The sequence below is a fragment of the Globicephala melas genome, chromosome X (genome assembly GCF_963455315.2).
Source record: "Globicephala melas chromosome X, mGloMel1.2, whole genome shotgun sequence".
In the NCBI taxonomy this organism is placed as follows: Eukaryota; Metazoa; Chordata; class Mammalia; order Artiodactyla; family Delphinidae; genus Globicephala; species Globicephala melas.
In genome coordinates, this window is record NC_083335.1 from 117,940,297 (window position 1) to 118,011,114 (window position 70,818).

Consider the following 70,818-nt stretch of genomic DNA (forward strand, 5'->3'; position numbering starts at 1 on the left):
TAAGTTTGTTTTCTACATCAGAAACTCTACTTCTGTTTTGTAAATAAGTTTATTTGCATTTTTACGTAGTTAATCACACCAACACTTCCCCTAATGGTTCCTGGCTTTTGGACCATCTTGAGAAAGTCTTTCCAGCTCAAAGATAATAAAAACGTTCCTTTGTAAAAACAAACAAACAAAAAAGTTCCTTTGTTTTTCCTGGTACTTCCCTGGTTTCGTCTTTTATGGTTAATTCTTTCATCTGGAATTATTTTGGGGTAACAGCTGAGAGAGCAATCCAGCCTTTTCCCCCCTCTAAATTTCTAGGCACATCCATTTATTAAATAATCCGTCTTCCTATGGAGCCCTGATTTATTCATTTATCATATAAAGTACTATATTCTTATGCCTATCTGGGCCCTTTTCTCTGTTTTTGCACCCAGCCCTAGTGCTTTCATTAACCCAGCCCTGTTCCTTTATATTTTCCTCACCGATGATGGGCTAGTCATTCATTTCTCTTATTTTGTCAGGAGGGTCCCGGCTAGGCGTGCGTGTATGCTTGATTCTGCAGAAGACCTTTTGAATCACTTTTTCCACCTCAAAAAGATTTAATTTTCCTGGCGCTCTCATTGTGTTTCTAAATTGTGTTAGGGAAACTAGATAGTGTCTTTTTTATCCAGGGAGGCGACCCCTCTTTCCATGTCTTTTTGCTTTTTTGTGTGTGGGAACCGTCTGCAAACTAGAAATGCCCAGGCCGGGCTGCAGTCTGCAGAGGAAGGTTGTTGTGGGCTGGGGTGCGTCTGCTGGTTAAAGTCCCGGTGGTGCTATTTCACACAGGCTCCCACCGACCTGGTCACCGCAGCCTGAGAGCTACGGGCTTACCCCACCTGGAGACGTCACACAGCTTGAAACTGCTGCTTTCAGTGGTTTGCTGCCGACAGGAATTTTGAACAGAGGATCGCATACAATGTATCCCACCCAATACATCCAGGTTCTCCTAAGTTTACGGGGAAGACAGCCTGAATCAGCCACCAAAGGGGCAGGTCCACAAAGCCTAAACCAGCGTACGACAAGCATGCACCACCATCAGCGTAAACGGAAGAGGCCGCTGGGGTTTCCTTCGCAGCCTTGCTAAAATGAAAATCATAAACCAAGACCCCAAGCCACCCCGGCTTTGCAAGCCCACATCCTTCGTGGCCCAAACTCTCGGCAACTGTCGTCTGCTGGAAACATTCCTGGGACTTTCATCGTTCGGTTGTGATGAAGAGCCAGGACACTGCGCTCTACAGATAATGTTCTAGTTACACGTGTGTGTGTGTTTGTTTTAATAATAAAATGATCAGCTCCACGGGAATTAGTAAAAAATGCACATCAGGGGAACAGACTCATTCAAAACTCGAAAATACGTGCGGATGCCCTTATTTTAGGACATCATTTATACGGGGGAAAGATCATCTAAAAAGAATTCTTCTTTTCTCTTTTCAATGCCTCGCCACAGTCCTTCATGCAGTAACCCGTCTTCCTCTGCGGATTGCATATATGCATTTTAATCTACAAGCATTCCTAAAAGTCTTATATATCCCTGGTCCGCCCGGCACCGAGTGAAAGATTGAGACAGACAGGTTCCAGGAAGCATGTGCAATATTTTTAGTTGCTGTAACCAAATGTGGAACCGTCTGTGGAGCCGATACAATGTAACAAATACGGCAGAATCGATACGTTCTAATAGGGTGTAAATGGGTCACCGCAAAGACGCCGAGATGTAGCCGGCGGGGCCTGGGATCCTCAGCGTCCTTGTCTCCCCGCACCGTGGGTCGCTGACCTCTAATCAGGGCCCCTCCACCCATCCCACCCTTTGGCAGCCGCTAAGGACCTGATTATCTATAAATTTATGGGGATCCGCAGGAACTGGCCTTCCCCTCCTGATAATGTTTTCTGACACATTTCAGGAGACGTGGCTGATGTGCGAGCATTATGTACGCGGGGCTGGCTGTACACAGGCAACGCGCCGGCCGGCGGTGGTCCACCGGAGACCTCTGGCTACCGAGAAGCACGCCAGGAAAACGGTTTCCATGGCAACGTGCCCCACAGCTGTAGTTAGACTAGGAAAAATAGTTTTATGATTATTTCAATGAAGTTTTTTTTTTTTTTTCCCCCGGACCTTTTTGTTTCTGAACTCAATCGTGTGAGTTTTTCATAGAGTCCTCTCTAAATGGAATATGTATATATATATATATGTAAGTGTGTGTGTAGATGTAATTTCTGTATGGAGATAAAACCCAAACTGCTGCGTGAAAAGCTGGCCTTGTTGAGCATGAAGCCGGAATTGGGAGGAAGAGGGTTACAGCTCCTTTCAGGGTCAAGTAGATCACAGGGGAGGATTTAAAGACAGGGTGGGTTTTTGCCCTAAAAGCTGCAGACCCTCTTCCTCCTATTTCCCCACCGGATAGAGAGAACTCGGCAGGTGCCTGGTGCCTAGGATCTTCAGCCCTCTGCCCCCTCCCTGCCTGTCCACCATGCTCTAGAAATAGGACAAAGACCCGTCAGGGTTTGAGTGAGGAAACCAGGGCTGGCCCATCGTGATCATTCATCGCCTCTCTTGCTGAGAGCTTGCTTGCTGGGGGGAGAAAAAAAAAAGAAAAAAACACCTGTCTGACATGAGCATGGAATTCATTAGCGACGCCGATCACCTGTAACAGGACCGGTGGTGACAGGCAATTTTGAGCCTTAATTTTTTTCCCTCCCAACCCCTCTGCCAAGGGTCCTGTCGGTGCCTCCCCATTTGTACCAAACTGGAGATACTTTGAAAATGGTCATGCCTCAGCAAACTGCCCTGTGCCGTTGAAAATGGGATCGGGAGGGAGATGGCTCTCAAATCCCAGGGGATTGCAATGATCTGGGGGCTGGGAGGGACGTTCAGAGGGTGGCCTGGGACACCGAACCCTGAGTTCCTGTAACGGATGCACCTTGGAATGGATGCACGCCTGCACGGATGCATGAAGTATAGACTGAGTCTCTTTCCACTGAAGGAACAACTTGCCCCCCTCATCCTTAGCCACCCCCCATGGCTACCCTTAAAAACCCTGGCTATTGCACAGTTGCAGATGGTTTAAATAGTTCTATGGATAATGGGGGCGTGCAGATGCTGGCTGAACCGCCACTAAGGAGAACATGAATTTGTGCAAATTTGGAGAAAGTCTTTTGGCAGTGTCAACAAACGCTCTTAAAAAGGTTCTACATTCGATACAATAATTTCATATCTAGGACTCTGTCCTAAAGAAAAATCTGGAGCAGGGAACAGAGAATTCAGAAAAAGATCCATGTGGAAATCTACTCTGTGGTAAGCAAGCGTAGCATTAGTAATCGTTGGGGAAAGTGTAGACTATTCAATTCATGGTGCTGTTCTTTTGTCCGATTATTTGTGGGGTGGAGGACTGGGATCAAATCAAGTCAGACCCTTGCTTTATTTTTTTTCTCTTTTTAAAAATTTTTAAAATTTATTTTTGGCTGTGTTGGGTCTTCATTGTTGCACGCGGGCTTTCTCTAGTTGCGACGAAAGGGGCTACACTCGGTTGCGGTGCGTGGGCTTCTCACTGTGGTGGCTTCTCTTGTTGCGGAGCATGGGCTCTAGCCTCGCGGGCTTCATTAGTTGCAGTGTGCGGGCTCAGTAGTAATGGCTCACAGGCTCTAGAGCACAGGCTCAGTAGTTGTGGCACGCAGGCTCAGTAGTTGTGGTGCACGGGCTTAGTTGCTCCGCGGCATGTGGGATCTTCCTGGACCAGGGCTCGAACCCGTATCCCCTGCATTGGCCGGCTGATTCTTAACCACTGCACCACCAGGGAAGTCCCCAGAGCCTTTTTTTTTTTTTTTTTTTTTGCGGTAAGCGGGCCTCTCACTGTTGTGGCCTCTCCCATTGCAGAGCACAGGCTCCGGACGCGCAGGCTCAGCAGCCATGGCTCACGGGCCCAGCCGCTCCGCAGCATGTGGGATCTTCCCAGACCGGGGCACAAACCCGAGTCCCCTGCATCGGCAGGTGGACTCTCAACCACTGCACCACCAGGGAAGCCCCCCAGAGCCTTATTTTAAATCACACACAAAATTTCCACTGGAGTACAAATCTAAATGTAGACAAACCCACATAACTACTCTATGGGCATCCTGGAAAACGTCTTCATAATTTTAGAGTTGAAAAACCCTTTCTTAGCAACCAAGAAGAATGACAGATTTGAGTACAGAAAATGGTTAAAAATATCACACAAACCCCAGTATAAACAGGATAAACAAGATAAACCAAGCAACACACAGAGAGTAAACATTAGCAGTACATAAAAGAGCATGGGTTAATAACCATCATATATAAAGAGCGTGTGCAAAGCAATAAGAAGAAGCCAAACGACTCCGTGCAGAAGTGGGCAAAGGAGCTCGTTCATTTATTTCACGAATATTTTTTGAGCACCTACTCTGCTAAGTAGCCAAGTTGGGGAAGCCCAGAACTCAGTCATGTAAGAAGAGCTACAAAGCCACCCATTGCCTGGGTGGCTGTCTCCCCTGCATGTGGTTTATCCTGTGTCAGAATAACTTCCCATTTTCCTACTTTTTTCGTCTGCTCTTTAGCAAAAATTCATACAGTTGCTGTAATATCTGTGTTTTCAGAGGTAGATACCATAACCTTCGCTCTGAAAGTAAAATGCACTTGCTGTATGTTTTGTTTTCTTAGCAGAGGACCTTCTGTAAAGCCTTTTTGGTGGAGAAAGCCAGTCCTCTGTTGCGTGGTTCCATACGTGGCCATGTGTGCAATGCTGTTGTCCCTCCGGCTCCCCAGAACCGAGGTTTGCGTCATTAGTCCAAGACAAGTGTGTCCTGTGAGATCTCCCCAACATTAGCACTGTCCTAAACCCTGGAGAATGTCCACACTGACAAGTTCAATGACCCATCCGTCGTACACAGGATTGTGCTTTTTCACTAGATTCAGGGCCTCAGAAATATCTGGGGCTCAGTTTCCTTGGAAAAGTGTGGGGGATTGTATTTTTTCTATGAATCCATCGAGCTCTCAGATTGCTTCTCTGGTTCATAGTTTAAAGATGCCTTTGGCAAAATCCCCAATGAACAGATGCAGAAAAATACTAGGAAATTAAAGCTTGTAGTTTTTGCAAGTTCCCATAGCAATCCTATGCAGAAATGACCATAATGGTGAAAACTCCAAACAAAGACATTTTGATCCCAATTTTAAAAAATTATTATATGTTATTATATTTTACTATACTTATAAATTATTATATGTAAATAAATTTGAAAAGATGCTGGGATTATAAAGATAAAGAGTTCTTGGAATGTAAACCAATTCTTTTTTTTTTTTCTTTTTGCCTGTGCCACGTAGCATCTTAGTTCCCCAACCAGGGATCAAACCCGTGCCCCCTGCAGTGGAAGTGTGGAGTCTTAACCACTGGACCACCAGGGAAGTCCCAATGTAAACCAATTCTTGGAGTCCAGTTTCAGAACTGGCCCTTTCTTTTTCCTCCCCTGGACATGCCTTGGTGGAAAGATCCTGGCTTTCCTTGTAAGATCCGAATCCCTTTGTTCTTTAAGTTCTATTTGTATTCTGGGTCTTCCTAGTTTCAGCTCCTCTTCAGGGCCGATAAACTGCGAAATAGGGAGACTCTCTTTCTTCTTTCACCCAGAACAGTGTCCCCACAATTGCTTTCTAAAGATGGAGAAACCTGGGCCCTATTTCTGGGAGTGCCAGAGATGCATTTCGCAGTGGACAGAGCGATACTGATGATTTTCCTGAAAGATGCCTGCTGTTCTTTTGCCTTCTATCAGAATCCTGGTCCCAGGAGGTAAAGATTAAGTTGCTTCATTTTCTCCTGAGAAAATGACACTCATGCTCTCCAAGCTAAAACACAGGAGCTTTTTGGGGAAGATCAGTCCCTGTGGAGCATGTGTCTCTCCCTCACCAGCCCCACCTGGGAAGTCCATTTGAAATTTCTCCTGTTACTCACATGCCGGAGTGAGAACTAGTTAATCGTCCCCCAGTGGACTGGAGGCTCACAGGGAATTACGGCTCGTTGGGATTTCATCAGAATTGTAAACCCGTCTGGATGGCCGAAGAGGTGACTCCCCAGAGACCACAGGTCAAGAAAAATACACGCAGGACAGAAAAACTGTGCTGTCATTTCCCCATTGTACAAGCACAGAGCGGCTCGTTTCCAAGGAGCCCCTGACACACCTTAGCTTTGTGCAGGGCGGCGGGCATTTGACTCTGTAAAGTGTGCTGTAGAAAATACTCAGAAAGAGTTAAATGATGAAATAAAGAGGAAGGCGTGCAGAAGAGGGCCATGAAACCCGAAATGCTAGAGGCAGTGGGTGCCCCTTCCGTGGACTCTGCATATGCTCTGCGGATCTGACAGAGACTCGGTTCAATTCCCTCCAGGGCAGAGGGTAAGCCAAATTTCTGCAACTCTACCTTTTTAATTGGTAGATGGAACTTTGTTGCAGGTGATAGAATAAGGCCAAGTGTGATTCACTGTAGTGCTTGTCTGAATGCCGGGGATTTCTCTGTGTTCTCCTAAATTAAGAGGGGAAAGTAAGACTACAGAGGATATGATGCCATTCGCATGGAATTTCCAGAAGAGGCAAATCTGCAGGGACAGAGGTGGAATCGTGGTTGAATAGGACCGGGGGTGGGGGAGTTGGGGAAGGGTGGGCAGGAGCAGGGGAATCAGCGGTGACTGCTGAAAGCATGGGGCTTCTTTTGGGGTGATGCGAATGTTCTAACATCGAGTACGGGTATAGACGATCTTATTTACAAAGCGGAAAAAGAGACACTAATGTACACAACAAACGTATGGATACCAAGGGGGAAAGGGGAGGTGGGATGAATTGGGAGATTGGGATGGACATGCATACACTATTGATACTACGTACAAAATAGATACCTAATGAGAACCTACTGTGTAGCACCGGGAACTCTACGCAGTCCTCTGTAGCGACCTAAATGGGAAGGAAATCCAAAAAAGAGGGGATGTATGTATGGCTGATTCGCTTTGCCATACAGTGGAAACTAACACAATATTGTGAAGCAACTGTACTCCAATAAAAATTAGAAATAAAATAAAACGGAGTGTGATGACTGTTGTACAGGTCTGTAAATGTCCTAAAATCCATAGAATTGTCCTTCCAAATGGGTGAATTGTATGCCACATGAATGGTCCCCCAATAAAGCTATTTTATAAAGAGAGAGAGACCATGGAATGCAAATCAAAACTCTAAGCCATTTACAAAAATTTTAAGAGAGGTGAGGTTCAAACGATGAGGACAAGGTTGTGAAAGAATAAACAGGAAATCTCCACCCTCTGTCTTTCCTCAAGTACCTACATCCACGTGTCACATTTCGTGTGGGGTACACCATGCTCAATATGGCGGGCGTGCAGTGGTCCCCAGTGGTTTTCAAAGCTCTTGGGTTATTTTGCTGGATACTTGTGACCAAGAAGGGGGTCTCTGAGGATTGCCTTCCTCAAAATGTGCTTCTCTCACCCCCACACCGTGTCCAATCCCGTTTTCTTATTCACCTGGCATGAAATTTTAACTGCTGTCAGAATGACTCATGGATGGACATCATATCCAGATATTGTTGTTGCTGGTGTTTTTTTTAAAAAACTAATTATAACTGTTAGCTACCCACCCCCAACCCCTATGGACTCAAAGCCAGGTGCTAATGAGAAATTCTGATCCCCGTTATTTTTTTTTTTTCTGTTGGTGAAACCCATGGGAAAGTACAATTTGCCTTCAAGAGTAAGAAACACAGAAGAGCGGACAGAGCCATTCTACCGAAAATGCTTTGCTATGATATGGTTGGGAAAAGTCACAAAAGTTTCCTAGAATAAAGTCCTAAAAATGTAGGGTGTGTGGAACCATTATACCAACCTCACCCGCTCAAAGACATACCTGCGGTGGATGCATCCGGAACCTGGAAGATCTGAATTACACATGTACCGTTTCCCTCACGTGCTTTCCAAGAAACAGCCTAAAACTAAAAATGTTGCTGTTTAGACAAAATGAAGAAAGTAAAAATTTTGATTTAGGGGGAAAATGTGTGGAATCTAAGAAAAGAGTACCTTTTCCTGACTTTAGTGCCCTTTGGTATTTGTAATGATTTTGTGGCTTATGGGCAAAGGTGGGCACACACAATCCACGTTGGGAGGTATTGGAATGGCTTTGTGTAGATGTGACTAAGACACTGTTATCTGGGCTTTAAAAAAATCTGGTTTGGGGTTTCAATATTACCACCAAAGTCACTGGTAATCCTTGTATACTTCAGTCCTGATAACTAATTCTCGCTGTGAATTTGTCTTTCAATAAACGTGTCTTTATGTTCTTGTTTTACTTTCAATTTTTTTCAGATTATCAGCCTAAAGATAATGAGAAGTGTGTAACAGCAGAGGGTGGCTTAGGAGGGAAAGCCCTGAACCCTCTTGAAAGAACACTTCTAAAGGGACTGCAGAAACAGAGTCACAGACAGAGAGAACAGACTTGTGGTTGCCAAGGGGAAGGGGGAGGGAGAGGAACAGATTGGGAGTTTGGGGTTAGTAGATGCAAACTATTATATATAAGATGGATAAACAACAAGGACCTACTGTAGAGCACAGGGAAGTCTATTCAATACCCTGTGATAAACCATCATGGAAAAGAATATAATAAAAGACTGTACATATGTGTATAAATGAGTCACTTTGCTGTACAGCAGAAATTAACACAACACTGTAAGTCAACTATACTTCAATTTAAAAAAATAAAATAAAATAATAGAAACACATTCTCCCTCATGGAAACAAAATATAGGGACTGCAGGTGGACCAGCAGTTCTGTGGCTTCTTACTGACAGTGCCAGTCCCAGAAATCCTTGTTACAAAAACCAAAGGGAGATGCCTAATGGAACAGTTTTCTCATCTTTAGATGGCGTTTTCAACGTTGATTCCCCAAAACTTCCTTGGCTTCGTAATCAGGAAGGATTCTGAGACTGGGATGGAAAAGTTGGTGGCAGCATCAGGTAAAATACGTAAAAGTTACACATAGTCAGAGGAGGTTAATGGTGTGACACCAAGTAAAAATATAAACCAGGAATGATCTCACTGTCTGTGACGGGCTGAATTGTGTCTGCACAAAATTCGCATGTTGAAGCCCTGACCCCCAGAACCTCAAGACGGGGCTGCATTTGGAGACGGGGTCTTTAAAGAGGGGATGAAGGTGAAATGAGGTCACTAGGGTGCGTCCTGATCCCATAGGACTGGTGTCCTTATAAGACGAGGAGATCAGGACACAGACACGCACAGAGGGATGACCACGTGGGGACACAGGGAGGAGACGGCCGTCTACGTGCCCAGGAGAGAGGCCTCAGGAGGGACCAGCCCTGCCCACACCAGGATCTCAGACTCCAGCCTCCAGGATTGTGGGAAACCACTGTCTGATGTTTAAGCCCCCGGGTCTTGGGATATTTTGTTATGGCGGCTGAGCTGACTAAGACAAGTACTCAGGCTGGGTGAATATCGAAGCCTGTACCTTTCAGGGCTCCTGTAGCAAAGTGCCACTGACAGGGTGACACCCCCAGAAATGTATCTTCTCACTGTCCTGGAGGCCAGAAGTCTGTCAAAATGTTGGCAGGATCGGCTTCTCCTGGGGGGTCTAGGGGAAGGTCTGTTCTGTGTCTGTCCCTTGGCTTTTGGTGTTTTTCTGGCAATTCCTGGTGTGCCTTGGTTTGCACACATCACCCAGACCTCCACCTTCAAGCTCACGTGACCTTGCTGTGTGCTCCATCCCATAAGAAGACAGACGCCCTCTTTTTTTTTTAATTATGAAAGAAAATGTAATGCTTAAAAACTAGAGACCTACGCATTAGCCTAATGTGTAATCAAGTGGTAAATTATGTTTCTTTCTTCCTTTAGGGCTTTTGTGAACTGTTGTCATTTACCACTGAAAAGATACTAAATTTCCTCAAATTTAAGATACTACCAGATGCAAGCAATACCATTATGTTATGTACCATTAATAAAGAAAAAAATCTCTAGTTAAGCTATATCATATCACTGACAGAAAGATGCACCCTGCTTCAGAGGAGAGACATCCTCTTTCTTTCTGAAAATTCCTGTTTAATCATTTGCCCAGAAGTTGTCCTTTGCAGCCCAATGCTCTGTCCCGCTAGGGAGCAAGTAACCCGCACCACGCGGGGAAGGTCCCCGTCCCCCTTTCCTAATGGTGCCCCTCTAGCTACACAGTCCGCCAGGGTCCTTCAGAGCTCTCACAGAGTTGTGAGCCTGGCAGCATCTTCTTTCTTACAACCAGGCGACGAAGAACCTCATCGAAAATGGGTTCCTTGTTCGGAAAGGAAGGTCACCATCCTTTTGCCTCAGTGGCGCACACTTCCCTGGGTCCTCACGAGAAGTTCACGGGATACTCACGGAGGAGAGGAGAAGGGTGTCCACCCAGCAGCCCACGCCATGCAGCCCACAAGGTGCCCACCCTTCAGACACACCCCTGCCCTTCCTTTGTTCAAGCCACATCCTCCGAGAAGAGATTACAGCTCGGTTTCCAGACTCGCAGCCCCTTCTGTCACCCGCGGCCTCTGACTCTGTATTTCCTTTAATTTGTGTAAATGGGTATTGGCTGAGGGTCAGCATAGATTTTCCAGTTATTTAAATAATGTTTCACATGATTTCCCTGGGATCATTAGTTAAATTCTCCAACTGTCATGTGGAATGGTTCAAACACCAAAGACGACAGGCGGAGTTAGGAGTCCCGTCTGATGCTGTGTCTTTCCTTCCCACGCATCACCCCTCAAACGTTTGGGGGTGTCTCACGGAGGGAGCCTAGGAGCTTGGCTTTGTGCAAATGGATTTTAAATGTTACACATGTTCCCAGCGCTGAAAGGAGCTGGGCATGGAACCGAGGGGGATAAAAAATGACAAATTAACGACCTGTTCTATTTTTCCCTCATTTACAGTGTTTTCTCCCAGAAGGTTGTGGGCTGGTTAAATTGCACTAGTGTTTTAAATGTCAGCTGCGTCTAGAGGCTCTGCCAGGGGGGTCAACACAGTGTCTGCTGCTGGAGCTCGAGGCGGGGTCTTTGCATGTTTTCAGGGGGACCTTTGCCCTCCGTGCTGGGGAATTCTCTGAAAACAGCCGGTTGGGTGGACACACCCAGAAGGGCAGCTGTGGACCAGTTATGTCGGCCTGGCCCCGGGGGCCCCTCCTTAATGGATAAAACGGCCTTGTCCATAGCTCGCCCCTCCCCGCATCCAGGACCGAAGAGCCACCTTCAGAGAAAAGCATGCATCTATCTGACGGGCGTTAGTTTGGGTGCTCATGTGTGCACAGATTTTCAAATCCACAAAGGAAGCCTGTTTCCAAAATACTCATACACGTTTTTATCTACCCACTTTCAAAAGTCAGGCGTGCAAGCATGTTTTAAAAACGAGCACGGTTAACCTTATTTCATGCTCGTGCACCTCACTTAGATGACAATCTCTCTTCTTTGAGTTCACATCTACTTTGAACAGCCCTCAAGATGGGCTGGATGTTCTTTTCCTGACGGCATCCTTGTTTTCTCCGGGAGACATGCCACCACTGTCAGTCTGGATGAATTAAGGATAAACCCCTCAGTGTTTATAAACTCTGGGGCTGCTCCTTGCTTCCGCTGGGACGCACAAGTATGTCCCTTTGAAAAGAATTTTCAAACACGCGCTCGAAGTGTCACGATCCTTTCTGATTTCACTCATTATGAGTTTTAATATTTTTCTCTTACGGGGAAAGGTGTAGAAGATTCCAGTGTGTACCGTGTACAGAATATTCACGCCGCTTCAAGAGCTAGAAAAGCAAACCCTCGGAGAAGCCGTGAGCAGCTCAGGACTGAGGGAGACCGTCTGGCAATGCCCCAGTGAAGTATCTTTACAGACACCTCCATAGTCAGGATGCCCTAAGAGAACTGTCCTCTGGGCTGAAGTATATTATGCACTGTGACTGTGGCTCTGTATGGGTCCTGGGACGGCTGAAGGTTGTGTCCGGCTTTGGGAAAATACCCTCAGAAGTTTCTTTCGGGTGACTCTTTTCCCAGTGGCCGCCCCCTTGTCAGGCGTCCGAAAAGCCAGACGGCGTTGGTGACCTGGGTAGTTCGATTGCTGTCCGAGGGCAGCCATCCACACCCCACACAGTTCAGGAGTCCCTTATCTCCAGAGTGGATGATGCCCCGGAGGGCGAACATTTATGTCGTGAAGGCGTCACCGGTCTCTTCACCCTGAACTGTCACTTAGGATGTTGCCAAGGTGCCTGGGAATCAGGTCCGTTGGAAGCACGTCTGCCAAAGACTCATGAAATGAAGAGAGAAAATTAGAGCAATTATCCATCTTAACGAGACCCCATCACTTGTGTTGTCATTCACGAAGTACAAAATATGCAGCCTGGATTTTCTGCCTGTGGCATTTTCTTAAACAGAATTTCACAGCCAAACAAAAATAGATCCCAATGAAAAGGCTTGTTTGGGAAGTTTTCAGTGTGGGAGGCTTCAGAAAAGAGGTGGAGGGAGAAGATGGGCGTCGCTTCAACTGTCTCTGTGCTCCCTTGTTTTCCCAGCCCCGTCAGAAGCAGTTTATGTATGGAAAGCTGTGCTTCTTGCAGAGGGCCAGCTGGCGACTGCCCTGCGCGGCCTCAGCCACACGCGTCTGCACACCACCCAGGAGAATCCTGGGCTTGGAGGGTATTCGGGTAAACACAGGGTTGTGTTCTGACAAGCAGAAGGTCGCGCCTTCAACAGACAGACACACAACTCAGCGCTCTTCCGTGGTGCCTGCTCTGATGTGGGCCTCCCATAGCATTTTTCTTATTTCCACACCCACTCTCACCCCTCCGCACCACCCTCACCACCCCCACCCCACCCCCCGGCCGGCAGGTTGGCAGCAGGTACGCCCGGAGCCACGGAGGAAGGGAGAAGGCCGATCTGTATTCCAAGCTGGTTCTGTCTCTCCTGGGTGTGTCTCTCTAACTCAAGGTACTAAGCTAGCATGAGCTTCATGTTTCTCTTCTGTAAAGTGAGAATAATGATATGTACCCTCTGAGGTTGTTCTGAAGAACTGAGCTAATGTATAAAAAGCTCCAAGGAGAGTGCCCGAGAGGCAGGAAGTGCTCAAGAAAGTATTGATACTGTTACTTCTGATTCTAACAATGAGCCTGCCTTGTGCCTGGGGGCAGGCTGTGTGCAAGAATGACTCTGGATGGGGGCGGTGGGGGCAGATGAGCCCCTCCCAGGGGACATGTAGTGACATCTGGAGACTTTGTTGGTTGTCACTAGTGTGGGGAGAGCTCCTGGCACCTGGTGGGTGGAGACCAGGGAAGCTGCTCCACAGCCCGCAGGGCCCAGGACGCCCCGCATCAGAGGGTGATCCAGCCCCAGATGCCGGTAGTGCTGAGGTTGAGAAACCCTGACCCAGCATAACAGACTCTGTCTAGTTATCTAGCTATCTGTCTATCATCTATCTCTCTCTCTACCTATCACTTATCCATCCCTCTATCACAGTCATCTATCATCTATCTAAGTCAACTTGGGCTCTGCTTTAACAAACAGCCGTTTACGTCTCACAGTCCTTGAGGCTGGAAGTCTAAGATCACAGTGCGGGCAGATTACCTCCTGACGGAGCTCTCTTCCTGGCTTACAGAATGCAGCCTTCTCACTGTGTCCTCACATTGTGGAGGCCCCCCACCCTCATGACCTCATCTAAACGTGATTATCTCCTAAAAGCCGCACCTCCTAGTACTATGACCGTGAGGCTTAGGGCTACAACATGTGAATTTGTTTGGAGGGGGAAATAATTCAGTGCATATCTTGTTTTATCTATCTGTCTATCTGTCAATCTATCTGTCTGCCTATCTATCTAACCTTCATGAATCCATCTGCCTGCTTACCCATCCATCAGTCTGTCCATTTTTTATCTATTTTTCTATTTCTGCAAGTGGTCCAGAACCAGGGGTGATTCTGCCCATCCTCAGGGGACAATTGACAGTGTCTGGAGACATTTTCGGTTGTCCCAATTAAAGAGAGGGAATGGGTGCTCCAGACATCTGGGGGACGGAGACCAGGGAAGCTGCAAACATCCCATGAGGCGCAGGATGCCCCCTTCCCTCCAGAGTCATGTGACCTTGAATGTCAGTAGCGCAGAGGTGGAGAAACTCCATTGAGCCTAGTGATGGCTTTAGTTGAAACACTGAAAGCTTAAGCAGGACCGCTATTGTGTCGTGGTTCTTTGTCAGGAAAGGGCCCCCTGACCGAAGGCTGGTGTGGAAGAAAGAAGTCCAGGTGGAATTTCACTCAGCAACGAATGTGGCTGTTGGGAGTGCCCAGGGGGTGTGTCTTGTCCCTGTGGGACGGGGCTTGTCGAAGATCCTGGAAGGTTTCACCTCAATTAAAAACAAAAGCCGTTGGAAGGAATTTGGAAATGGCTCAGGAAAAGCACAGGAGGGTCTTCCAGAACATGGTGAGATTTGATTTGGGGGGATGGTTATGTGAACGCAGTAAATCGAAAGAGTTCCCCGAAACTCAGAGGTTCTCAAACGCCCCTGATTCACCAGGAAACCTGAGACCCTATTGTCCCTCAGCTGCTGCAGCCACTCTGCCGATCACAGATTAGGACCTTCAGGGTGATTTGCTGGTGGACTTAAAAATAGGAAGCGGCTCAGCTCCCGTCCTGTGCGTCCAAAGCACCTGCTGCTTGCAGCACGCGCCTCTTTTGACTTAACTGCATCATTGGTCAAGGGGCAAACAGCAGGATGACTGGGAAGACACAGTAGTCCAAAGCAAGGGTAAGGAGCCTTTTGTGAATACAGAGTTATGATTCACAAAGTGTAGTTTTGAGAGTCACTTAAAACTTTCCCAAGGAGGCACTGATTGCTGTTCCCTGCGTCTTGCCTTTGTCACGCAGACCCCCAGCCCTGCAGCCATTTCCACCTCGTGTAATCTCAAGTTCTGCTGAGTCGTGGAGTTTGCCACACACCAGAAACACTGACCTTCACTTCCCTTGTCCACAGTTAGGGCTGTGTGCTCACCACCAGCTTCTCTCAAGGCATGACCCTGCCAAGGTCACATGTGGCCTCGGGGCCAGCCTTCCCTTCTCCGAATAAGGAAAGAAAAATCATTCCTGTCTCTCTTGTCTAAAGTACAGGCAATGGGCACCACTTTTCTTCTTGCAGGATTTGGTATTTAATTTGCATGGAGAGAGAACGCTTTTGAGCTAAGGGACTTCTGCCTGCATCTGGGGCAGATGAGTTTGCAGTCGGTGTCAGAAGGGGATTTTCAGAATAGTTTGGGGAATTCTCTGGCGGTCCAGTGGTTAGGACTCCACGCTTTCACTGCTGAGGGCTCAGGTTCAATCCCTGGTTGGGGAACAAATATCCCACAAGCCGTAAGGCCTAAATAAATAAATAAATAAAATAGTCTTTTGGTGTTTGGGACACAGGAAAAGATAAATATGGAACTGGTAAAAGGTCTTCAAAGTGTTGGGTATGGGAGGGGAAAAAAGAGTTGGGAAGATGTGTGGTTAAAACCTATTTCTCCCACATGCCTCTACAAACTTCTCTAAAGCTTGCAGAATAAATTCTGGGCATGTAAGAAGGATTGGACCCATTTTCCCATATCTACTTAGATATTCATATATTTTCCCTACTTTTTTTTTTTTTTTTCCTATTAACATGTGGATTGCATTGGTTGACTTTCCAATATCAATCCAACCTTGCATTTCTGGGATAAACCACTTTTGTTCATGGTGTGTTATCCCTTTGGTGTGTATACTTTTGAATTTGATTTGCTAATATTTTGTTAAGGATTTCTATGTGTTTATGGCTGATATTGGTCTGTAACTCTGTTCTCTTGTAACACCTCTGTCTGGTTTTGGATTCAGAGATGAGTTAGGAATTTTCCTGCCTGCATTATCACTGAAAGAGTTTGTGAAGGTGATTTTTTTTTCCACGTGTGGTAGAATTCACAAGTCAGTCTGGTCCTGGAGATTTCTTGGTGGCCACACTGTTAATTACAACCCTGACGTCTTTGTGATGGGTATACAGGACTATTCACATTTTCTATTTTTTCTTGTGTTAGCTTTGGTAATTTACATCTTTCAATGAATGTATTTCACGTTAGTGATTGAGTTCATTAGCACAAACTTGTTGATAGTGTTCCCTTGTGATCCTTTTAACATTGCTCTGGAACATTCCTCCTTCCTGACACAGTTTCTTCCAGAACGTTCCTCTCCGTTTCTCTCCTACCTCAAAGGCTACCCCCTCTTGGTTTCCTTTGCTTTGCTACATCCTGACCCTCTTCCCAACCTGTGTTTAGAGAGACTCAGGGTCAGGTAATGGACCTCTCCTTTCCTCTACGCACATCTGTGCCTCAGGTGACCTCACCCAGTCCACTGGTTTCCTCCTCCACATGCATCCAGTATCTGTAGCTGTGCTCGTCCCAAGCTCAGACTCACCAGGCCACCGGACTACTCAACATCTCAGAGGTCCAGTGGGTGTCACAGACTAAACAAGCCCACAACAGGCAACTCAGCTGAGTCCAAAACACTTGCCTTACAAGACCTTTGTCAGCCCGCCCCCTGGGACTCTCTCCCTTGACCATTCTGCTCATCTCTCCTGCTATTTCTCAACGCGACAGATGTATGTCCTGTCTTTGGCCTCGTGTTATGTGCTTGGAAAGCCCTCTTCCCACATGGCATCATCACCTGCTCCCTCTCACCTTCTACGTTCTGCTCCAAAAGTCACCTTCCCTAGCCCCCTTTCTAAACATCTCCCCAAGCCCATCACTCTCTGGTTCTCTGCACCTGAAATTACACCCAATTTCTAAATTCACGTATCTGTTTATTGTCTGTGTCCCCCAACAAACTGTGAGCTCCGTGAGAACAGGGAAGGTTCCTAGTGGACCTCTGTGTCCCTGGCACCTGGCACTTGTCCTGTGCTTGCATGAGTGTATGTGTGAGTTTCCTATTCCTGCTGTAATGGATAATCACAAACTCAATGCCTTGAAACAGCACTCATTTATTAACTGTCTTGGGTCTGAAGTCCAGGGACAATGCGGGTGGCTGAGCTGTGCCCTCTGCTCAGGGCATCCCAAGTCCAAAATCAAGGTGTCCACCATGATGGGCTCTAATCAGGGGCTCTGGGGGAGTGTTTACTTCCAAGCTCGTTCAGGCTGTTGGCCATGTTTAGTTCCTTGGGGTTGTAGGACTGACATCTCCTCCTGGCTGGTTATCGGCCAGGGCTGGTTTTGCTCATAGGGGCCACCCACATTCTTTGTCCCACATTCCATGAGGCCCTTCCAGCAACATGCTTGGAATCTCTCTGTCTCCTACTGCTTCATCTCTCTGACCCCAGCCGGAGCAATTTTCTGCTTTTTCTGATTAGACAGAGCCCGCCTGGATACTCTAGGACCATCTCCCAATGTGGAGGCTGGTAACCTTAATCACACCTGCAAACTCTTTTTGCCACATAAGGAGACATAGTCACGGGTTCCAGAGGTGAGGGTGTGGATGTCTTTGCAGGCCCTCAGCTCTGCCACCACTGTGCTCAGAAAGGACTGGTTGACAACTCAAAGAAGCCATTAAAAAGCATTGTTTCTTTGAAGGCTTGGTCCTGTGGACAGCCCTGAGGCCACCTGAGGGTAGGGGCCAGTTGGAAGCTGCCTTCTCCTCTCTCCAGATGGGTTTCTACCCCAGCCTGCGGGGAATCTGATTATTTCAACCCACATGAGCCCAGTTGGAGAGCAAGATGTCTTATGGGTGCCAATCTGAACAGAGTAGCAATGAGCAGATGGAAGAGGAAGTATTGTCAAAATAACGGATTCTCCATCCAGACCCCCATGTTGCTGCTGCAGGAAGAGCCTGCCGTGGGTCCACGCGGGCAGCCCTGGAACTCCCCCAGAGGGCGGGGACAGCCCTGGCCTCTGGACGCCCTCCTTTCTTTCACCGGCTGTGCTTGTAGGCTTGGGGGTGCTCTATCTCCCCCTCCTCTTCAGACCTGTGCGCACAAACGACGACCCCTCCGTGTCAGGAAGACAGAATCCAGGTGCTGCTGCCGGCAGGAGGAACCGCAGAGGATCCCATCCAGCCCGGTTGTGCCCTGAAGCCACGGGGACCCACGGGTCTGGACACGTGCCCCAAACCACCCCCACGTCTGCTCTGCCCTGGGGAGTCCCTCTTCATTCCCAAACCTGAAAGCTGCCTTTCTGGTCCTCACACAGGGCCCAGACCTCTTGGGAGGAACAGAGCATTTCAGAATGTGAGCAGGTGGAGGGTTTTCCCAGACCAGATTCCTCCAGCCCATCTGAAATCTCCTTCTCTCCCACTGTCAGCGTGAGGGCTAAAGGGAGCAGAGACCCGGGCCGCACAGGCCAGCTCCCGGGCCATGTCAGTGGTGCAGGAGTCAGAGACCGGGCACAGAGGGGGATACAGGAGTGAATACATGAATAAACGAATGAATGAACGAACCCAGGGCAGGCCCTTGCCTTCAAGAGAGGGAAAACCCAGCTCTCCAAACACCACCCTATGCCTTCCTGGCTGGGAGGAGCCCGGTGGGGGGCCAGTTAAGGGTACAGCAGCCCCACCACCCAGCCTCCAGGCTCCCCAGCTGGTTGGCTGGTGCCCAGGCCTGCAAGGCGTCTTTTTCTGCCCAGGGGGCCAGTCCCGTGTCTGTCCTGATCCCGGCCAGGATAACGACCCCCGCCTCCCCGCCTCCGCCCCGTGGACCCCTCCCCGGCGGGCTCCGGCTCCCTTCCCCCCACCTCGGCCCCCCTCCCCCATACACAGACAGCGCTGGAGGGGAGGAGTGGGGGTGGTGGTGCTGAGCGCCGAGGTGGGCTCCTGGCTGGGGTCCAGCGGGTCGAGCTCAGCCCTCTAGCCCCGAGCTTCGCCTTAGGCCAGGAGGCTGAGCTGCGGTGGAAAGGCCGGCGGCAGCGACACGGGCAGCCTCTCTCCCCGCTCGTCCCGGGGCCCCTTCCCCACCTTCTGGCCCCGGCCTGCGCCTCTGCTCCCCAATTAGCCAAGCCGCGCCCGGACCCGCAAGCCCCCCAGATCTCTGACCCTCCCACTCCTGGCTTTGCCCCATTCCCTGCTCTCCCCTCGCCTTTCCCCGCGATGGCTGGCAGGTTCCCCAGTCGGTGCAGGGCAAGGGCACGCCCCTGGCCTCCCAGAGGCAACCCTGGGCGGTCAGCGCAGACTCCTCATTAGTGGGGTAGCACGAGGGGGGCCCTGGAGAGAGGCAGCACAAGTCCCCTCCTCAACAAGGCCCTGACGAGTGATAGGAATCACCCGTCTGGGTTGGGCGACGCTTGCGGGGGTGACCCACAACCTGGAGAGCCAGCCCAGTTGTCTGACAGTGAACTGGGCGGGAGCAAGCTGGGTGACCCCGGTTGGCTCCAATTCTGGGGTGTCAGGGAGGCTTGGAGACCCCAGGGTCCCCATGCGGGGCCTTGCATGATAAGTACTGTTGGGCCCAAGCCGTCTTGGGGAGACTCCAGTGCCCAGGTGCTCACGGGCCTATGAGTTGTCCTTCCGGAAGGGGCCGTCGGCACAGAACGTCGGCCTGCTTCCCCAGGGGATGTTTGGTTCCAAGGCAGCCTCAGGACGCAGAAGACGGGGAGGAGGGGGCGTGTCTTCTGCACAGATTGGCCACTTAATTAATGCCTGCCTGCTAGAGGGTTAAAGTTCCTTCCCTGGATTATGTTTCTAAAGACGTGGTATCTGGAAGTCGATGGCGCGTGGGGAGCACCCGAGGCTGCCCGAGTTTCGGTCCCACCAGCGTAACCGTTAGCTTTCCTTGGGGGTGGGGGGAGATCGCAGTTTGTTGAACCCCTTGCAAACTCTGCGCAGGTGGTCGCGAGGTCCTGGAGCCCCGCGCGGCCTTTTCTGCAGGCACTGACGGTACAGATCGTTGCGTCACGTTCGCGGGCGCCTGGGGACGCTGGCCGGAGCCTGAGCCGGGAAGGAAGGCAGCGCACGGGCAACGGTCCAGCACGGCCCGCGGGGACAGCGCCCTGTGTGCGTCGCTTGCGCCCCGGGGGGCTGGGACCCACTGTCCCACCGACGCCCGGTGGGTGCAGGACGCTTTCCTCCAGCTTCCGGCCGAGGGGCCCAGGTCTTCCGAAGCAGAGTCTCCTCTCGCAGGCTGTGGGCGTGGGACGTGTTCCTTCCTTTTGTCTGCATTTTGAAAATGGAGAGAGAAAGCCCTAGGTTCTGAGCCAGTTTTGGAGCGAGCTGTTTCCAAAGCTCTCGGCGACCCGTGCGTAACGGGGAGAAGCCAATCCGGGGTGAGGGGGCGCCGGCAGGAAGGAGATAGAACTGGCTCTTTCCGTGTCCTTGTGCTGAGGCCCGGTGCCAGAACCGAGAACGAAACCCAGAATCCACCCCTGAGCTGGCTCCTCGGAACATTAATTACCGCAGAAACGGCTCCCATCGAGCGCGCAATGTATTCTTCGCGAAGGAGAGCCGCCCATTGTTTGTTTCGCGGTGGTCTCCAGAAAACAAAACAAAACAAAAACGGCCCTCTTTAGAGGTCCTCTGTGGTAAACTGCTTTGCTCCCCGAAAAAACAATGTTTTTCTTCAATAAAACGTAAAGTAACGGCCCTGTGATTAAATCTGAAAGGAAAGAGTTTTAATGTCCACCATATGTTGCAAAGTACAGGGCAAGGAAAAGAGAGAGAAATTCCACAGAAAGCAAACAGCACTTCCTACTACGAAATGTATTGTTAAAATTGCATTTTTGCATTGAGGATTATTTTAGAACACCCTCCCCGACCCCGGCGCCCGAGTTAAATGAAAAGAAACAAAAAACCAAAAACCTACATCTTGGGGGTGGGTCCTTGCAGCACAGAGGAGGCCCACCCTCCAAAGAGGAGACAGAACCTAGCCCGCCCCATCTCGCCCTTTATTAATCGTATAGATGTGTCGAATTTGTCGACAGGATCAATCTTATCCATTCAAGAGCTGGATTAACAGAGCCCCAGCGTGATGAAAATCTATTAGCCTCACACTGGAAGCACTGATGTTTGCGTAAATCAATAAACAGCGTAGGAGGGAATACAAAGGCAGGTTTCTAAATTTCAAAGGGGGAGGGGGAGAAAGGAGCCCGTCCAAGAAAAGTGTTAAGACCTCTGTAAAATCCTGCCCTTCTGATCGATACTCATAAATACTTAATGTGTAGGGAGGGGGTGCTTGCTCTTACAAAGGCTCGCTCTTGCGCGAGAACCATCAACCCTCCCTCCGTTATTATTATTAACAGACATCGTCTCCGGAATTAGGTGCTGAGAAAGTGGGCCAGATGGAAGGGGCATTCCTTGGAACTTCTTCCTCTGTTTCATGGGAAGCCAGGAGGACCCTGGGGGTGGGCAGTGGGGAAAACGGAGTGGGGCGGTGACTCCCAACCTCCCAGAAGGGCTGGACACCCCAGACGGTCGCCAAAGCCACTCTGCTCTTCAGAAGCTCAGGGCATGAGATTTGATTTAACGTAAATCGGCTTGCATCAGAGGAGCATCGTTTTACTGGGCTAAACGTGAAAACTCAGAGCCCTACCTTTTAAGCATTAAATAAACCAAATATTAAATATTGGAATGTTCATTACCGCCTGTCCCTTGGCCTTGTAAATACCAGGAAAGGGAGGCCATTAGCAGCAGCTGTAGTTCATTAAAATTTACCCAATTCACATACATACATACAGAACGTCAGATTATTTTATAAAATCGAACACCGCCGGTATCCATTTCCTCATGCTGTCTGCAGTTTGCCCCCGGAGTCGGTCCCGCACTAAGCTGCTCGGGACCGCGGTTGTGGGAGTGGGAGGCGGTCGGATGTGTCCGCAACCTCTTCTTCTCTCAGGTTTCGTGAGGGCTCCGGGCTGGACGGCAGTGCCTGGACATCCAAGTTTCACTAGTGTGCCTTCCAGATGGAGGTCCCAGAGTGGACAGCACTGCTAAGAAGTCTCCTGGCTCCTGTCTGCAGGTGGGAAAGCACAGAGAAGGGCACAAAACCCCATCACCCCTCCCACCCTACCCCCACCTCCTCACCCTGCCTGCTCTAATGGTCCCAAGCCAGCAGAACACACCACGGGTGGCCGGTTCTAGCCCTCTCTGCCACTGGGGACCAGCGCGTCTGAGCTTTCCAGCTCAGCCTGGGACCAGACAGGAAGCTGCGAGCCTGCAGGGCTGGCCAGAGAGACTCTAGTTGGGGTAAACTCAGGCGAGTAAGGGGTGCAGAATGTCCGGCTCTGGACGCGGCCAGTCTGACCTCGGCCTGGGTGAAGGTGGTCGGAGTTCAGGAAACCAAATCTGGAACGAGAGGACCCACGCTCCCGGGAGAGCAGCTTGCCAAAGAGGAGGGCGTCAGCGTTGGGGCAGCTCTGGCCTCCTGGGGTGGACCCCACCCACCCCGCCGGCGGGCTGGCTGTGAACCATCCTCCTGGTGGGGTACTCACTCATTTCCCCCACGCCATCAACCGGGGGCCTGGCTGGAACCCGCCAGGTCCATGGGCACGTGGGCCAACCCAGACACCAGGGTACCTCCAAGCTGCAGGAACCACCAGTTGTGTTAGAAAGAGCCTCCAACCTCCTTCGCCTTGACAGAGACTCTTCCCTCCTCCCGAGCACAGGGTGTCCTGGCATTTCTATCTCGTTTAATTGCATTTTGTCTACGTGTCTCTTCCCAGGTGGATCATAAACCTGATGGTGCAGGCGCGCGTAGGAGCGAGTCAGGCATTCAGGACTCAGGCGGCTCCCGTCCGCTCCGGTTTCTGGGCAGCGGGGTGCGAGGTGACGCCTGGCTGCCGCCGTGGATCAGTGACCCAGGCGAGCTCCAGGGTGTGTGCAGAGCTTCTGGTGAAATCCACGTTGGAACTTCCGTGTTCTTCCAGAAACCAGGTCCCCCTGCTTTGCACCCCAGCCCAATCCAGGACTTCTTTCTTTTCTGTTCATGTTTTTTTGGTTTGGTTTGGTTCAGTTTTGTTCTAAAGGAAGGAGCTATGCTTTTGTTTCTGTCCACAAACTTTCATGACGCCGCTGCCTCTTTCAGAGTTGGCAGAATGCATTTGAGATGTTAAAGCATCTACGTTCTCCCAAGACAAGCTGAGATTTTAAGAAGTTTTCCTCACCTCTCATCTTGGGGTGAGGGATCCTCTCTGGGGGAAGCAGCTACAGAAACTCAAAACAAGAGCCCCTTATTCCTGGGAGAGTCTGAGCTCTGCATCCCCCGCCCCTCGCCTGCCTTCAGCCCAGCGGAAATGTAAATGTACCATTTCATAACTGTACCCACCCTGCGGCCTTGGGCACCGGCTTGGATTAGCGAGAATATGTGGTTGAAAATGTCCTCACCCAGGCTAAAATATGAGCAATAACGGCTGATGCGGGGCGTTGCTGCCTCTGGTTTAAAGGAGAGAAGGTCAAGGAGCCTTGAGGGCCCCTGGCTGGGGGGCCGGGAGTTGGGGGTGTCCAGGGGATCTCCGCTCCACCGTCCCCCAAAGTTAGAGGAAGAGGCCATCACTTTGCACATCGAGAGAAAGTGTGATTTTGTAAAAAGGGGATTCCTTCCTGACCAACAACTCTTAGAAGAGGCACGGCCCCATTCCTCTTAGGATGAGTTATTTCGAAACCATTCGTCTGCACTGGGAATCAAAGATGGGGCTGCTGTGGATGGGGGTGGCTTTAATTCTCTCTCAGGCTTGAGGGTTTCGAACATCCAGGGTCCCCAGCTGGTGTCCCTTGGGGAGATCCCTGGAGGCCGCAAAACCCTGGCCCTATGTTGTCTCCTGGATATAGGGCCCAAGGCGGGTAGCCCTGCTTGGGCGCCTGGGGCCTCTCACCCCCGTTCCCTGAGAAGGAACCTCAGGCCATGTAAGGGCCAGGCCCTATGTGACCCCTCCCCCAGGGAAGGCTGGGTCGCTGAGACTGTAGGGGAGAACCAGGGAGGGCTGGGCAGGCTGCAGGTCGGGGGTTCACCACTAGGTCCCTGGGGACTTGGCCTCTTCACCTGAAGCTGGAGGAGTGGCAAGATGGGAGGAGGTGAGGAGAGGAAAAGTTACCCTACCTCTGAGGACCGCGGAAAGCTGCTCTGGCCCAGAGCCCTCTCCCCCCAGATCTGTGCGAATGCCCCCTTCCCTCTCCCGCCCCTCCTGTGATCTACTGTTTTTGCAAAGAGAAGGTTCACTTGTGGGCGGCGGGGGAGGGGTGGTCCCTAGACTGGGTAGGGCTGGAAGATGCGCCCCAAGGAGTGAATGACGGCGTGGGGGGCCCTGGCAAGGACTATGAGCTCCTGGGCCGCCCCTCGCCCCGCGCCCCGCGCGCCCTGCGCTACCCGGCTACGGGAGCGGCCCTCGGCGTTTCCCCCGCAGACCCGCAAGGCGGCTGCATGCATAATACATGAGGGGCTATTTGTAATTCTGTGTGATATCTGCGCGCCTTCGCTTTGATTAGAGGGCCGCGGTGACAAAGACCTGTTTGTCAAGTTGCGAGCGCGTCTTCGCCTTTCGCTTTTGAAGTCCGGGGGAGGCAGCGGCCCCCAAATCCCCCAGCTCCGTCCGCTGTATGCGGGGCAGAGCAGCCGGGGCCGCGCGGAGAAGCACGGGCGCAGCGCTCCCGGAGGATGGATGGAGGGCGGCGAGGAGAAGAGAAAACACCGGGAGAGAGAAGGAGGGAGCAAGGGAAGAGAAGGAAGGAAGGAGAGGGAGGGAGAAAGGAAGGGGGGAAGGAAGAGCTGGTCTGTTTCCACTCCCGTCCCCCCTCTTCCACCGCCTCTCTGGCTTCACACCCCCTCCCCCCGGATCAAGGCACCCCCGTGTGAACCCGACCCTGGCCCCGGGGATTCGGGAGAAATCGTTCACGTTCCTTCCCGCTGAAGGAAACTACTGGCCGGCTCCGGACGCTGGACCGAACACTGGGAACCGCCGAGCGTGGCCCCGATCCTGGGTTCTGACTAACCGGCGCTTCGGAGGAGGAACTGACTTCAGAAAACGCAAAACGACTCCTCCAAAACCCCTAACACTCCCCTCCACCCCCGCACCCCTCGCCGAAAGCCTTGTCCCAACTCCAGCGGGGCGGGGGCAGCAGGTGGAAGGGGAGACGAGGGGGAGGTTGCAGAAAAAAAGAGGGGAGAACAGAAAAGTCACTTTATTTGCAGACGGCATTTTGCAGATAAGAGGACTTCTTCAGCTGCCGGGATTGCCGAATGAATTTCGTATTGCAGGTGAGAAAAAGTGGCTCCTTTTAGGTACATTATAAAGTTCCGAAGGAGTCAGGATCTGCTCAGGAGCACTGTGGCACAACCAAAAATACATATACCCCCCCCCCAATAAATCTCCCAGACACCGGGCTGACAGCACGGCTCTAAGGAAGGCTGCGTCGGTCCGGCCGGACGGGATCTGACGCGCGCCCCACGGACCGCTCTGTACGAACCAGTTCTCCCAGAGACCCTCCGGCTTCTCCGCGTCTGGACCAGCGCGCTCCGGGCGCTCGTGGCCCGCAGCGTCCGTGTCCCCGGCCCCTCCGAGGTCTGCGAGCGGCTTTGCACCAACGCCGCCGAGGCGCGGGCGCCCACGTTCGGCTAGACCTGGACCCTTTCTCTCAGTTTCGGGGTCCTAGAGCAGTTCCCCCCAGCACGCCGCGCGCACCCGCTCCACCCGCTGGCTCCGCGGGCCTCGCCGGCGGGTCCAGCCGGCAGTCCCACCGCATCTCCAACTTGGGACTCATTCCCGTCTGTGATGGCGCGTCCCCGCCGCCCGGGTCCCCTCGCTGGAGTCCCCGCACGACCACGCCCGGACACGTCCTGCGACGATACCGTTCGAGGCGCGAGGCTGCGCTCCTCCCGGGGCCGGCAGGCAAGGACGTCCTCACAAGCCCTAAACTCCTCCTCGAGGTTCGTTTCCGCCAGCCACAGAGAGAATGCGGATACCTGTTCGGGGAACTGGCGCCTGCGCCCGTTCGCGCGCGCGCGCGCTCTCTCTCGCTCTCGCTCTCTCTCTCTCTGCCTTCAAAAACTTGATCTTTACCTCTCCACACCAAGGTGCACAGACGCCAAACAGTGATGAAATGAAAAGAAAGCCAATTGCCGGACTGGAGGTGGGGGAGAGACAGCGTCTCTGCGTGCGCCCGCCGCCGAGCCGGGAGCTGTAATTGCTGCAGACAGGGAGCGTTGGGGGTTGGGCGGACGTAGCCGTGTATAAATAGTGAGATCGCAAATTGAAAGGCATAAATAACAGCAGGAGAGGTCCACCCTCACACGGACAGTCGTGTCCGCGCGGGAGGCGTGCGGACCACAGCCCGGCTCCCAGCCAGCCCCGCCGAACCCCGCGGACCCCCGCAGCCCCCGGCCACCATGGAGGAGCTCACGGCTTTTGTATCCAAATCTTTTGACCAGAAGAGCAAAGAGAGCAGCGGCGGCGGCGGCGGCGGAGGCAAGAAGGATTCGATCACTTACAGGGAAGTTTTGGAGAGCGGACTAGCGCGCTCCCGGGAGCTGGGGGTCTCGGAATCCAGCCTCCAGGACATAACGGAGGGCAGCGGCCACTGTCCGGTGCATCTCTTTAAGGACCACGTGGACAACGACAAGGACAAACTGAAAGAGTTCGGTTCGGGGAGGGCTGCCGAAGGTAAGCTCTCCGGACGCCGGCTCCGGGCCCCTCCCGGGGACGGCGTCTCCTCGCCGCCCAGCCTGGCCGCCTGCCCCTCGCTCCGCGCGCGCAGAGGCCCCGGGGGCCGCGGTTCGCTCTCCGCTCGACCCCAAACGCTGAATGTACAGCCACGGCTCGGACGCAAAGGCCCCGGCAATCCATCGCCAGTCTTTTTCGTAAGAAAGAAACCAAACGGGGGAGGGGAGGATTCGGCTGGAGAAGCGAGGAAGCAGGGAAGGAGAGAGGCAGAGGCGCCGAGGATGGGCAGCGGCCGGGGCCGCGCGCTGCCGGAGGATCGCTTCCCTGGGCGTTGGCACTGGGCTCCACAGCGGGAACTTTCCCGCGTTGGGGGGGAATCGGGTGCATGGGCTTGTAAACCCAGGTCGGCTGGAGGGCTACCGGCCGCTTGCCTGTCTGCCTGCCGGTCTGTCTCACGTCCGCCTCCACGCCCGCAGAGAGATCCACACGCCTCTCTCCAAGCGCCTTCCCGAGCTCGAAATGGGCCGCGTTGAGGGCTGCGCTGGCCGGCAGTCGGGGAGGCCACGCGCTCCGTCGCCTCTTCGCCCTCTTGCGCCCCTCCGCGTGGTTTCCTCTCAGGGAAAACTTTCCCCTTGAACCTTGGGGCTGGATCTCGGCTGACGCGGGCCTGTAGATTAAAACCAGCTGCGTGCCCGCCGGTGGTCAGGGTCTACAAGGGGCAGAAGGGCCCGGGGAGGCTCGTGGCCCCGCGCACGCGGCCGCCCTACCCCAGACTGTCAGGGCGCAGCTGGCCCTGCTGCAGGCCGGCTGCGTCCTGGGCCTCCTTCCCGCTGCTTTCCCCCGAAATCTCCGCGGCGTTTTGCGCTGTAGTTGAACGCGGGGGGTGGGAAAAAACATGTTTACAAGGGTTCTCCCAGCTGGACAGCGGTGGTCCCAACCCGGGGGAATCTCCGTACAAACAGGGCAACCAGCAGCTGTAAATCAGAGGAATAAAATTGGCTCTATTTCTCAGGGGGCAGCATTTGAAAGTATATAAAGGTCTATTTCTCACTACAAAGAGAGGAAACACAGAAGCTTGCCATGTGGCTCCTGGGTCCTGTTTCATTCTCTGTCCGTGTTGAGAGAGGTCACGGCCGGAGAGTGGGGACCCCATGTCTCCTGCTCTTGTGGCCCTTGCACTTTGGTGGCAGAGTCCAGGTGTGCTGGCCTTGGAGCCCAGTGGATGACCCAGACAGCTTTCGGAGACCTTGACCTTGTGGAAGCAGAAAGCTGGCAGAGGCTTAGGAGTAAGCCCCTGGCTTCTGAGAGCCCAGGCAGCCTGAGCCTGGCCTGCCGTATCTCGGGGTTCACCCCTTGGCGAGGCGTCACGCACCCGGCTTTATGGTTCCTACAAAGAGAGTTTGCTCTGATGGAGACACGGCTGTCTGTCGGCTGTGCACTTGTCAGAGCTGACATTTAATTTACAGCACCCGGCGGGCGGCTGACCTCCCGGGCTCCTGACGGCTTCCCCCATCCGCCTTAGAGGCTGAGTCCCCTCTTCTGTCTGTTTCCTCTCACCCTGGACAGCCAAGGCAGGGGGACCCTGCAAAAAGGCCCGTGTAAGGAGAGCAGAGTACAATCGAGGCCTTTTTCGAAGGAGAGAGGAAAATAAGACAGGGCTAGCAGTACAGGCAGCAGGAAGGGGTTAGGAAAACCCCAGCTGCACCTTCTCCCTTCTGCCTGGGTGTGCAGACCCCTGGCAGGGCTGAGCCCCAGGCCAAATTTGCAGAACGGGAGCAAAATGGAGAGGAGGGAGCTGCTTGGGCTTGGGAGAAACCCAGAGGTCTTGGGCGCCTGAGCAGCGGACCCCGCTGAGCCAGGCACGGCAGCCTGTGGGTTCTGCACATACTGCCGCGGGTTCTGGAGGACTTTGAAGGCCAGCGCGTCATCTGGGGTCAATCCCTGGGGTTCCGACGTTAAGAGACCTGAAGGAGGAAGCGGCGTTGGGGCCGCCTCCGGGAAAGGATTTCCCGTTGGGGAGAAATAAGGTGTTCTTGGAAATGCATCCCTTTCAGGAGGTGAGGGAGGCTTTAAGCCCCGAGGTGGGATTGAGTGTCCAGGGCTCAGAAGCCGTGAGGAGAGGCTTTCGGACAGACTCAGGACTTGGGTTCTGGTGTCCAGCTCAGGGACCCCGGTGGGGGTGGGGGGGCGTGTGTGGGAACTGGGTGCCCGGATTTTTCCCTGGCCACGCAGAGGATCTGGGTGTTCACCCTTTGCAAGTTTCTGGGCTTACTGCTAAGAGGCTTCTCAGAACGGGTGTAACCCCAGACTCCTTGGATAGAGCATCCTGAAAGCCGCCCTCTTCTCCTTGACACAGAGGGGACATCTAATGAGGGCATGGGGGTCCTCTTTGCCTGCAGCCAGCAGGTCCTATGATCGGAGAAAAAGCACAACAAAACGCAAGGGGAGCTGAAATGCAGCTTCCACCAACTGTGCAACCGGGGGCCAACTTTTATTTTAAATCCCTGAGCTTGGTGAGGGGCTGCATTTCCTAGCGGTGGGAAGGAGAGGTGTCTGGGTTAGAATCTCCTAAATCCTGAGCTGTCTGCCTGATACCCTGCCCGCTCCCCCAGCAAATATAGCTGCTCTCATAATGTTTGGACCTAAGAAAGTGTCACTCTTGGCGTCCTGATGGGGAGTGAGAATGTGTGTCCAAGAGACCGAGGGACAAAACCGGAAGTCAAGGGACCACGCTCTCGGGTGCAACCCAAGCACCTCAGGGTGCCCGCCTTAAGATACGGCTGCGCTTCTTGGTCAGAAGGAGGTGAGCTCGGGCGAGCGCCCGCCTCCACGGCGTCCTGAGGGAGGCTCTGGCCCGGCTGGCGGCTGGCACGGCCCCTGTCCTGCTGCGCTGCAGGCGGGAGCGGCGGCTCTCGGGGGGCCTGGACCCCAGCCTGGCCTGGGCTCTCCCTGCGCTCTTTGCGGGCGCCCCGCCAGGGACCCGACACTTGGGCGATTCTGCCTAAGCTTCTTTGACTTAATATTTAACACTCCACTCCCATTCAGAAAAAAAAGAAAAGGAAGGGAGAGAAGGTTAGGCTATGTCAATATGTCAACAGAGGCGAAGAGGATAATTGAGGAAACTATTCAGAGATTAGGCCAAGAAACACCGCGGCGCCAGGGCTCGAGTTATTACAAAACAGCGCGTCCTGCCCTGGAGTTTGCTTTATCGACTTGACGCCGCTTTGCGTCAGGGCGCGTTTGCCACCGAGGTCCCTGCACCGCGAGCACACACAGGCTTTCAGCACGTCGCGCCCAAGCGTCCCCGCGCGGGGCCTCTCCCTGGCGCGCAGGATCCGCAGGCCGGGCCGTGGCGGCCGGGGGGGGGGGGTTGGCTGGGCGGGAGCCGGCGGAGGGGCTCGTGGCGGCCCGGGCCGGGGACGCGGGGCCGGGGGGTGGGCTCAGCGCTGTGCCCTCGGCCCGCCCGTAGGTATTTACGATTGCAAGGAGAAGCGCGAGGACGTGAAGTCGGAGGACGAGGACGGGCAGACGAAGCTGAAGCAGCGGCGCAGCCGCACCAACTTCACGCTGGAGCAGCTCAACGAGCTGGAGCGACTCTTCGACGAGACTCACTACCCCGACGCCTTCATGCGGGAGGAGCTCAGCCAGCGCCTGGGGCTCTCCGAGGCGCGCGTGCAGGTGAGAGCGAGGGCCCGGCCCCGACGCCCGCTCTTCGGGCGGCCGGAACGCGCCACCTCGGCCGGGGCGCCGGGCCCTTCCAGGAGCGCGGGGACCCCGTGTGGGGGGGGCTGGAGCCGGGCTTTGGGAGGCGCCCCGGGGCCTCGCGGGTCAGGTCTCCTGCGCCCTGCCTGGCTGGTTCGCCCTGCACCTCCAGCTCATCAGGAATGTTGTTCTCTTCCCACTGGTTCGCCTCTCCTCCCCCCGCCCGCCCCCCCCCCCCCCCCCCGCTCCGCCGTCGCCGCCAAAGTCTTACCCGCTCCTCTGCAGCCCGCTCGATCCACTGCAGGGAACAGAGAGATGGGAAGAAGAGGCGGGTGGACGTCTTGAGGATTGCGGGTCCTGCCCGCGCGGTGTCGGATTAGCCCGGGCGCGGGGCAGGGGGGGCGCGGGGGCGGGGACCGGACGCATGAAGTCGTGATGCCTCATCTGGCGAGCCGCCGTCTAAGGGGGCCCTGTGTGTTCGCCGCACGTGCGCGCGGGGGGGGGTGGTGGCGGGGGGAGACGCTCCCGGTTCGTTTTTCTCGGGCTTTGTAAACGTTTGCGTGAAATGCATTCATTTATTTATTGGGGGGTGGAGAGCAAAGATTCTCTTCCAAATCGCCTCGTCCGGGTACCGCAGACTCGCCCCCCCCCCCGCGCCCCCCGTCCCCGCCACCGGAAGGTCGGACCTGGATGTTCTGCTGGGCTTTCCGTCGGCTTTGACGGTTCTGGGCAGGACAGCAGCGCCGGGGAGAGAAGGAAAAGGGATCAGGGTCCCTGGGCTCTGGGGACTGGTTATTTAAATAAATGGAATTAATACTGCCAACGAGGGGAGGGAACCATGTAAAGCCAGGGCTTTGAAAGAACGGGTTTCTTATTGGTATAGGGTCAGCATTACAAACACAACTTCACCCGGATTGTATTGAAGAAACGAAAACACAGAAAGCGTTTATAGAGAGTGTTTCACAAAAATCTTTAATTTGTAAAAAAAAAAAAAAAAATGGGTGTTTGCACCCTCATGCCTTCCATCTTTCCCCGTCGGTGCGGTGAAAGGGGCTGCTTAAGGTGAAATGCAACAGTCCCCGAGTCTGTCCAGATTTCCGTGCAGCTGCAGGGGTTCCCAGGACCATTCTGCATTGCTGGGACCACGGGCAGAGTAGCTCTGGGGACCCTCTCCCCAAACGAATCTTTCCGGGCATCTGTGGCCTCAGCAAGTGGGGGCGGGAGGGCGGGGGAGACTGGCCACCTTTCTCTGGAAAGATGGATGGGGCTGCACCATATAAATTAATGAAAAGATTAAACTTTTGCTGAAGGGGACATCAACTTTTATGTCATTTCACAGCCTTTCTGCCTGAGATCTGTAATATCTCCCAGGCCTTGATGTACTGTTTCTATAAAAATAAATTACTTGTAATTTAATTCCACACTATTTCTTTCAGTAGTCTATTACTGAATAGCGCCTTAGCAGGAGAGAACGAGTTGGGAGAAAATTGGTTCTTGGGTGGCTGCAGATCTTGAGAAAAGCCCTAAAATAAAGGGGGGGGGAGGGTGGTAGTAGAAAACGAAAGCCTATTGATCCAAAGGTGAATTAAAATTTAACGATTGTAAATAATAATAAAAATAAACATGGGAAGAGAAAAAAGAAATAATTTCCTTTTGGCCACAGGGAAAAGAATCGTATAATAAAGAGAAGGCAGAAAGTGCTCATAAAAACCAATTAGTTAAAACACGTACCCCGCTGTGCAGAAGTGGGGGTTGCTGGGGAGACACCAAAAGGAAGAGACGAAAATGCACTATATTTTAATCCTGTCTGTGACCTGTTTGGTAATCCTTTTCGGTACAGCCTGTCCTGTGTTGTTAGAGGATAGAGTTTCAATTTAGAGTGGAAATTTGCTGTAAATAAATTGAGGGTCCTTTGGAAGTTGGTGCTTATTAACCTTTTATTTTTAGTGTTGTACTGGAAACTCACATCACCCAGCTGTCAGGGTTATAATCGAAAGTTATGAGACCACAGTGAGGAGTGGTGGTAATTTAATTACAACAAATATCTTTGGGTTTATGGCGCAGAGCTAAATTAAATGTCATTATTCACTGTCTGTAATGGAAATCAAAAGGAAATCAGATTACAGCATTTGTGAGAGAAATCAGTGACCGGTTCTTAATGAAGAAATAACTGTCTAAACCACTGTACTGCGCTTTACTTAGCATATTCAGGACTAATTGGAATTGATCGTGAATCACCCCAAGACTGATTTATTATCGCCAAACGCGCAGCTAATTCATCACTTTTATTCTCCATAATCTTTTTTTTTTCTTTCCCCCGCTGATGGGAAAGTGAGCTTGCTTTCTAGATTTAAATAGGATTCTGTTTTTGCAAAATGCCCTTCCAGGGGGAGCGGAGTTTGCGCGTCTGGCTCCGCTCTCCTGAGGACGGGTATGGGACCCCAAGGAGAAAGAGGCACCGAGGAAGGGTCCGAAAGGGAAAGGAGTCTCGTCCCAGCCGGATGGGGTGGGGGGGAGAGTTGCGGCGGGACGTGGGAGCAGGAAAGTGAGTGCAGGCTTTGGAAATGGAGTAAAGACGTGTGAATCTCAGCATTTCTGTTCTGGAAATACTTTCCGGGGAACAACACCAAAGTTTGCCAGCTTCCCTAGAGCCTGGCTGGGTGAGGTTTCCAACGTCGTGGAAAGCCAATTCCAACAGGCGGGCCCATGGCTCAGCCTTGGATAGAAAACTGCCCTGAAGAGGCTGAGATGGAAAAGTTCAGCTTTTCCTCGACTCACGGGTGCTTGCAACCTCCGCGGGAGCTGAGGTTTCCGGGCAGCATGGGAGCAGGGAGTGGCCCCAGGCCCTGGGGTTGGAACAACGCAGGGTCCCTGAGCTACCAGGCGTAGTGTAGTGTGGCCGAGGGGAAGGCTTTCTTTGTGCTAATTATCCTGCACCGTCAGTGACCGCCATTGTGGCAATAGGGTGAGTGAGTGTGAAGGGAAAGTTTTGGAGAAAGCCAGGTAGGAAAAATTAAGTGCCTAAGAACACAGAGGGAGGGGACTCCAGATTCCATGAGTGACAGACCAAGGGCCAGGACCAGGGCTGTTTGGAGGAGGGGGGAGGATGAGAATGGGGAGTGCGGGAGGGCGCATTTCGGGGATGCCAGGCCTTGAAGCTAGCCAGGCCGGGCGGGTGCCAACACCTTTCGCTCGCTGCCTCACCTCTGGATAGGGCGCCGCAAGAATCAGATGTCCTTAGAGATGCCGAGTGCCTGCAGTGCAGAGCCTGCACTTTTGGGGTGCATCCGGTTTTTAGAGATCAAGGACGTTCATGACTCTGTAATATTAACTGGGATCCCCCAGGCTTCCAAGGAGGGCATGGAGGTCGTGCAAGTTTCTGGACTCAGGGTGTCTGAGCGTGATTGGGGAGGGGGCTGGATTTGGAGATGTGTATCCACCTGTGCGCCCCCCCACATTCCTGGTGGGTGGGTGGGGGCTAAGGTGGAACGTCGGGGTGGAAGGTCAGGTTGGACCGGTGCGTGGCAGGGTGGAGGGGGGAATGTCCACACAGAACGATGGAAAGTTCTCCACGCCATCCGAGGACCCACTTCCTCACTTTCAATGTTTGGATGCTGAAACTCTGGTCTCACTTAGGTGAGGACTGTTCCCAGCTCCAGGTAGCCAGTTACGCGGTGCTGGGGTGGGAGGGGGCGGGGACGAAGGTCAGAGGGGCGGCAAGCAGCCTTCTGGGGACAGGAACCCCAAGCGCCTTGCGCGCCGTCCGGCGTGTCGGGAAAGAAAGCCTCGCTGACGCTCGCCAAGGCCTGACCGGCTCACGGGGGTGCACGTCTGTCCGCTCATTCCCAGGTTTGGTTCCAGAACCGGAGAGCCAAGTGCCGCAAGCAAGAGAACCAGATGCATAAAGGTGGGTGCGAGGGGCCGGGCGTGGAGGCAGGGGCGGTGGGGAGACCCGCCAGGCGCTGGGAGTAGCGGGCGGGGTTCACGCCTCCTGTGTTTCCTCGCAGGCGTTATTCTGGGTACCGCCAGTCACCTGGACGCCTGCAGGGTGGCACCCTACGTGAACATGGGCGCCCTGAGGATGCCTTTCCAACAGGTAGCTCGTTTTTTTTTTTGTTGTTGTTGTTTTTCTTCCTTCCTTTCGAACAGAACAGTCCCGGCGCCGCCCCGGCGCCTCCCACCCCCGCTGAAGCAAAGAGGCCGCTTTCACAAGGGGGACATTTATAAACCCATTGGCACGTATTAACACCACGCTGAAAATCTCCAAGAGTTACCTTTGGGAGGGCTAGGACAGAAACCCCAGCACAGTTTCACAAAACTCGGAGGGAAAATATCCCCACCCACCCGGAACAACCCACTCGCTCACCGCCTGGCGGGAGGGAGGGGTTTACTACCGCTAGGGCCTGAGGACCCGTGTCAACACCCAACCCCCGGCTTTAGCTTGCCCAGGGCCTCGCTGGGGGTGTCAGTGCCCCTCCTGGACCTGGGCCTCCATGCCCCCTCCCCTCCCCCGCGCACCTCACAGTGGGGGGCGTCCCGCCCAGCTCCTAGCAGAGCAGGGAGGGTCCAGGGCGCTGGGTGCGCTGCGCGGAGGAGGGGGCGGCCAGGGGGTCGGAAGACCGCCTCGTGGAGACTGGGTGCCCCAAAGTCCTCGCCCCTGCTCTGGACCAGCGTCGGGTGGGAGGAGGGAGCCGCGGGGCTAGAGCGCAACGCCCACTCGCCTGCAGGGCTGGGCTGTGGACCCCAGCATGGGGGGTAGGCGTGCCCGCGCTGGTGGGTTGGCTGTGCCCTGGCCAGAGCGAAGGCGTGGCCTCCTCTTTCAGCACTTTTGCTCCTAGGGGCAGAGGCCTGGGTTTGTAGCTGGACCCGGGTTTGCTGAGGGGCACGAGGTCCAGTGGGCCTGGCCCGGCCCGGAGGGTCGGCTACGGATGACAACATGGAGATGGGGTGAGGGTGGGGTGTTGGCCACGCGCCCTCAAAGTCACGGCGCCCAAGGCTGGGAGGGCGTCCAGGGCTGCCGTGCGCAGGGCAGAGGTCCGAGCCCTGTTCCCTTGGACCCGCACCTCCGCGGCTGGGCCCATCTTCCACCCCTCAGCACCCCTTCCCCAAGGCGGGGTGGCCCCTCAGCATCACAGGAACAGCTGCCCCGACGACGTGGGGTCAGCCATTGGGTCCTGGTGAAATTAGGCGGTTGGAGCCTGCAGAGTTGGCTGTGCTTCTGGAAGATTCGGGGACTCCGGGTCCCTGGGAAGGCGGCGGGGGGGAAGCCAGAGCCGAAGGCCGGACCCTGAGTCGGGGATGCGTCAAAGAATCAGCCGGGGGTCTGGAGAGGAGGAGGTACCAGCTGTAGACGCTCGGATGCTACAGCATCGGGGATCTGTGCCGACTCCCCGGCTCTGGTCCTGTCCAAAGTGGCCAGTGACCCGGTCGTGGCACCGGGTGTCCCGAGGACAGTGGGTGGTGGTCCCTGGGGCGGGGGAAGGGGCGATGGCTCCCCGGGAGAGGAGACGCCCTCGGGGGGGGGGTCCTCGAGGGGGGAAAGCCCCCTAGAAGTCGCGTCCTCACCGTGCGGGTTCTGCCTTCGCAGGTCCAGGCACAGCTGCAGCTGGAAGGTGTGGCGCACGCCCACCCGCACCTGCACCCCCACCTGGCGGCGCACGCGCCCTACCTGATGTTCCCGCCGCCGCCCTTCGGGCTGCCCATCGCATCCCTGGCCGACTCGGCCTCGGCCGCCGCCGTCGTGGCCGCTGCCGCCAAGAGCAACAGCAAAAACTCCAGTATCGCCGACCTGCGGCTGAAGGCGCGCAAGCACGCCGAGGCCTTGGGGCTCTGACCCGCCGCCAGGCCCCGCGCCTGCCCCGGACCCACGCCCGCCCTGGCCCCACCACCCCGTCCGCGCTGCGTCCTGCACTCGACCCCTCCGCGCCCCCCGACGGCCGCGCGGACACCCCGGAGCGAGGGCGCAGCGCCTTCCCCGCCTGGGGCAGCCCCGGGGCCCCTGGCAGGCCTCGGGAGGGGGCATCCCAGGACCGCAAGACCCCGCCAAAGCCTCGCAGAGACTGTGCGGAAGAGAGAGGAGGTGACCGTCAGACCACCCAGGTCAGCCCTCGACCACGCCGTCTGTGCGTCCTGGGACCCCGGGGCCACGTGGAGCCCCGTGGCGCTGCGTCCTTCTCTGCTGCCGGAGTTCCCACCCTGTGCATGCGGCCTCCTACACGCCTTTCCAAGATCTGAAGAGTCTGTTACACAGAAAGATCTGGGGCTGGTCTCCGCTGAAGTTGCCAGTGCTTGGATGCCAACAATTTTATTCACTGCCGTGAACTCAATTTCATCCGAGGAGCTGCAGGACCCGTGTGGATTTCAATATGGACTTTTGCATCTGAGGCAGGGGCCCCGTGCTCTGTGTGCGCGCCCGCCCCCCTCCCCTCCGCCTGAAAGGTAGCAATAACGAAACGCAATTGAAGACCTCGCGGAGGTGGTGGTGGTCGTGGGGACCTCAGTGTTTCACGTTGTGACCTTGCTGACTCCCCATCTTCATGCACACGTTTGGCCCCAGAGCACCAGGTTCAGGACTCCTTGTGCCGTAGGACAGGCAGCTTTAGAGCTTTTCCCGTTTTCGATTCCCAAATGGACATTTGTGGCTGTTTCCCAGAATTCAGATGGAAAGGACTTGCACTGGGGACACAGGGCACGTGGTTTGAAGGTATAATACTGATGCAGCATCCACGCTAGTGACATGCAATTAAGTGCAGTAAAGTGCAATATTGTAAATACTATAGATTTAAAAAACTTAGCTGTGCACTCTTGACCCGTCAGCTTCGGACTTCGAAGGGCATTACCTCCCCCTGCATGCTGCGGGGCCAGTGCCAAAATGACCGGGGTGGGGAGTGCTTTGGATTCACGGAAGTGAAGTGTGTGGCTTGGGATGGAGCAGGACGTGGAGAGGGGTGCCAGGCTGGGAGGGCGGGGCTGAGCTGTTTCTGGGGAAAGAAGAGCCTGGGATACCTCCTCCAGGCAGTGAGTTTTAAGGTAATGTTTTCTGAGGGTAGCCAGGTCTAGCTTTTCTTTCATCTTTTTTTTTTTTTCCTGTGCATTGGTCCCCTCTCCTCCCCCATCGTGTAAACACCAAATAGCGACTTGTCTGAGCAGCTGGCACAGAATGGGCAAAGTCTCTTGACATGATATAACCAAAGCGTTCAGGGTCCCAAATCGTGCACCTGAGTTTAAGGCAATGTGCTTTGCATGTGCTGTGTGAGATTTGGGGGGCAGTGCACCCTTGCTGGGCTTGTCTACCTCGAAAATGAGCATCTCTGGGTTTTTGTGTTTTTTTTTTTTTTTTTTTGCCTTAGTGAACCCAGGCCTGCCCAGATGGAAGTGGCCATCTAGTTCTCCGAAGTCCAACGGTTCACTCTATTTCCAAAACAGCTTTTCCTCTTTCCAGATTCGGTATTGCTGACTGTTTTCCCTTACCCCTGATTTGGGTACATATCTCTAAGAAGAAAAAAAATATTTTCCTTCCGTGTAAGGGAATACATTCTACCTTTGCACTGACCTGAAATGTAGATTCATTTTATCATCTGAAACTCTTTGAATCAAAAGGCCCCTTCAACATTTTTTTTTCTAATTTTGAAATTTTTGCAAAGCTCTGAAATGATGGAGAGAGAGATAAGAAAAACACAGTCAGTATTTTAAATTCATTTGCGACTCCGCCCCCTCCCCCCCACGCCCCCCCACCCCGGCATGAATGGCATTATGGAATTTGCCTCATATGTGCAGTTCTGCTTCTAAACAGCTGTGAATTTTAAAAGGTCCCCTATATAAGCTGAAACTTTGCTTTAAACTTTAAAAAAAATGCATTTCAGATCCACTTCAAATGAGCCGCTTTCATCCTGAAATTTAATGCTGGGCAAACGTTGGAGGTGAGAGGTATACATCCCTATTTTATTTTTAAGGTTTACTTTCCATTTTATCTAAACATAGCCCTCTGTCACCAACCCCTCCGCAAGAGCAGACTCTCTCCACGTGAGCCAAAAGGCATGAGATCTGCTCCTGGGAGAAGCTGAAGTTTGAAAGTAGAGCTGCCCGACGGCAGCCAGCGCTGGGAGGCCGGTTGGTGTTCATCCTGTCCCTGTTTCTGTTTGGCTTGATTCAGAAGGTGAGCCAGGTGGATGAGCCCCCCAGAACAGAACAGACTCTGAGCTGTGTGAGGCTCAGTGCTGGCAGAGCAGCTGGCGTGGCTTCTGTCCCTGGAACAAAGTCCAGAGGACGCGCTGCAGGGTGTCCAGGGTGGAGGCCATCTCTCGGCATCCTTTCTCCCGGAAATTTCAGGACAGAAGCGAGCTGTCAGCCCCAGTTGTGGTCAGTCCTTCCCAGCCCAGATCCGTATCTGCTTTCTCTCTGTTCGGCTGCCGGGAGGGTGTGGGTTGGAGAGCGTGCTGTGTGTGGGTCCTGGTCTCCCGGGGAGGGCATCTGGATCTCACTCTTTCCCAGCGGCCACAAGGCATTAAATTTATGGGCTGGACGCATTTTGGCTGTTTTTGGTGCTTTCTGCGTTAGACAAGACCCCCTTTCAGAGCCGTTCGCGGCACTTCCAAATAGCACGTTTTCGAGGGTGCAGACCAAGCGGGGAGTATCACCTGGAAAGCAAACTGAACGGGTCTCGTCAGAGGGCCACTGGATGCGGGGTTTTCGGTTGTGAAACCCACGTGAGAGCCTGGCTGAGCTGCAGGCTGTGTCTTGCCCACTCGACGTGGGGCTGTGTTCTCCAAGATGGGCTCGGCCACGGAACGGGTTTCCTTTTCTGAGACCTTGGCCAGAGAGGACGTTTAGGGTAGGAGCCACCGGGTTTAGCAAAAACTGTGATCTTCCTCAGCTTGGTTGTTGCTGTTCTATCTCATTCTTTACAAATTCACCCTTTTCTTCCTTCTGTCATCAGCCTGGGAAGCTTTGCAAGTTCATCTCACAGGGGAAGATATTGCATTGATTGGGTCTGAGCATCGGATGTAGTTTCAGTGATGAAGCATCTGGCTCTCGTGCACTTAGAGAAGCTCTGCAGCTTAGCATCGCTAAGACCTAGAAGGAGACGCCTTCCAGAGGGAACAGGGGTGTCATTGTTTGGTCGGTTTTGATAGGGTGGCTTTCTTCACGGAGGCAAAGTGTGGGCCGGCTGAGGTTCCTGCGTAAAGTAGCTGCAGACAAAATGAACCACACTCACGTGTTTTCAAACTTGCTAAGTTGGTCATGCAGGGTGGTTGGCGTCCCCAGCCTGGGAAGCCGGTCCTCAGAGCCTCACATGTTCCCGGGGTGTAGGGACACCCCCCCGGCCCATCTTGCTCCTATCCGAGCTGGGTACCCCAGCTGCCCCCTCTGCCTGCAGGCACTTGTGTCCTTGGCTACGAGGTCTGTACGGTGTGGGGACATCTGGACGTTGCAGCGGGAAGCGGCTGTGTCTGAGCTCATGACCACCCCTCTCCTGCTGGTTACTACCCTAGCCCTCTGCTCCCACTGGTGGGTTTCACTTAAACCTTTTAACGTTTCCTCAAGTACAAGGGGGTCACCCCCAGCCCGCTCCTACACGGCGTTGTCACTGAGTCCTAGGATAGCCAATAAGCTGACTTCAATGACAAACATGTTTGAGGCACTTTGCTCCTCTTCCGCCCCAAGTTTGGGAGGTTGGGATGGCAGAGGGCTTTTCCGTGGACACGCTCGACATTTAAAAAGAAAAAAAAAAACTGGTGCCTAATTTATTAAAAATTAGCTTAGGAACATGCGGATTTTTCAATACACGTGAACACGATGCAATTTATAAATGTTTTATTGAAATTTGATATTTAATGAGAAATCAGTTGAGGAATGTAGAATAATATCAAGTTTCAAAGCTATTAAACGCGCTATTTATTGAAAGGCGATGGTTTCGCAAAGCCAGCCCCGTTGTACGTAGAGCTCCCATCCGAGAGTGGCAGGTCCTCTGCTTCCTGCTAGTGGCTGGATGTGGATGTGTTATTTATTTCTTTTCCTTTGGTTGAAAGTTCATAAATGTGTGTTAATTATGTTGAGTGTAACTTTGACGTTGCCTCGCCTTTATTTTTATATGTTTTAATCCCGTTGTTTTCTTCTCCCCCGACTTTATAAGCAGTCAGGATGATTTAGGATACAGCACCTGTGTTTGGGTTATGCATACAAGGTGTGTCTGGACCTACAGACCTTTTCAGGGATCGCTCAAAATGAAAAGAAATCACACAACCCTCTGCTATTGTGGGGAGGAAAAACACGCCGAAGGTTTTTTGGCCGTGCTCGCAGGCCCCCGACACAAAACGCCCTCCAGTTTAGTTCTAGTTACAAAGTGTATTTTGTCAAACCATATGGTATGAATGTACATCTTGTAAAACGGAGATATAAATAAACTTATAAATATTTGTATTCACGTGTTAAAAAAAAATTCTCACCTATCCCCAGAGGAGACAGATGGGGAAAAAAATCCCAAATCCCAAGTCCACGGTGGCTGGAAGTAGTTTTGTCTGCGGGGCGATGCCCGTGTGTGTGTGTGTGTGTGTGTGTGTGTGTGTGCGCGCGCGCACGTGTGTGTGTGTGTGTGTGTGTGCGCGCGCACGCATGTTTCTGGTGGGCGTCTGGCATCCACTTCTGCTCCTATAACCCTCCCCTTGAGGAAGGGTACGTTCCCCCTGAAGGTGGGGAAAGAAAAGAGAAAAAAAAAATCTCCACTTCGAAGCAAGTCTGAATTTGGGGGTGAGCAGCAAGGGCATTTGTGAAAAGCCCACCTGCTTTGGTTTCCAGTTTAAAATTTTACCTTTTGTTTGATTTCTTTTGGAACCATGTGTGGGTTCTCCAAAAGGGTGTTGCAGTGATGGTGGAGACCTTTTGGGAAAAAAAAAAAAAAAAGAATAAATGGGAAAAAAAAATCAACCTTTATAAACGAGACCTTTTTTGGCCTGTGCTTTTTATCTCCTTCTGGAAAGGAAAGTCAATGACCTGATGTCGCCATTCTCTGATGGCTTTCCAGCTTCGATAAAAACCACATATGGGAGGGGAAAAAGGCAGGCAGACTTGGAGGGGGGTGGGGGGGAAGCCACCTGAGGGCCAGGGAGGCTGTGTCTGCAGCTGGGGGGCCTCTTCGCTAGGGGGCATCCACCACTGCCCCGGTGTGCCGAGGGCAGGTGGATTCTCTCCTGTGGGTTCTGGTGACTCTGGTCCTAGAAACCTTGTCAGACAGGGAAGGAGTTTTGAGGACCTTTGCTGTTTGACGCTGAGCATCCAACTTGAGTTTTCCTTTTGTTTTCTGACTCAGATGCCACAAAAGTGGTCTACGCCCAGAGCTCTCTTCCCCAAGCCTGTTTGTGTCCTGGATGTAGGATACGGGGCGCCCGGGTCACTCAAAACAGGGATGTCCTCAAGGTCCGAGTGACCAGTGGGCAGCCCCAGGGTACAGCCTTGGGGGGGTTTCTGGTGGCCACCTCAGGCACTCAGTCCCGGGCCTCCAGAAAGCTCTGTCCTTTTGGGGCCAATGCAGCCAACACCGGTCATCCCCACAACATGTGATCGGCACGGTTATTGTTCAGTTAAAACAGCCATAAACGTCCAGCTTTGCTCAGCAGATCCGCTCATGTTGTTTAACATCGTCTGAGATCTTTTCCCTTCTAAGCAGACACTCACTTTGTTGCCAAACGTAACTCATCCGTTTCCAATAAGAGCAGGTCTAGTAGACTCTGCCTTTAAGACGTTCTTAGAGTATTTTAACCTGAAATGTCAGTCGCCTGCCCAGAATTTCTTTCTGTTTCGTTTGTTTGTTTTTCCCATGCGTTGTGCTGCGGACGATCCTTGGACTCAAACTCAGTTTCATTTCTCATTTTAAATTATTTTAACTTGCACCCGCGGATGCAGCTTGGGGAAGCATGGGCCTGGGGGTTTTCGGAGAGCCGTTTCTCATGACCGGTTCTCAGATCCCTAAATTGAACATGAAAGCACGTTTACTTTGCCTCCTGCAGACGTGTGTTTTCTGTATCCAGGTTCCTGAGGCTTCTGCTGGGGCGTCTGCCTCTCAGAGTCAGTCACAGGAAGCATGGGGATAGAAGGGAAAACCACGGACTGGCCGGCACACATGTCCCCCACACACACACGGATGGAGCCCGCCAAAGGGCTCATGGAGCCGTTGTTGGAAAAAAATAAAGTCGTTTTCAATTTCGCCAGCGTGTCTGTCTTCCCAGCGAGATGGAGCCCAGACAAGAGAAGGGGGTCATCTGCGTCCAATCCCACGGCCCTTTCCCAGTTTTATGGGATTTGAAAAAAATGACTCGATTCCTTTTTGTTGAAACGTTGACATTCTTAGAATAAAGCGAAACATAGAGTGTTGCCAAATCTTACTCGTTTGCACATCAATATTACAGATTTGTTTTGTTTTGTTTTGTTTTGTTGCACTTGATTGAAATGATAAGGCTTTCCTTCTTAGTACCTTTGTTTATGTTGTTTACCTAAAATCATGGAGAATTACCTTAAAATTCTAAAATGGTCTAGCTTCAGCTACTTCAGCATTTTGAGATAAGATGCACAGTTCTTTCAGCAGACACGGGGGAGGGAATACAGATGCCATCAGTGGTGTACAGTTCCCTCCGGGGCCGTCTTATTTCTTGGCATGTGTCCTTGGAGATGTGTGTTACCGTGTGCCCAAGAGACCCAAGGAAGCCGATTGAAGCCATCCTCCTAGGTTCTGCCTATAAAATGAGAAAGCCCACTGACTCAATCTATCGATATTTAAAGAGCCACAATGTGTTTGCCATATTTAATAAAAATGCACCAGCGCAGAAAGATGTGTTGAGAATGGGCTGGAGCGGGAAGAGGAATTGTGGATCAGACACAAGGAAGCAAGTCAAACAGAGGGCAGTAGAAGGATGCACTGATCGGACGCGATCAGACAGGGAATGTGTTTTCTCCCTGGCGGTACAAGTATGCTTCTGACTCATGTCAAGGCCAACCAGTCCTGGCAACGCTGGGGTCTCCAGACCCAGCACATGGTCTTACTTTTGTCCCATATTCTTAAGATCAGGAGGCCCCACAAGGAGCAGAATATGCTTTTATAGAGAGTGTGGTGAGCAGGTTGCCCCCCATCCTACCGGACCAGGAGGGACGTGTGTGACCTACGAGCCAATATGCCTTCAGGAGGGACTGTAAGTTTTCCAAACTGGTCAATTAAAGGGTATGGTATGTTTTATATTCACAATTATTTATGCAATACATATGATCTAGAGGCTCTGCACTGCAGTGCTACAATACAAAGATACCCCAAACAGGCTCTTTCTCCCAATGAATCCTCCCCAAATTATAATGTAGTCATATGTACAATCCTTCCAAAGAGACAATATACTCACATGTGAAATCCTTCCAAAGAGACAATATACTCATATGTGAAATCCTTCCAAAGGGACAATATACTCACATGTGAAATCCTTCCAAAGAAACAATATACTTGTATGTGAAATCCTTCCAAAGAGGCAATATACTCATGTATGAAATCCTTCCAAAGAGATAATTGACTCATATGTGAAATCCTTCCAAAGAGACAATATACTCACATGTGAAATCCTTCCAAAGAGACAATGTACTCATATGTGTAATCCTCCCAAAGAGACCATATACTGATATATGAAATCCTTCCAAAGAGATAATACACAAGTAAGGCTTTAATGATTGTTGGGGGAAAAAATAGAATATCAAGCGCACACGCACACACGCACACACACACAGAGTAGAAACATGTAGCCCATTCGAATTATGTTGTGTATTCAGGAAGTTCAGTGAAGTATGACCACAAGTTCTGGTGGATTTGTTTGACTCATAGAGTTGGCAGACAGTGATGACTTTGGAAAACCACGCATGCACCGACCACACCAGCTACTTGCAAAGTTTCTGCATACCCGGGGCTCCAGGTGACCAGGTATCAGAGCACAGCACTGAATGCTGAAGGTTGCGACTGAAGGATGAGATTTCTGTACACGACTAGAGCTATGAAGGTACCCAAGGTTGTAACGGGTTGGGCACACATGTGCTTCCTTCTCATCTCCTTCCTTCTCATTCTTCCTTCTCATGCGTTTCAGAGAATGTTTGATGGTTTGGGTCATTTCCTAGGGAACTAGAAAGTGTGTAGTTTCTGCACCTTGACGGAAGGTGAAGGAAGAATTCCATAGAGGAGCACAAGAGAGAGAAACCAGTGTCTGGGAGGAAACAAATCCTTCCTTCCCTCCCTCGCTCAGGTAAGTAGGGTGGCGTATGTGAGACGTCAGGCAACCACCGCCATGTCAGCCCATGTAGGACCACAGGGCATGTCCTTAATTTTCTCCAACTCACAATACCCTGTCGGGGAAGCTTTGTGGTGCTGCAAACAGGACATAGAAGTCATTGCTAACACTGACACATTGTAGACACCCAGGCTTCTCCAGGGTTCTTGACAAGCGTCCTCCAAGATGAAGTGGTACATAAGCAATCACTGGATATTTAAGCTTACGTCTCAGGAAACCACTAGGAACAATACAATTTGACCCTGAGTTGAGACCTAGTACTGGCCAAGTTTGTACCAACAACGCCAACTGATGCATTTGTGCCCAGCAATTATGCTCCTAATTCCTTCTTCTCTTCTGACAGAGATGCCGGCAAAACACAACCGAAATGAAGGTGAGGCTGGGCTCCACCACTGACTTGCATCAGAACCAGGCTTGCTTTTCACTGGGACGCTGTGCAGGTTTACCATGACCAAGGATCGCAAACCAGAATCTTAAAACCACAGACATTCATCCTCCCCCATCCTGGAGACTGGACGTCTGATGTCAAGGTGTCCCACAGTTGTGCTCCCTCCGGAGGCTCCAGGGGAGGATCATTCCCGCCTCTTCCAGCTTCTGGGGGCTCCAGGCGTCCCTGGGCTTGTGGCCGCATCCCTCCCGTCTCTGCCTCTGTCTTCACGGGGCTTCTCCTCTGTGTCTGGGTCTCTCCTCTTCTGTGTCTTAGAAGGACCCTGTCATTGGACGTAGGGCCACCCTCCTCCAGGAGGACCTCATCTCAGACCCTTCACTTCATTACATCTGCAGAGACCCTGCTTCCACATAAGGTCCCATTTCCAGGTTCCAGGCATCAGAACCCGGTACCCTTGAGGACCACTGTGCAGGCTGGCGCAGCCCTCACATTTCCTGGGGTTCCTGTCTTGGACATGTGTAGTTGATCCTGGGTCATGAAGGTTGCGGTTATACCTCCGGGCCTCTTCCTTCTGACCTGGGCGAAGCCTCAGGGAGGTTGAAGGGGGAAGTGACCAGTCACTTATTCCTGAGATATTGAACACACGAATTCCTGGACCAAACACACAGCAGCGGGGATGAGGCTGAGAGATATGAGTCGCAGGAAAGGTTTTGAGCTGCAGGGGAATGGGCTCTTGGACCTTAATTGTCTGGGAAACTTGCTAAAATTCTGATCTTCTCATTAAAGAGAAGAGACAGACAGAATCACCAGATGGTCCCCACAGAGACTTACGACATCTCAGCTTAGAACACAAGGGCTCACTTCTGCTTAATACGTAATTATATTATTATATAATATTATATTAATTATATACGTATTCTGCTTAATACGTAACTATATATATATATATATAATACACACACATATCCATATATATTTGGAGAAGGATTTTCAAAAAACACAGTTAAAATGCTCTCAGGAGGTACAGCACTTTTTGTGTCTTGGAGTCCTAAATATAGATTCTCCAAACACGTGACCATAGGTGGAAATGGCATGTACTGGACGTTTATTTTCAATGTCCAGGCAGTGAGATCCTGAGAGGGGCCCACGGCTGCTAACAGCTTGGGGCTGACCCCATGACACGGGGGCCCTTGATTTGAAATCTTCCCAACACACGGTGCTGACGCATGGCTTGGGTCTGTCTGGGTGGGCGTTTCATCTGCGTCTGTCCTCAGACCTCATGGTGCTGCTCTTGTTTGATAGGGTATCCTGTTTCTGGATATGGATTGAGAAACGTAAGAGGTGTCTTCTGGGTTCCTTGAGTTGTTCCAGCACTAATGTGAGCTAATGACCTAATTAGTTATGCTCTGTGGCAGAAAGGCCTGCATCATCTTTTAAATCTTTTTTTTGCAAAATCTATTTTTTATTTCTTCATTGAAACATAAGTCACATTCCCTAAAGTTCACCCTTCACCCTTTTAAAGTGTGAAATTCAGTGTTTTTTGTTTTTGTTTTTACACATTCACGATGTTGTGCAATCATCACCACGACTATCAAATTCCAGGACATTTTCATCGTCCTACAAAGAAAAGTCTGTACCCATCAAGGACTCACTTCCTAAGCTCCTCCCCCATCCTCTTTATTCCTTTATTCCTAGGCAACCACAAATCTCCTTTATGTCTCTATTTGCCTGTTCTGGACGTTTCCTATCAACGGAATCACACACTGTGTGTCCTTCTGTGTCTGCTTCTCTCACTGAGCATCGTGTGTTCAAGGTCCATCCATGTGGTGGGCTGCGTCAGAGCTTCACTCCTTTTCATGGCTGAGTCACACTGCACTGTGTGGATGGATGTCTTTCTTTTCTTTCTCTCAGAGACACAAATTGGAGTAAAAAGTATTGAAACCTACATCACAAGCACCTCTGTGTGGGGGGGAGTGTACCTCAGACCTCTCCTCTGTATTTGAGGTGGTGTTCCAATTGGACACACACACAGATTTCATAAGACTTGAATGTTAAAAAATACAGGCACACCTCTTTATGATGTTTCTCAGATATTCTTTTTTTTTATTTTTTAACACATTGAAGGTTTACGGCAACTCTGCATCCAGCAAGTCTATCGCCACTGTTTTTCCAAGAGCGCTATTTTTAAATAAATGATACTTTTTAATGTGTGACTGTTGTTTTTAGACACAATGCTATTGCACAGTTAAGAGACTACTGTCTACCGTGAACATGCATTTTAGAAGCCCTGGGAAGCCAGAAAATTTGTGTGACTCACTTTATCACGATATTTGCTTTCCTGAGGTGGTTTGGAGCCAAACTTGTGATATTTTAGGGTTCTGACTGTATCGACAATGATGGAAAAACAACCCCCCTGCATCTTACCCTTCAGTGAGCCATCTGTTTCCAGATTCCTATATTTTTTTCCAGGCTTTGAGTCTAGTTTTTACATAGTTATAATAATACTTTATGAAATTTTGGACTTTTCCCACCCAGCACATACGTGTGAGGTAGGGCACGTTAATTTATATGAAGAAATATGACTGCCAAACTGACCCAGAGCCGTGTGACAGCCAACACAAACATTCGTTCTTTTACGCCTATTGGGCAAAAAAAAAAAAAAAAAATCAATTTCAAAAGATCACTTAACACAAGTGGAAAATTGAGTTACGTTGCGTGATCCCACCCAGGCTGAGGCCACAGAACCATGACTGCGATTCATGGGGCCACCTCTGTAGTGGCCACAGGAAATGTATTATTAACAAAATTATTATTTTTTCCAAATGATTGATGTTTTCTGGACAACTGGGAATTTATAATGAGGTTGGATAAAAGTCATTGCAACCAACGGAGAAAGGCTTTGCCCGTGTTCTCTGCAGGGGAGCACCGCTGGTCATTCTTTTGCATCTAGACTTCATCCAAGTGGGCTGCTTCCTAATGGCATGCTCTGCTCTCTCAGGGGGATTCCCGCCTAAGGACATGTCATGGGGTGTTTCAGGATCAGCCCAAGCTCAGAGCCGACCTGCACCTCGACATTCTGTAGCTGCAGCCTGGTCTTCATTTCATCCCTGACACATTCGTTTTCCAAAGTGAGCCCTATGCTTCTGGATCTTCCCCTGAACCTGTGTCAAATGCATCAATCTGTTGTCGTATGTGGGAAACATTGTCGTATGTGGGAAACATCGAGCCAGATTCTACAGGAGTAACCTGCCAAAGATGATGAGGTTCCTGACTATTGCTGGTGGAATTGTGATCCCCACCCCCCGAAAAGGTATGTCCAGGTCCTAATTCCCAGTACCTGGGGATACGTATGACCTTATGTGGAAAGAGGGTCTTTGCAGATGAGACGAAGTGAAGGGTCTGAGATTATGTGGAAAGAGGGTCTTTGCAGATGAGATGAAGTGAAGGGTCTGAGATGAGGTCCTCCTGGATGAGGGTGGCCCTACGTCCAATGACAGGGTCCTTCTAAGACACAGAAGAGGAAAGACACAGACACAGAGGAGAAGCTCCGTGAAGATGGAAGGCAGAGACGGGAGGGACGCGGCCACAAGCCCAGGGACGCCTGGAGCCCCCAGAAGCTGGAAGAGGCAGGAGGGACCCTCCCCTGGAGCTTCTGGATAAAACCAACCCTGATGACACCTTGACCTCAGACGTCTGGTCTCCAGGACTGAGAGGGAATAAAGTCCTGTTGCTTTCATCCCCCAGTCTGTGTTCATTTCTCACAGTCACCTGGGACACTGCTACCCCCATCAGCAGCCCTCCCTATATGGCTAGAAATTGGGGTTTAAATGTTCCAACAGGCTGTTTGCTTACCACTCCCCTCCCCTCACACACCCTGCACCTCATCTCACTGCCCTGTTGAATTGTTTGGGGACCTGTCCCAAATAAGCCGTGCACCCTTCTTCGAGATCTGCTGTTGGGGACACAGCAAGGATGACCAACAAACATTTTCTCAGGGATTGCACGCAGAAGGCATCGCATTCGCCAGGTAGAAAAGGGTGGAGGGTGGGAGGTAGTTCTGCCTCCTGACCCCCTTCTCCCAGACATAACGTAGCCCTTCCTGGAGGAAGCCACGTCCCCTGACTCTTGTCAAAGTCTGTGCTCAGAGGTGCATCTACTTACATCTGTTTCTTCTTAAACACCCAGTAGCCGGCTCTGACCGGGCACTTTCCTGATCCCAGCCTTCTCAGAAAAAGTGATGAGTCATATTCGTGTCCCGGTGGCCAGGCACAGAATAAAAATGCAAGTTCCCGTCTTCCAAAATTATAAAGAATTGGGATGACCAGTGTGTGGTCTTCTGAGCACGGACTGAGCACACAGTTGTGAATTCTGATTCTATAATCTTCCATCTCCAAGGGGTTTAATACGGACCAGGCTAACATTTCTCTTTGGGGCTCATTTTTATTTTACAAAAGTGAAGAGTTATGTTTTCTGGGTGCCGATGACACGCCGGCCACACTCCAGAATCTCTATCTAGACGCAGATCTAGACATTACACCTAAGAAGAGCTTGGAGCTGGTGAACATGCAGGATCAGAGATGGATTTCTCAGCGACACGGTGCCCCATTGGGCGCACAGGCTGTGTACCAATCCATCCTTCCTGGTTATTTGCATTCGTGTATTCATATTAGGGGAATAAATGAACCCTCGCTGCTGGGCGTCCAGCCTCCAGGGTGCATTGTGAAAAGGTGGACCTCGCCGCTTGGCTCAGAGGGAAGAACTAACACGATAACATGCACAGAAGAAGCGTTCTGTGTGACAGCTGGGAATTGAGGCCGGTCTGCCTGATACTCTGCCGGCCCTGACTTACTGTGTGTTATCATCTCTGCAAGGCTGCCGGCTCTGAAGCAGAGTCGTAGACTAAAGGCTGTGCAGGGAATGATCATGAGAGACCTCCTCGGATTTCCACGGCACGGGCTTTGGGGAGGGATGAGGATGGCCCCCCTCTCGTAACAGCCTCGGAGGAAGGGGTACAGTCTACAAGGAAGGGGTAGGGAGCTGAGGCTCAGAGTGTTGGGACAGTTGTGCCGAGGCTGCAGTTTCATCCAGCAGGTGCTCTCTGGGTTTTCCTCTGCAGAGCCTGGGGTTGTTCCAGCTTCCCCACCGGCTGCCTCTGTCTGCAGCCCCCCTAGTGGAGGGAACACTCGGTCCACGAGGAGGGCAGAGAGAATCCGACAGGTGTGCACGGGGATCTCTGAGAGCCTCTTCCCTCTGGTTTCCCTCTCTCTCCTCCGCTTTGTACAGACTCCAACCAGGCGCGACGTCCACCCTTTCGTTATTTTCTTCCCTGCTTCCTTCTCTTCCTTTTTCTTTCCTTTCTCTCACTCTTTCATGCTCGGTTAAGAACACTTTTTTGCAGCTTTTTTAAAATTAATTAAAAAATGTTTTATTAGGAGGTTGGGATTAACAGATACACACTACTATATATAAAACAGATATTCAATGAGGACCTACCGTATAGCACAGGGAACTCTACTCAGTACTCTATAATAACCTATATGGGAAAAGAATCTGAAAAAGCATAGATATATGAATATGTACAACTGAATCAGTTTGCTGTACGCTTGAAACTGACGTAACATTGTAAATCAGCTAGACTGCAATATGAAATAAAAAATGAAATAAAATTAATTAAATATTATTTTGAGATAATTCTAGATTCACTGCAGTTGTAGGAAATTATACAAAGAGATCCCCAGTGCCTGGCATGCAATTTCCCACCAATGGTGTCATCTTGCAGAACTAGAGTGTGGTATCACCAGTACCGGCATGCTGACACTCTGTGTATGTGTGTGTGTTCTGTGCACTGTGCAATCTTATAACCTGTGCGGGTCTGCGTTGCCATCGCCACAGTCAGCATCCTGAATGTTTCCGTCACTGCCAGGATCCCTCAGATTCCCCTTTGACCATCAAGCTCACCTCCGCTCAGCATCCCCACCCATCCCTACCCCCTGGGAAGCACTAATCTGTCCTTCGTTCCTAGAATTGTGTCATTTCAAAAATGTTATATGGATGGAATCGTATCTATCCACCTTTTGGGAATGTTTTCCTCCCCCTCAGGGTAATTCTTTGGAGAGTCATCCAAATGGTTTCCTGCACCAATTCCTTATTATTGTTCAGAGATTCTGAAGGGTAATTTTATGGGTCAACTTGAGAGCGCTCAGCGAGGCCCAGGTAGCTGGTCCAACATGCAGCTGGCCTGTCTGCGAGGGTTTTTCCAGGAGGAAATAGCACTTGAATCAGGGCTCAGTGTGGGTGGTACCAGCCCACGCATCGAGGGCATGAATAGAGCAAAAAGACAGAGAAACGGCAAATTCTCTCTCTCTCTCCTTGAGCTGGGGGACCACCCTTTCCTGTGCTCAGACATCAGAGACCCTGGCTCTTGGGACTTTGGACTTAATCCACCAGCAGCTCTGGGTTTGCAGCTTGCAGACGGCAGATAGAATGATGTCTAAGCCCCCAGAATGCACTGAGTCAGTTCCTGTAACAGACCCCGGCATATATATACATCTATACACAGCCTATTGGCTATGTTTATCTGGACTAATCCAGTAATAGTCAATAAAAAGTGCGTTTCAATCATTAAAATTTTCAACCTTATATGAAAATGCCACGCTCAGCACAGAGAGTGGTTTGTTTCTTTCGTTTTTGGTAGACTGTGCCTTGGGGGTGGGTGGCACTTGGGGTCCAGGTCTGGTAGGATGGCTGGCCGTCCACACGGCTGACTGTAGACTCCAGACCCGGCAGAGGTCGAGCTGAGACCTCAAGGTCCAAGCCCTCCATCCTAAATCACATTGTCTCACAGAGGATGTGGTGTGGCCCCCGGTAAAAAGACTCTAATGAAACAGAACATCCCAAGGGCTCAGAGGGGACCACCTGGGAGCCAAGGGCAAAGGTCAGCCTTCTCTTGGGGCAAAATTAACCCTTACCGCACAGGGTCCCTTATAGTAAACCCTGGCCCCCGACGTGCAGGAGAGCTCGGGTCTAATCCTGGCCTCACGGTGACTCACAGAGGGACCCAGGCTACATTGGGCATGTGTCCTGGCCCGGACTCCCCCATCACAGGCAGGGTGGATCAGGGGTCTCCACAAAGGGTCACCCGAGGATCCATCAGCCAGGTCTCCACCTGAGCCACCTAGACTACCGGGATCTGGGCTTGACTCAAGCATGGGTGATGCTGGGCCTTGGAGAGGACCCAGAACCCAGCCCTCAGCACCAAGCACTCAGTACCCAGCACTCAGCACCCAGCACTCAGTACCCAGCACTCAGCACCCAGCACTCAGCACTCATCACCCAGCACTCAGCACCCAGCATCTAGCACTCAGCACCTAGCCTCTAGCTCTCCATGGGAACTTGGGGCCAGTAATTTAACTTGCAAAGATCTCAGCCCCCAGGCACTGTGACAGAGAGCAGGTATGGACCCCATGAGGAAAATGACGTGGTGTTGCAGGGGGAGGATGTACCCTGGTCAGCCGGGCCGGGTGTACAAGGAAAATGACGTGGTGGTGCAGGGGGAGGATGTGCCCTGGTCAGCCAGGCCGGGTGGGGACAGGGCCTCCCTTGCTCACCAAGAGCAGGTCTAGAAGCTTCTGCCTCTGGATGCACAGGTGACGGGTGGGCGCTGCTGACAACGTCCACCTGGCAGGTGGGGACCACCACTGGGCTGTGGTTGTCCCTGTCAGCAAACGGTGCTGTGTTGTGAGGCTGAGAGTTTGTGAAGAGGGTGGATCTCTTGTTACGTGCTTTTAGCACAATTTTAGAAAAGGAAGTGCTTTAAAGTTCTCCTTGCTTTTTTTTTTTTAAGCCTGAAAATGGAGAAGACATTGAAGTCTTTTCTGTTAAATACTCCTCTTGATTTTTGATGGTGAAAGTATCTAGTAATATTGTGTTACAGGCTGAATTGTTTCCCCCGACCAAATCCATATGTTGAAGTCCTGACCCCCAGGACCTCAGGATGGGGCTGTATTTGGAGATGGGGTCTTTAAAAAGGTGAGTAGGGTAAAACGAGGTCACTAGGGTGGGCCCTGATTCCATAGGATGGGTGTCCTTCTAAGAAGAGGAGATCAGGACACAGACACACACAGAGGGACGACCCTCTGAGGACACAGGGAGGAGACGGCCGTCTACACGCCCAGGACTGAGGCCTCGGGAGGAACCAGCCCTGCCCACACCTGGATCTCAGACTCCAGCCTCCAGAGCTGGGAGAAATAAATGTCTAATGTTTAAAAAATACATAATTAATATATGACACATAGAATGCGCTATAATAATAACATAAATCTTGAATAGGTAATCTAGGTACTGATAATATTGTTCGGGGGAAAATCTTGCATCTAATTAATTAATTTTTTTTTAGCTCTGGTATGAAGAAGGTTAACGTTCCCAGATCATGTTTGCACTTGTCCCTTGGGGACTGATAATTAAGGCGAAAGCAGCTTTTCCTACTCCTTGAGTTATTACAAATCTGATAATTTTCACCTTCTCTGTCCTGAATAGTGCAGTGTTTTCTTTTCTTTTTTTTTCCCAAAACAGTGTGGATGTGGTTTCTAAGAGACGTGTACTCACAATTTTTTTTCTCACTTTGCTGCTTCTCCTCACTATTAGGTGGTGACTTTATAGAAATATTTTTTCCATATTTTGTCCCTTCACGTGTGGCAATTGCCTCTGAATGCGGGAAAAATTTCGTCTCTAATCTGGGCTGGTTTGCAAGGCTGTGGCCCAATGCAGTAGGTGTTTCTACACCTCATGGATTTTCCCTCGTTTAATTAAACAGGGATCTGTGTGGGTAAAATCTTGACAAGAGTGAAAGAAGATATCTTTTTTTAAAAAAAATAATTTTGCTATTTTTCCATTCTGCTTTTTTTTTTAAAATTTAATTTATTTATTTTTGGCTGCGTTGGGTCTTTGTTGCTGCGAGGGGGCTTTCTCTAGTTGCAGCAAGCCGGGGTTACTCTTCGTTTCAGTACGCGGGCTTCTCATTGCGGTGGCTTCTCTTGTTGAGGAGGATGGGCTCTAGGCACGCGGGCTTCAGTAGTTGTGGCATGTGACCTCAGTAGTTGTGGCTCGCGGGATCTAGAGCTCAGGCTCAGTAGTTGTGGCGCACGGGCTTAGTTGCTCCGCGGCATGTGGGATCTTCCCGGACCAGGGTTCAAACCCGTGTCCCCTGCATTGGCAGGCAGATTCTTAACCACTGCACCACCAGGGAAGCCCGAAAGAAGATACCTTGAAAACAGAATTACCTCCAGTTAAATTCAGAATGTGTAAATGATCACCCAATCATTTTCTGGGAAGAAATTTTAAGAGACGCTAGGACAAGTGGTCTGGACCCCATCCTTCTCCCAATTCTGTATGGACTGCTATCAATGAAAAGTTTAGCTGCCTTTAAAGGCAAAGGGACACAAAGGAAAAAGAAAATGTGAGTCTGGGGGCAGCAGGGCCCCTCCACATTGAGATAATGATCCCTTCTTTTGGAACCAGAGAGAGCTGTCATAGGAGATGGGACCCACTGTATGCGAGGGTCCATTCTCAGGGCCCTGCTTTGCCCAGAATTCTCCCAGTTTGAACTCACAGAGTCTGGCATCCCAGAATCTCACCAGCCCCAGAAAATCTGGGATGTCGGTTATCCCTTTGGTGGTTCCCCAGGGTGTCAGAACATGAGGTTCTTTGTAAAAGTACCCCAAATCGGTGTGATTGCATGAGCAAAGCTCAGCAGAGAAAACCGTTGTCCTGTCTGACTACTTGGACCACGTATGGCTGTGTCTGGTATATATCATTTTACAGAGTTCATATGTGACGTGTGTCTTCTAGACGAATGAGTAAATCATGACCCATTTATTCCATGTTTAAAATATATAGACAGGGCTTTCCTGGTGGCGCAGTGGTTGAGAATCTGCCTGCCAATGCAGGGGACATGGGTTCAAGCCCTGGTTTGGGAAGACCCCACATGCCGCGGAGCAACTAGGCCCGTGAGCCACAATTACTGAGCCTGCGCGTCCAGAGCCTGTGCTCCGCAACAAGAGAGGCCGCGATAGTGAGAGGCCCGCGCACCGCGATGAAGAGTGGCCCCCGCTTGCCTCAACTAGAGAAAGCCCTCGCACAGAAACGAAGACCCAACACAGCCAAAATAAATAAATAAAATTAAAAACAAACAAACAAAAACTATTAAAAATATATAGGGCTTCCCTGGTGGCGCAGTGGTTGAGAGTCCGCCTGCCGATGCAGGGGACACGGGTTCGTGCCCTGGTCCAGGAAGATCCCACATGCCACGAAGTGACTGGGCCCGTGAGCCATGGCCGCTGAGCCTGCACGTCCGGAGCCTGTGCTCCGCAACGGGAGAGGCCACAACAGTGAGAGGCCCGCGTATCGAAAAAAAAAAAAAATATATATATATATATATATATATATATATACATTTTCAGGTTTCAAGAATTACATATTTCATATTTGACTGAAATAGAGAAAGTCATCACACAAGAGGTAAAAATGAGGCATTTATGAAACAGTAAAAAGTTGTGCTTATTTGTTTATTTTTTTGATCTTTTGCATATTTTTTAACATCTTTATTGGAGTATAATTGCTTTACAATGGTGTGTTAGTTTCTGCTTTATAACAAAGTGAATCAGTTATACATATACATATGTTCCCATATCTCCTCCCTCTTGCGTCTCCCTCCCTCCCACCCTCCCTATCCCACCCCTCCAGGTGGTCACAGAGCACCGAGCTGATCTCCCTGTGCTATGCGGCTGCTTCCCACTAGCTATCGGTTTTAGAGTTGGTAGTGTAAGTCAGAAAGAGAACAACAAATACCGTATGCTAACACATATATATGGAATCTAAAAAAAAAAAAAACAATTGGTCATGAAGAACCTAGGGGCAGGACGGGAATAAAGACGCAGACGTAGAGAATGGACTTGAGGACACGGGGAGGGGGAAGGGTAAGCTGGGACGAAGTGAGAGAGTGGCACGGGCATATACACACTCCCAAATGTTTATTTTTTTTGAGCACTCCCCTAGTTTAGGGTTCCTATGAAACACTGCAGTGACAGAATGCTTTGCTAGTTAATGCTTTGCTAGTTTAGGGTTCCTATGAAACACTGCAGTGACAGAATGCTTTGCTAGTTAATGCTTTGCTAGTTTAGGGTTCCTATGAAACACTGCAGTGACAGAATGCTTTGCTAGTTTATGCTTTGCTAGTTTAGGGTTCCTATGAAACGCTGCAGGGACAGAATCCTTTGCTGTTACGTTTACTTCTCGTGATGGAATAAAATGGCACTGTTCTTGTCCTCTGAGTTTCACCTACATCAACACACACTGGCCACTTTTGGGAAACATTTTGCTGATGAAAGTGGTGCAAACGAGTTGAAGCTCTGAGGGTGGATTCCTGGATTTCTGCACCCCAGGACTGGCTGTTTTGTTCTCCACAGGGCACACTTAGCAGCAGTGATTCTATATCCAAACAAGCAGGACTGTGAGATTCCTTCAATTAAGCATTATCGGGTGGCATTTAAGGACTGATGCTGCAGCTTAAAAAGAACCCCTGGGCTGTCTGTCTGAGTCATGAGTTCCAAGTATGAGGCTGATTTGAGCGTCTTCTTCTTTCCAAGGGAGATGCAACAGAATCGCGGCTGGAAGCTTGGAAGGTAAGCATCAGGAATGTCTCTCCTGCATCCTTCATCCGTCCGTTTATCAATGTTTGTGGAGCGACCGCTCTGGCCCAGGGATGGCGGGCAAATAACACATGCCCTCCAGGTGTGCACAGACATTGCAAGTGCCTGGTGTTACAGGTGGGGATGTCTGGGGCCCCACGGGAGCGGTTCAAAGACAGTCAGAGGGAATGAGATGATGCTGAAATCTGGGTGCAGTCAACGGTCTATGTAAGATGGGGCACAATGAGATTGATGGGTCTGTGCTGGGGGTGGGCATAAAAGGGGCTCATCTACCCAAGGAAGACTTGTCCTCAAGAAGCCAAGGCACATGCAGATATGGGACTTTCCTTCGGGGGAAACGTGCAATGTGCAAAAGCCAGAAATGGGGATCCCCTTTCACCCATCTTGGAGGAGCCTGGGGGTGTGCATGCCCAGAAGCCCAGTCCGTGTTTGCCCCGAGGTCCGCTCCTGGGAACTTTTCCACCTGTGATGAACCTCATCTCTGTGTCTTTTGACCTTTCCTGCAGGAAAAGAAAAAAGAAAAAGAAAAACAGGCAGAGTAGAAGCAATTTCATTTCAGAAGAAAGGAAACTCAGGTTGTCCTCAGGTCCCGCTGCCCAGCTTCCCCAGGTGCCAGAGGTGACATAGGACAAAGGGCAGAAAAGTGGGAGCTGGTGGTAGGCAAGGAGCATGTGCTGATTTCCTGCCCCCCCTTCACACGGGGGCTCCACTCCGCCGCATTATCTTCCTGATTTCCTTTCCTGCTCGAGTCCCTTTGTTGTCTTTTGATTCCAGAGTGAGCCTGGAGTGAACTTCAGTGCATACCCGATATTAAAAAACACAGAGGCTGATGCCAGGGAAAACACACATCCACCCCCCTACTCCTGGTTTCAGAGGGAAAAAAAATTCATAAGTAGAGCCATGCTTTTCTAATAAAAATTCATTAAATAATGGTTATAAGGGATGAGGTATGGGGGGAAACAAAAGCACACAATCAAGGGACTTTCTCTGAACTTTTCCCTCCAAAGACAAAGCAAACATCAGCTCAGCCTGGAGCTGTCCCCCACCGCCAGTGAGAAGGAGCTCCCCCCTTTCCAGAAGCAGGTCCTGATGAAGACGAGGCTTGCCTGGAAACTGACACAAAACTTCTTCTGTCTTTCTTTTCCCCATTCCGTGCCTGCAGGTGGGAACCAAAGAGGTCCTGGCACCAGTTTCTGGGTTTCCTTAACGGGACTCGAAACTCCCCCGACGGGAGGTGCTTGATGCTTTGATGGAAAATAGAAACAAATGGAGCTCCGTCCCCGCCTTACGCCACCCCACGGAGAGGACGGGGTGCACGTTTAAAAATTCAAAGCCTGGGATGGACTTGTACACACTGTTATATTTAAAATAAAATGCCTTTCCATGAAAAGAAAAACAAGGAAGGTAATATATTGACAGTCTTCCTCCCTTTTAACCGTGTTCCTTGCAACCATGTGAATTTTGCCTTCTATTACAAAAAAAAAGAAACAAAAACAACTTCAAAGCGGCCTCATTCTGCTTTATAACAATGCTGGCTTCCAGGTAACAGGACAGCGTTGTTATGGAAGAGCACAGACGGACTCGAGTTTTGTGGCCGGCGGGGCCAAGCCTGTCCAGGAACGGGTAAATCTTCCGAATGCCCCCTTCCCCGCCTTCCCTGCCACCAGTCGGCTGACATCTACTGAGCAGGAAGTGATGAAGGGTCGAACAGCTCGGTGCTGCGAGAAAGGGCTGCTGAGACCCCATGGTGAGTTTTAAGGGGTGGCTATAGACTGAGAGAGAGTGAGAGAGCGAGAGAAACATAGCTGGGGTATGCCGGCCTCTGGGAGTTGGTTAGCTGAATCCTAAATGTGTCTTTTGGGTGCCTGTGACGTGTTTGCACGTGTGTATTTATAAAATTGCTCTTGAGGCAAAATCCACACACCCTAACATTCACCATTTTAAAGCGGACAATTCAGGAATTCCCTGGCGGTCCAGTGGTTAGGACTCTGCTCTTTCATTGCCAAGGGCATGTGTTCGATCCCTGGTCGGGGAACTAAGGTCCTGCCAGCCTCGCAGCATGGCCAAATATTTTTTTAAAAAAAACTTTTTTTTTAAATAAAATAAAGTGGACAATTCAGTGGCATTGGCACCATCACGATGTTGTACGGGCACCACTTCTATCTACTTCCGAAACGTTTCCGTCACCCCTAAAGGAAATGCTGTAGGTATGCTTGTGGCACTTGAGGCTCCCGGGCCTTGATAATTTATTTGCCACAAATAAAGAAAAAAGCATTTAAGGGATATTTGAATATCTGTGCATGAAAAACCATCAACATCAACCATGATGCCCTCCCCCAGACGGAGAAGGAAGTGGGTAAAGAGATTAGGAAACCACCAGGGGGAGTGTCATAAGAAAGTCTGGAGATGCAGGGTCTGGACATGTGTGGGCAGGTGACCTTGCAGGTGTATGTGTGGTGAGAAAAGGTCTGACAGGCAGGTAGCAGGGCCGGTCAGGGCATGTGATCCCATTGAGATATGTGTCTGGTTGGACGCCCAGCATTTCAAGTTCCACCTGTACCTACTCTGTGTCAGGAGTGTCCTGGTAAAAAGGAACACTGTCCTCTCCTACCTGTGTATGGGAGGGCTCCAAAGGGATACAGCAAAGATGGCCGTTTGCCCCCCAAAACTTTTTGCGTGGAGCCCCTTGAACCTGTCATGGGGCTGAGCTTCCTGTGTGACCCCGGGTGTCTCTGGGGAAGGATGTTCCCAGCGGCTAGAGCTGGTGCACTCTGCCCCCTCCTCCCAGGCTCAGTGAGGTGTGGAACCCAGCGACCAGTGGGGAATACGGGGCCAGGAGGTCCTAAGGGGGAGGGGGCTTCAATGAATATTCCCAGACAGTGTGGTTGCCTTAAGGCCGGGGTGCAGGGGACTGTGGGGTTCCCAGAAGCAGAGGGATGGAGATGCTGTGGATAGTGACAAAGCGGGGGGTGGGGGGGTCATCGGTAATTGTGGATGGGAGAGCAGAGACCCCACCTCACCTCTTTCTTTCTCCCTCAAGACCTCGATGAACGTCTTATACACCATAGGCCAGATGTGGTGTTTCCCAAACACATAATGAGAGCAAGAGGAGCTTGTTGTGGTCTGGGCTTATAGCCCCCCGTACTTGTGACAACTGTGATCATAGGAGAAGCCTCCTCGAGTTCCCGGGCACACAGCTATTCTCATGAGGGCCAGGCACGGGGAAGCCGGCAGGCGAGCTTCCCTCCACAGGACCAGAGGCACAGCTCACGCGCTTAGCAGTGTCTGCCCCTCTGCTCTCTCTCTGACCACACACCACCAGCTGCAAGGGTGGGGGGTCACTGAAAATCAATACATAATAACAGGGCCCAGCGCTGCTTTCTTTTTCTTTCTTCCCTTGATAGCTAATTAGGAACAACTTACTGAAGTAGACAGCTCTTGGCAAAATGAATTGTGTTAATAGTGTCTTCACGAGGACCCATCTGCAGAGACTCATCCCAGGGTCTTTCTTGGAACGGAGGTTAGAGTTCAAGGTGGCTAATGGGATCATCACTCGCCCAGGGACAGGGGAACATTAGGGTGACCACCGGTTGAGTTTGCACAGGAGGACGGATGCCTCATCTCCCAGGGCGGTGAACGTGGAGCTCTCTTATGGACACCTGGTTCTGGACGTCTCACACCTGGGCCAGCCTCCCGAGGGTGGGTGGTGCCAGGACACACCTTCATGAGAGACGCCCACACGTCATCGGACCTTTGCAGTGCCTGGTCCCTAAAATGTCGCACACGTGTAGGTCTGTAGATCCCTGCACATGTGTAGCTATGTGAGGATGCTTCACGTGTGTGTAGATGTTGGTAGATGCTTTGCATGTTTGTAGGCATCTGTAGGTACTCCACACGTGTGTAGATATTTGTAGATGCCCTGCACACGTGTAACTATCTCTAGGTCCTGTGCACACGTGTAGGTGTCTGTAGATACTCCTCGCGTATTTAGATATACATAGATTCCCTGCACAGGTGTAATTCTGTAATTTATCCTAAAAGCAAATGGGTAGGTGGACACATAGGCATTGGAGCGAGGAAGACCCTGGGACACAGGAAGTGAAGGGACTTGTCTGGGGGGACATGATGGGCAAAGGAAGAGAAACCGGCGTTCCAGGGACAGCTGGAGGTTTGGGACAGCACAGGGGAGCACCCTGTGGCATCCTCTTACCAACACGCTGCCTCTGGCTAGGACCTTTGTGACTCTGTCCAGTTTCACTGCGCTGGACTTGGCCGCTGGACCTTTACCAGGACAGTGAGTAGGGAAGGGAAGACAGCGCCATAAGAAGGGGGTGGAGAAGGGCATGTCTGCTGTGTCTTCACAAGGTCTTCTCCTGGTGTGCCTCTGTGTCCAACTTTCCCTCTTATTCTAAGGACACTTACTATCCAGCCATTGGATTCAGGGAACACCCTCCTCCAGTAGGACCTCATCTTAACTAATTACATCTGCAGAGACCCTATTTCCAAATAAGTTTCCATTTACAAGTATGGGAGCTCAGGACTTCAACATATAATCCGGGAGAGGGGGACACGATTCAAGCCACCGCAAGCTTTTAGAGTGTACGTCCAGGAGAAAGTATATCTCTTCGAGGAATAGATAGGCTGCCTCTATCTGGTCATGGGATGGACACCTTTCCCTTTTTGCTGTGGTTGCCAGGAAACCAGGAGACAGAATCATGCGTTGATGAACATCGTCGCGTGAACGTCTGGACCTCGATCTTGACCTCCGTTCCTATTTAGTGATTCCATGTTACGTGTCTTTGCCATAAGCCTGCTCAAGTTTTCGGGAAGAAAGGTGATGAGTGAACCCGAGTATAAAACACAGAAGGGAGAAGGAAGTGTTCAGATTGTAGACATTTTGGAAAAGGGTCTGAAAGGGGATTTTGCTGTCAGGGAGGATGTCTCCAGGGAGGCGATGGTATAAGGCACCTGCCGTAGGGTCTTTGGTCTTGGTAAATCCGCTCACCAACAAGGTGGTCTGCCTGCTCTGCTGCGTGTCCACCTCCCCCTGTGATCTTTTCCAGGTGGTCTCCTGACACTCGGTGTAGATGATCCAGGTCAACGTTCCTGCTTTGCACAAGGCGGCAGCCCTGGCCGTGGTACCCACCCTCCTGCCTCTGGACGCCCGGCCCCCTCCCAGCCCAGGAGGCATGTGGAGGGCAAATCTCCACCTTGAAAGGAGCCCTGTGTTCTGTCGAGCCTGCCATTGGCTCTGTAACCAGGGAGGGCCCTTTTTTATTGTCAACACGGCTCAGAGATGGTTAGAGGATCCTTTCAAGGGTGGATTTAAAAGAAAAAAATGGAGCTTTCCAGAGCCATGTCCCAGGCACGCTTTGTGTGGAGAGAGGAGGGTGGTGCGGGGCCCTCCCCGGGCTGGGGCCTCCCCAGCGTCCGGCTGTATCTGGTGTGCCTCTTTCCGAGGGTGTGTCCGTATGTGCTCACTCTGCCCTCGGCGGGCTGTCCAGGTGCCGTGAAAGAGTTCTCCAACTCACAGCTCCAGGGAGCGTGGGGAATCTGACCTGGTGCCACCTGAGACCCCCGCGGTGTGACGTCAGCTGCTTCCTTTGGGTCCAGTGACAGCTTAGTGTCTGTGAGAAGAAAAAGAGGAACTGAACCCAGGGACGGTCTTGTGGACATAAAAGCATAACGCAAGGTGGTTTTAATAAAATGACAGTGGCGTGAGAACACACCCGACTTCAGGCTGGACACCTAGACTCAGGGGGGTTGTGGAACGTCCCCTTTGCCGGGACAGGAGGTGCCCCTGGGGGCAAGAGGAGGGACAGGGGTCTTGCAGGCAGAGAAAGGCGGAGGGTGGCCGAGGTCAAGGAGGGAATATGCAAAGGATTTCCCAAAAGGGACTGGGGGGTGGGGTTGGGGACAGCTCGGGACACATGGGGCCAGGGGAGGAGGACTGTGGCTCTGAGCTGCCCGAAACCCCTTGCCCTCTCTAGGTAGACACTGAGACCTGAACAGCCTGGCTGCTAGGCTGGCCACCTCTGCCTCTGGAAACCCTCCCCCATCGGGACCAGGTTGCCCTCAAATGAGAAATTGTGCCCTGGAAGCCCTGCTCCACCTCCATCTCCCTGAAAGGGTCTGGGATTCCCGGGAGAGGAGACGACGGCCGCAGAGCCGCAGCTACCACTTCAGAAGGCATCCCCGGACCCCACAACGCCCCTCACTTCTACACGTGAAGCCTCTGTCTTCTCTCACTCACCTCAGTTTCTCTCAAAAGTTCTTTACGCTCCAGATAAAGGAGGGAAACTCCACACACACACACACACACACACACACACACACACATTAACTGTAAAGAAGATACTCTCAGGCTGCCACCAGCCACAGTGCAGGGACCTCAGTCCTGCAACTGAAAGGAACGGAATTCTGCCAATGACGGGAACGCACTGGGAGCGGAATCTTCCTGAAAGTCTCCAAGAGACAGTGCAGGTCAGCTGACCTCGTGAGCCCCAAATAGGACCCAGCTGACTTGGTCCTGGACTTACGATCACAGCAACAGTGAGATGGTAAATTGGGTGTGACGTCAAGGCACCCAATTCGCGGTCGTTTTTAACAACAGCAGGAAACCACTGCAGGTGGTCTCACACTACCTGCTCTGTCCATCCTAGGAACACGTTGGGTACACGGTGGGTATCCCTAGATGCCCATCAGCATGGCTGGTGTGGACTTCCCTGCATTACCTGCGTGGAACACCCCTGAAGGTCCAGCCCCACCCCTGAGAAGCTGGCCTCAGCCTCCATCTGGAGGGGTCCATGCTGGCTGTGCCGATGGGATCAAGGTCCAGCCCCAAAGAGCACAGACAGAGTGGGGTCTGAGGAAGGAGATGCTGAGGGCCGCTCAGGACCAGGGTGTGGACTCAGGGTCAGGCTCCAGTCTGGGGAGAGCACAGAGCCGTGACAGGGGCCAGAATTCCTCCTGGCGCTTGGTCTGGAACAGAGGGTATCTGGGAGTCACGCACACACCCAGAGCAGAACCCCACACCCTTCCTCCCTGCCGTTCCTGGGTCTCTTCCAAGAGAAATAAGGGCCGTTTCGGCGGTAGATTTGGCAACGTGTGCAGACATTCATGAGGTGACTCTCAGAGACTATCGGATTCACGCGCGCCGGCCAGGGGCCTGGCTGGAACTGAGGACCACCGCAAACTCCCATTTCCAGAGGTGAAAGGCCAGTGCATTAGCCCACAGAACCATAAACGAAGCGTCTGGCTGCAGGACCAGCCGTCAGACGTGATAAACACGCCATTCAACTGTCTTAAACAGCCGTCTCCCCAATCCTGTGCTGGAACGTTGGGCAGACAGTGGTGGGTGCGGGGAAGGGGGGGGTCTCTGCAGCTGTCTGTCTGCGTCGGAGGGCAGAGGGGTCCCCTGCGCTGTTTCGTAGCTCGGCAATTACCGTGTAACAGGCGTGTCATTGTTTCCAGTTAATATTTCCTGCTTCCCCTTCAAGCACTTGTGTGTGTGAGAGAGCGTGTGTGTGTGTGTGTGTGTTCAGGCGTCTGGGCTCAGCATCCCTGCACCACTATGGTGTTCATGCCTGGCGAGGTGCAGAGGTACCAGCTGCCCATGCAAGGCCCACCCTGATGGAGACAGATGCACTTCCTTTTTTTTTTCTTTTTTTTTTTCGGCCAAGCCATGCGGCTTATGGGATTTTATTTCCCCAGCCAGGGATTGAACCCGGGCCCTGGGCAGTGAGTGGGGCGGAGTCCTAACCACTGGGCCACCAGGGAAGTCCCCCAGATGCACTTCCATTGGCTGAGGGTGGGATTCAGAGCTATGCACAGAGGCTCTGCTTGGGGATGTGAGCTGCTTCCAAAGAGTTCTGACTTGGGGTGTCTCTGTTGGAGATACTCATTCCTGAGCTTTCAAAGACTCCCGATGGGGATTTGAGGGGGAGTAATGCAGACCCAAGGTGATGCACGTGCAAGGTTTGCGGGTCTGGCTGGGACAGGGAAACGGGGAGTGGACAGTCTGGCTGGCTGGTGGAGGGGCCATGTGGAGGGGGTCACCTGCACGCTTCCCTCTTGTCAATACAGGCACCGTCTCAGTCAGCTTGGGCTGCTGTAACAAAGTAACGCTGGGAGGCTTAACCAATGAGCTTTTTTTTTTTTTTGGATTTTTTTGTATTTTTTTTATACAGCAGGTTCTTATTAGTTATCCATTATCTATATATTAGCGTATATACATCAATCCCAATCTCCCAATTCATCCCAGCACCACAACCCACCAATCCCCGCTTTCCCCCCTTGGTGTGCATACGTTTGTCCTCTACATCTGTGCCTCTATTTCTGCCCTGCAGACCAGTTCATCTGTGCCATTTTTTCTAGATTCCACATATATGCGTTAATATACGGTATTTGTTTTTCTCTTTCTGACTAACTTCACTCTGTATGACAGTCTCTAGGTCCATCCACGTCTCTACAAATGGCCCAATTTTGTTCCTTTTTATGGCTGAGTAATATTCCATTGTGTATATGTACCACATGTTCTTTGTCATTCGCCTGTCGATGGGCATTTAGGTTGCTTCCATGACCTGGCTATTGTAAATAGAGCTGCAGTGAACATTGGGGTGCATGTGTCTTTTTGAATTATGGTTTTCTCAGGGTATAAGCCCAGGAGTGGGGTTGCTGTGCCGTATGGTAGTTCTATTTTTAGTTTCTTAAGGAACCTCCATACTGTTCTCCATAGTGGCTGTATCAATTTACATTCCCACCAACAGTGCAGGAAGGTTCCCTTTTCTCCACACCCTCTCCAGCATCTACTGTTTATAGATTTTCCGATGATGCCCATTCTAACTGGTGTGAGCAGCTCAATATTAAAGAAACAAACAACCCGATCAAAAAATGGGCAGAAGACCTAAATAGACATTTCTCCAAAGAAGACATACAGATGGCCAACAGGCATATGAAAAGATGCTCAACATCACTAATTATTAGAGAAATGCAAATCAAAACTACAATGAGGTATCACCAATAGGCTTTTATTTCTCCCAGTTTTGGAGGCTGGAGGTCTGAGATCCTGGTGAGGACAGATTTAGCATCTGGTGAGGCTGCTTCCTGGTTCCTAGATGGACATTTCTCACTGTGTCCTCACATGGTGGAAGGGTCAAGGGAGCTCTCTGGGGTCTCTTTTAGAAGGACACTTATCCCATCATGGGTTCTCTTTTAGAAGGACACTCATCCCATTATGGGTTCTCTTTTAGAAGGACACTTATCCCATCATGGGTTCTCTTTTAGAAGGACACTCATCCCATCATGGGTTCTCTTTTAGAAGGACACTCATCCCATCATGGGTTCTCTTTTAGAAGGACACTTATCCCGTCATGGGGGCTCCACCCTCATGACCTCATCGCCTCCCAAAGGCCTCACCTCCTGACACCATCCTGTTGGAGGTTAGGATTTCAGCATATGAACTGGGAAGTGCATTGCAGGCACCTTGCTTTCTTACCACGTCTGTGGGTAGCAGCAAAGTGAAAATGTAGAGTCCCTTTGCTCCAGAGTTATTGAGAATTTCAAGGTGGCACCCGCAGAGGGTTAGGCCAAGGCCAGGATCCTTCTCAGCGTGTGTCCTGTATGCCTGCCTGGACCCTACACCCATGAAGCCAGCTTTGGAGGGATTGATGTTCATCCTGATGACATGTTTCCACTTCATGCTGTGTAATTAAACCCCAGAACCCTTCAGTGTCTGGGTGACATGGATACACCAGCCACAGAGGAGAGAGAGATGGAGACAGACACAGAAAGAGAGGGGGAGAGAGGGAAGAGCTTCTCAGAAGGCAACGGGAACCAGTAGGAAAGTCCCCGGGATTCCATGGAAAGATGGGGATTGAAAATTGCCCACAGCTTAGGGGTCACATTGGAAGCCATGGTGGGCACAGAATCAGGACTCAGAAAGCGGGCACGTCAGCCAAGTGAAGAGACTAACTGCCGTGAACAAGGTATTGGAAATAACGCACTTTCTTTTTTTTTTCAAATAATTTTTTTTATTGTGATAAAATATAGATAACAAAATTGACCACTTTAACAGTTTTTAAGGGTACAGTTCAGTGACTTTAAGTACATTCACAGTTGTGTAACCATCACTGCTGTTTGTCTGCAGAAATTTTTTCATCGTGCAAAACTAAAACTCTGTATCTGTTTAACAACCCCCCCTGCACCCAACCTCCCCGTCACCTCCGATTTCACCTTCCCCTCAGCCCCTGGCCACGAGAGGTCTACTTTCTTTATCAGTGAATTTCACTCTGCTCGGTATCTTAAGTGAGTGGAATCATGTAGCATTTGTCCATTTGCAACTGACTTATTTCATTCAGCATAATATCTTTAAGGTTCACGCATGTTGTAGCATGTGTCAGAATTTCCTTACTTTTTAGGGCTGAATGATATTTTATTGTATGAACACACTACGTTTTGTTTACGCCTTCATTCCCGATGGCCGGTTCTAAGCAGAGGAGTGACGGGGTCTATGTGTCCAATGAACTACTGGCCACGGACTTCACACACTGTATCATTTGATTTTTTCCAAATGTGGGAAATAAAATTATTTCTTGAAACAGAATGAGGTTACAGCATTCTGCCCAAGGCACTTGGATTTCTGGTTCGATAACAGTTAACCAAGGTGACTCGGCCCCTGCACCAAATGCTAACATGCATCTCAGGTGACCCAGGAGGACACGTTCACTCTAGTGGGTTGTGATGTGGGTCCTTGGGGGGTTCTGTCCATCTTTCTGGCAGATTTGGGGAAGAGCCACATAAAACAATGGGCTTTGCTTCCTGGGCACATCCTTGCCATGGACCAAAACTTGCCTCGTGGTCACCACTGCTTCTCGAGAGGAAACAGCTGTCCTCTTTGCTCCATCAGACAGATGTGGACTGGCCTTTCCTGGGATGTGGGGGGCAGGATGTCCAGTGGACACGGCCGAGCCTTCTCTGTGGCCCTGGGGTTTCCAGCTGAGCCCACGGCAGAAGCAGAAGGTACCTCTCAACTCTCAGTGGAGGAGGTGAGGTGGGCATCTGAGTCACAAGTCTCCTTCCATTTGGGTAGAAAAGGAAAACCCAGCTCGCCCTACAAACCCACGCGACTCAAAGTATCAGAGGTTAGGACCAACAGCACGGTGTGGCCGGCTGGCGTGTGACTCTTATTTTCAGTCAATAAAATAATTAAAACGCATTTTTTCTTGTGAACCATCTCCTACGTGGTCAGGCAGACAGAAATGAGGGCTTCTGCAGGCCGTGAGTCTGCCGTTCTCCGCAGCCTGGCAGGTGGGCGGGAGGGGAGTGTGGGCTGCTGCCATCCGCATGGGCAGGGAGACGGTGTCCGACAAGCAGCCCCGTGGTTCTGGGGAGCGTGGGTGACCCCAGGCCCCTCGCCCTGCCTTTGAAACACTTGTTTGGAATAAAGCAGACCTGTAGCTGTGGGGTGGGGGGCTCCCTGTTGGTTTACACACCCGGATGCATTTTCCCACAGTCATTCATCTCAAAAACATTTCTTGAGCACTTACTACGTGCCAGGTGCTGTGCTCGGCACCAGGGACCCATGTCCACAAGACAGTCACGGTGGCCCCTGCTGTTGAGAGCGGTGGTCCCCCGGGGCTGGGGGAGGGGGAAGGCAGAAGGGTTACCTGACAGTTTTGGGTCCTGAAAGGACAGGCAGACCACAAGCAGTCAGAGATGGCTTCCTGGGGGAGGTGTGCAAATGTGGTACAAGTGGACCTCCTGAGAAATAGGACCCTCAGGGAGGCAGGGGGAGGTCAAGGAAGGAGGGATGGAGAAGAGGTGACTGGGATGGACACCAGCTGGTGAGCCCGGACCAGGAGGGAGGGGGATTTTTTCCTGGGGCTACAGGAGTTGGGGGCAAGGCGGGGCTTTCAGTGGAAGTGGGATGAGAACAGGTTATATCTGGGAACATCGCTCAGGATGCAGTGTGGTTAGATTAGGTTGGAGGAGCGGCAGGTTTGGGGAGAGGGAGGTCCCCTTGGAGGCAAGAGGCACGCCATCTACGCAGGAGAAGGATTTGTGGGAGCGGGGGGGCGGGAAGGTGCAACTCCGTGGCCTGCAGGGGAGCGGCCGGATTTGACTGCACAGATAGCATAGGAGTCGGCCAGGGGGATGTTTGCTCCCTTGGGGTCCAGGGGAATGGCTGTTGTGACCAAGTCCCTGTGGAATTCAGAGCTGGTAGAATCGTTCAAAGCCAGCATTGCTCCAAGCTCTAGGCAGGGGTGAGAGCTGAACACAGACCCCACAAAGGGCTTCATGCTACCCTTTGTGTGAAGACCAGTCTCCACGGAGATTTATAGAAAAACCTACACACAACCCATGACAGGTCCCAGAGAGGGGGCAGCTGGTCTGGGGCAGGGGGACCCTCCACCCTACTTTTTTCGCCCTACTCCCCTAGCCCACCCTGGTTCAGAAGGGCCTACGAAGGTTGTGACTCTCGGTGGTACTGTCACCAAGCAGACCCACTGAGACCCCCAGACCTTAATGCCAAGAGACCCTCGGACTTGTTTTTTCTTTTTGACTTAGGTTGTAAATTGTCTGTGACTCCGGCTCTGTTCCACCCTGGATTCGATTAATTACCGAGGCGCTTGGAAAAGCTTGGACGTTGGGCGGCGGGCAATTGATTTACAAAGTGTGTACATGTGATTTCCTTCAACAATTGTAAATTCAGACCAAAGGAGTCATTGGAACAGGAGCCCTGGGCTTTGAAACGGATTCTAGCAGAAGCCCTGGCATTTGGGGCCCGACTGGGTTTCTTCAAACATGGGGTGTTGGGCTCTGCACCCCGGCATTGGGGTTGAAATCCTGCCCCTTGTTTCAATACGTTAGTTTTTTATTTTATTTTTTGACACTGTGGCCTCCTGGTTCAGGTTGCGATCAGGGATAAGAGCTGGCTGTGTTTTGGAGATTTGGTGATAAACCGGTGCAAAGTGGGTGAAACTTGGTAACGCTTTCCTCTGGGCAGAGGTGTGGAGAAAGTCACGGTGGGCAGTGCTGTCTGAGTATCTCTGAGTCTTTGCCAACGTGTTCCTTTAGGAACATGACAGAATTCCGCCGGCCATTTTCTCTGGCCCCTGGTCGTGTGCTTCCCCGGGTGAGGTCGTAACGGCTGCCGAGGGGTTTCATCAAGTATGGATGTCCTGTCTCCCCCCGACACAGACACACCCCAGCCAGGTGCCCTAACGAAATGAGTTTTACTCAAAGTCCCAGCTTCATAATGCTTCCGGAAAACAAGACGAATGGAACAATTCTCGTGGCAAATGCATTGCAGAAAGCACGTTGCTTATGAAGTTTGACTTCCTAATGGTTCACGCGGAGTCAGACACCTGCGGCCGTTTTGGTTGTTGCGGGGCGGGATTGGATGCACAGATAAGGCGGAACGGGTACCCGTTCTCTGGCTTTTCCTGTGAAACCGCCTCTGGGTGCCGATGGGATTCACATGCTGCTGAAACTGTGTGGAATCCCAGGAATCACCTTTCTGCACTGAAAAAAGATTAGGTTGGCGGTAACCTCTGAGGATGTCGCGCACATGCTTTTATGTCGTCATTTCATTCGATAGGAGATTGTGCCGAGAGTGCCTGAACAGATCTGTCCGCGTGTGGGGGGATGTGGAATCCAGCGATGCGGCAGACGGCAGTGAGTTTGAGCGCCTGGCAGGTTTATTCATTTTTTATTTTTTTCAAGAGGGAAATAAATGCAACACTGAAGGGATTTGATAAAGGAAGTATAAACTTTTGTTCATTCTAAAATATAAGACAGAGCCATCCCTTTGAGTTTTTGTAACTGGCCATATTCTCCTATGAAAAAAAAATTAACAGACCATTTTTTTAGAGCAGTTTCAAGTTTACGGAAAAATTGAGCAGAAAGGTCAGGGATTTCCGGTGTATTTCCTCCCATCTCACCCTCAGGTACCCCGGTTATTAACATCCTACACTGGTAAGGACCTCTTACCTCCTACCAGAGTTCCCTCACAAGGCACTCTGCTCAATATTCTGTAACAACCTAATTGGGAAAAAGAATTTGGAAAAGAAGAGGTACATGTAT

The 70,818-nt window shown here is 51.4% G+C and overlaps 1 protein-coding gene across 2 annotated transcripts; it reads left to right on the forward strand.

The window, feature by feature from the left end:
* The first annotated feature begins 26,358 nt into the window (after nt 1-26,358).
* On the forward strand, nt 26,359-36,167 carry SHOX (SHOX homeobox). 2 transcript variants are annotated; one of them, XM_030837346.1, is made up of 6 exons: nt 26,359-26,632; nt 30,102-30,310; nt 34,184-34,241; nt 34,342-34,437; nt 34,735-34,741; nt 35,900-36,167. In XM_030837346.1, the coding sequence occupies exons 1-6, from the start codon at nt 26,359-26,361 to the stop codon at nt 36,165-36,167; spliced, it is 912 nt and encodes a 303-aa protein (XP_030693206.1). The 2 variants fall into 2 exon arrangements, with proteins under 2 accessions (XP_030693206.1, XP_030693207.1); XM_030837347.1 differs by lacking the exon at nt 34,735-34,741 and having other exon boundaries at nt 34,342-34,430; nt 35,922-36,167.
* Nucleotides 36,168-70,818: the final 34,651 nt, after the last annotated feature.

Bases quoted from the DNA above. Each gene is read 5' to 3' on its own strand.
- SHOX (XM_030837346.1), top strand. From the start codon at position 26,359: ATGGAGGAGCTCACGGCTTTTGTATCCAAATCTTTTGACCAGAAGAGC. The intron at 26,633-30,101 runs GTAAGCTCTCCG...GCCCGCCCGTAG, and splicing joins TTCGGGGAGGGCTGCCGAAG to GTATTTACGATTGCAAGGAG. The intron at 30,311-34,183 runs GTGAGAGCGAGG...GCTCATTCCCAG, and splicing joins TCTCCGAGGCGCGCGTGCAG to GTTTGGTTCCAGAACCGGAG.